This window comes from Pinus tabuliformis, chromosome 2_1 (genome assembly GCF_031772625.1).
Source record: "Pinus tabuliformis cultivar Carrire ecotype Pingquan chromosome 2_1, CPIR1, whole genome shotgun sequence".
NCBI classification, from domain to species: domain Eukaryota; kingdom Viridiplantae; phylum Streptophyta; class Pinopsida; order Pinales; family Pinaceae; genus Pinus; species Pinus tabuliformis.
Window position 1 is genome coordinate 489,204,459 of NC_142299.1, and position 72,089 is coordinate 489,276,547.

A 72,089-nucleotide genomic window follows, 5' to 3' on the forward strand; every position below is an offset into this window, starting at 1 on the left:
AAGGCCTTTAGGACTTCAACATCTAGGACTTTTTTGTCTTCTTTTTTCTTTGGAGGCAAGGTCATTTTCTCCATAAAACTCAACGCATGTTAAATTAGTATCCAAGGGACTAGAATTGGTGTATAATAAAAAGCACTGCGGTCTACACATGTTTTTATTACCAAACCAAGTGCACCAAACCTTTGTTAAAGCCCGAACCCTAGCAGTAAAATTGTAGCATTTCATAGTCCTTTGTAGCTAATATCAAAGGAAGAGATTGTTGCAATAGTAGGAGGAGAGATGACCATGGCAGGGAAGTAGAGTATTTCAAGAAACAAAGAACCAATAAGGGGAGTAGGTCATTTTTCCAGATTGAAAATGTATCACAGGAAGAGATTGCTACAACTGATATCAGAGGAAGAGATTGATGCAGCAACAGGAGAGATGACCATAACAAGGAAGTAGAGGGTTTCAAGAAACAAAGAATTGATAAGGGGACTAGGTCGTTTTTCCAGATCAAAAATGTATCACAAAAGAGGTATTTGGGCCCTCAAGGAAAAGAATGGGGGAAATTTTCCCCAGTATGCCAAACAACCGCGGGTGCCCAAATATGATGAAAAGGCTGCCAAATTCTATCCCGCAGAAGACATGCTTGATTAGACCCACTTCCTTTGCACACAACAAATCAATAGTTTGTTGAGGACCTAGATCCCCAAACACTGAGATTGCTAAGCCTATCAGTCACAATTTTGAAAAAGAGTAATGGGAAATTGGGAATCCAAGCTTATGATGAAAATAATCTAAACCTAACGTTCAGAGCTCTGGAATAGTGAAGATGGAGGTAATCGATGGGGAGAAGAGGAACTTAGGTCTTTCAATGTTGTGCAGTTCTTACACATCCTTGCTTCGTTAGGTAAAATCTGTAAACACGTTAGAGCTGGAAACTCTGACATGCATAAAATAGATTCACCGTACCAAAGTTATCAACCTTCCATGGAGCCATAAAATCCAAAGAAGGGCGGAACCCTGTTGCACAAATGACAGCTTCAACATTGCCTATTGCTTCACTCAATTTAGCAGCACCCTCTGTCACATTTTCCTTGACAAATTGAATTTTGTCGTCATTAGAGGGGAAATTGTTGTTGGCACAGTCCACATCACAGACACCGGCCTTGACATTGAATCCTTTGGATAAGAGTTGGGTTACAATCCCTTTTCCAGTGTTTCCTATCACACCTGTAACGAATACCCTATCCTTAGTGCAATTCAATGCTGGAGGTATGGTGAATGGGGCTCGATTGATCAACGGGAATAAGGGTAGTGTGCTAGAGAGGAGTAGAAGGAGAATGGTACAACCTGCCAGAGAGGAGTAGAAGGGTTGAAAACAGGGTGGAGGATTTCTGTTAGTAGAGCGCTGCAGAAACAGGTAGCTATGGGAAAACAAGCGGAAATCAATCTGGATAGATGGCAAATTTCCATTGGTTAGGGGGACAAACACATGGAAAAATTTTATTGGTTGGAAGGGTGAAATTCAACCTTTCCTATTGGTTGGGGTGAACAATGTTTGCCCACCCCAAGTCAACAAAGAAAATGCTTATCTGCCTAAATATATATATCAAAATATTTCCATTTACAAACGATTACAATACAAGTGTTACATAATAGCTAGTACCTGCGCTTACCTTAAATATAGCTAAATAAGAAAAATAAAGATAATAGTACTCTTTATTATTGTGCAAGATATAAAATAATCAAAATTACATATAAAATACTTATTACACATAATTTTTAAAATATATAATAAAGTTTATAACAAAATTAACCCTAAATTGATATTAAAAAAATAAAACATTTGTTGAAAATAAAATAAATGAAACAATTAATATTTAATACAATAATGTAAAAATAAATTTATATTCTTTTTTACAATTATAATGTTAACTATAATAATATTTAAAAAATATTATATATAATATAAATTCATATGATTATTACAAATATTATTGTTTTTTATATTAACTTTAAATACTATTATATATTTATATTAATTTTTAATATTTTTTTATATTTATATAACTATTTATATGGAGTATGGTAAAAGATATAATAAAATATATTTAATTAAAAATAGTAAAATATAAATAATAATATATATCATGATCTCATGGTGAAATGTTTGAGGCAATTCATGCGATTGCAGTGAAGGTATAAGTTACGCAATATCATTATATAAACTTTGAAAATTAGTGATGGAGTAGGGCAATCAATTTGATGGGTATGCCATTTTTTTTTTGCGAGCACTACATATTACTATATGTTTTTTTTTTTAAATTTAAATTAATTAATTAAAGTAAAATTTAATATCTGGTTCATAATCATTGTTTAATTTGTAAAAACAAAATGTTGTTAAATTTACCATAATTTTATTTAAAAGTCATATATCAAAGTCATAATATATATATAATATATTGTTTATGTAGAATAGGGATTGAATGATTCAAAAATAACTATCTTAACTCCAAGATTTGAAAGGATTAATTTTTTTGCATATTAATATATTTTCATCTCAAGAGATTTGTTCCCTCTCAACCTTCAGTAGATATAGAGTTAAGATAAATCTAGACTAATTTAATTTCTCTTTTTAAATAGGCTATATTCCACATGAATATGATAGATAATACCATGGATTCACATGAACATCTCTTACATACTAAACCAAAAACATCTCCATCAACCAAAATAATACCAACAAAATATAAAAATCAATAAATTACGAACATTGACTCTACCTACATTATAACAAAGTTCTGAAACACATATGTGAAAACAAATATAAAAATTTTGTGCAAACTAATACCTAAAATTTAAATTAACATATATTTAATCAATGCATGGACCACTCATTTAATCCATGTAGCATTCAATGAATACAAGCACGATAAAGTAAACCAACGATGAAGGCACTACTAAAATGGTCCAAAGAAAACATGGAAAAATTTATTCGTTATTAATGTGGTTGAAGATATCTCCATTTCATGAGAACAGAACTGAAAGGTTTATGGCTATGGTGTTAGCTGTGTTCAAGAAAATCAATAACAATTTATTAAGGAAACACTTATCGTGTTACCAAAGTACGTCATATACAAAGACGTAATTGCAGTATGATCACTGCAGTCGATGCGTCAGATCATATTTGACAGGATTCGGCGATCAGTGTGCAGTAATCATTAATATTCTAACCTTATACCATCGTACCATGAATTATACACGAATTATTATTAGGTTTGGGTATAGACGATGTTTAAAATTATAGCGAATATAAATAAATAAAATTTACAAATTTATTTTATTAAATAATGGAAAATTATTTAATAAGTGTGAACAAATTAAGTGTGGATTTAGTTTTATAAATAGTAAGGAATATTTATTTTAAAGTGAAATGATTTTATTAAAATAGAGTGTAGACACTTTTTGAAATAATTTAATTAATTTTATTCTTAATTTCCTTTCACACAAATTAATTTATGTACATTTTATTTGTGTTAAAAAAAATGAGTTGTTTTTAGTGCGATTTTTTGAAGATTTCGAAATCTGTGGAAAAATTTGAGGTGAAATCTTGTTTTGTGTTATTCAAACTGGTTTTTTAACTGCATATTTGGATTCAACACCCTCAAAAACCCCTAGGACACTTTGATTGTGAAGGGATTACCCATCAAGCTTGTGATTTCAATAAATTGTTGCCGGATTTTAGAGAAATTTCACTGGAAAAACCCACCAGAAAAGCCTCAAAAAAGTCATACTAAAATTGTGAAGGGATTACCCATCAAGCTTGTGATTTCAATAAATTGTTGCCGGATTTTAGAGAAATTTGACTGGAAAAACCCATCGAAAAAACCTCAAAAAAGTCATACTAAAAACAACTCCAAAAACTCTATAATACTAGCATTAGGTGCTTATGTTGTAAATAACAATGTAAATTTACCTATTAATAAAAAATTATTGATATAACTGCGAAAATCGTTGCTATTGGTAAAATTGTGAAAACAACTAAACTTATCTCAATTATGAATTCTACAAATACTCGAAACTATTATCATTGTTTTCTATTAACATTGTTGTTGTGATTTGAATTTCAAAGTATTCTAAAATCTATTCCAACTGAAAATAACTCATATTTAAATACCTAATAATAGCATCAAACATAATAATTTTTTCATAACATCCAACAAATAAACAAATCATTTTTTCATTAAAAGTAACGCCACACGAACTAAACCTAGCAGGGAAAAAACGACAATATGATTGACATATCTCTTTTATAGGGCTAATACTGTGGTTAGATCATTATAATAGGATCCACCCATATATACAACATCAAATGCTGCTCCACAGAATACTCAGACCTTGCTTAATTTATTATACCGTTGAAATTTAAATTCCACCAGCATTCATTTTCCGTCTCTTCCCTCACATGACTCCACTGGGAGAAGATGAAGATAATATCTTGTTTTCAAAGAGTTTGGTCATTAACCCCTTTGCAACGCTTTCCAAATTACTGTCAGAAGTTCCTCCTTTCCTTACTTCCATTTTGGAAGCATCTCTCAGTCTCTCGGCCGCCCTTCTCATCTCCTCCCCTTCCATCAATCTCCTCATATTTTCCGTTATTTCAGCCCTACCAATAACCTTCTCTGTATCATCCTCGGTCCTTAGTCTCAGCCCAATCTTCCATTCATCGGCTATGAACTTGCAGTTGGTAAATTGCTCCCCACCGAGAGGGAATCCCAGCATGGGGAGGCCTAAGGAGATGCTCTCTAAAGTGGAGTTCCACCCACAGTGACTGAAAAACCCACCGATGGATGGATGAGAGAGCACTTTCACCTATGAACACCAAGGAACAACCGGTCCTTGTCGCTTTGTTTTGTTCATAAAATCATCTGGCAGCATGGATGAGACTTCGGAGCACTCTTCGCCTGGACGTTGAAAAACCAAAATGAAATTGTAATCGATTTCCTTGAGACCCATTGTTATTTCCTCTATTTGGCTTTTTGACATAGGGAATAGGCTGTTGGACAATACATATATGACCAACTTGGGGGACTTGTCGTGCAACCATTGTGTGCAGTCCATCTCTACCCGATAACTAGTTCCCATAACGTACTCACGAGAATTTGAGAGGTCGAGGTACGTCGAAGGGAGCAATGGGCCAACTCAATACACTCGCATTTTCTCCCACAAAGCCTCTACCACATGACTTTCTAAAGCATGGAAGGAATTGGCTACAACCCAGTCTGCCTCTCTGACTGTTTGAAAACAACGAGCAACCACTCTAGATATTACATCAGCTGGGATTCATTTTAACTCCCAGGGAAGATCAGCGATCTATAAAGGGGTCGCGCTAGGAATGTGGATTGTCGATTCCTGCGGATGTTTCGCTGCAAAACAACTTGAAGAACAAATTACTAGAACATTGAGAAAAAGTGGGAAATATACATGAATATGAATGGTAAATATGAATGGCGGAAATCACCTAAATATGAATGGTAAGTTATGGAAAAGATCGACACATTCTGCGTTGAGAAGGAAACGGACAACAAGCGCAACTTCTTGGCGAGAGGCACTGCCCAACCAAGGTAAGTATTGACGAAAATGCAGGAGACGGGGGTTGCACTGGATTGATTGAGATTATTTATGAGCTCCTCCAAATGGCTTTCCATATTATCCAGAGACTGAGCAAACTCCTGGATCTTGTTCCATCTCTCGAACTCGCCAGGCAGGAAATCGGGTATTGCCACCAGCCGAATGTCGAGGCCAAGAATTCGAGGTTGGGCAAATGCATCCAGACCGTTGTCGATATGACCGTGAGTGATGATGTTGTGCCATGATTGTGTGAGGACAAATGTGATGGCAATGCCCTTAGAGGCGAGCTTCTTTGTGAGCTGCATCATGGGGTTGATGTGGCCTTGCCCAGGAATCGGAATGACTACGACATGAATACTAGTTTTGCCTTCACACTGATCCGAAAATTTTCCCTTTCATTTTGTTTAAATGTTCATCGTTTTATAATGTCTCATAGAGTTGTGCTAAGAAGGGTACAAGCCTCTTTAACACAGGTAAGGCCATGTGAGGGAGATGGCGGACAATGCAATCCAACGCGGGAGGTATGGCGAACAGGCTTGATTAACCAGCGAGCAGAGGCTTGATTGACCAGCTAGAAGGAGAAGGGTACAACGTGCCAGAGAGGAGGGCGTAGAAATTGAAGGTTGAAGGGAGAGCACAGGTATGGTGGATGTGGATCGACTGAACAACAAGGAGAAGGGTACATGCCTCTTTAACACAGGTAACTCCATGTTGACACAGGTAACGCCATGTAAGGGAGATGGCAGACAGTGCAATTCAATGCAGGAGGTATGGCAAACAGGCTCGATTGAACAATGGGAAGGAGAAGGGTGTCAAAACGAAAGGCGGAAGGGAGAGCACAGGTATGGAGCCATGGCGTGTCGTAGAGATATGCATCAGGTGGCCGAAACGTGGGCATAAAACTATTTGGACAAATGGAAAGATTTTATTGGTGGAGGGACAAACATACATCAATAAAGGAAGGGCGAAATCCAAGTTTTCGTTTTGTTAGGGTGAACAATGTTTACCCACTCAACCCACAAGATAAAATTACATACAGCAATATATTATTTATTATTCATGAATGAGAAAATTACACACATATTTATACAATTAATAGTTTCAAGATAAGAATTCTACATTGGACGTACACTAGTGTGATTGAGAGATTCTTTCAACCACACACTAAACTAGGAGAAACTAAATTCCTAATATGTAGGAACAAATTCCTCAAATGAAGAATTACAACCATACACAAGTAAGAATTAATTATTTCTAACTAGACATAATTATACAAAAACCATGTAGTAATGACATTTTCACCTTTTTTTTCTTTTATATTTAATATGTAGAAATAACATAAGTTTATATGTGAAAAGCAAACAAATAAATAAATAAAATATATGTATAGTCTATTTCTTTAATTAGGAACCATGTTTGAAACATAATAACCATTAAACCATATAAAATTTGTTATATTTTATAAACTAAATACATAATATATATAATTTTAATAATCTTGTGTAATAATTTATAAATTTAAATAAATACATTAGGCGTATTTTAAGGACCAAATGAATAATAAAATGGCGGAGATGAGGAGAAGATAGTAGTACTTACTAAAGAAACATTATGATTTGAATGTGAGAGAATTATATTAATTTTTCTTAAATTATATATATTAAAATGTAAAAAATAAATAAATAATTAAAGATTTTAATTTGAATTTTTTTTTGTATTTTAGAGAAACTGATATATAATTTTTAATATCTAGTTTGACATAAATTTTTGGGGTTTACAACTTGTTTTCTTAAGGTCCCAAACAAGAGATTAGAATTTTGGATCTTTCCGTTTTCACAAATTCATGATAACCAATTGAAGTACTCATAAACAAATTTTAATTAAATTTAAATATAATTAAAGTTTTAAATTTAATAAAAAAAATTAATTATTTACTCTTTTATATATATATATATATTTTATTCAATAATTTGAATAAATAAGATATAATTTTGAATTATAAAAATGATTTATATTTAGATATTTTAAAATACATAATTTATTAAGTAGTATTTTTTAATTATTTAAATTGCTTTTAGATATTTTATTGAAAATGGGGTACAATAATTTTTTATCTTTATTATTTAAAGAATATTTTCTTTCAAGTTAATTGTTTAATTGTCTTGTTAATCTCCATTAAATTGTTAATGTAGATTTAATTGCTTAATTTAAATATTTAATTTCAAATATAATTTTCAACATTATAAAATATGTCATTAACAACAAAATATTGATAAGATAAACATGGAGCATAATCACTTATACCTATCAATGTTCACTAATTGCTAATCAGATACTTATCTTAATAAAACATATATTTCATAATGTTTAATACGTCACATTATTTAATGTTCTTCACTCATTTAAAGTGCAAATGAATCATTTAAGTTCTGATTTTTTTTATTACTAAATTATTTTAAAATATGAATCTAATATTGTTTAACAAATTAACACTGTTTAGAAGTCTAATGCCCAGATTCTATTCATAATGAATATATCTTTACTTTAAACTTTTTTATTATATATAAAAATTACATTATTTATTTTTCTAAAACTAAAAAAATAAAATATCTAAAACTTATCACACATCTATAATTTTTATAATTGGTTTACAAAAAATATAAACATAAAATATATATATTTTTAAGCTAAATTTATTTTAATAATTTGATAATTGTAAATATAAAATTTAATAAAATATTATAAAAAATTTAATTATAAAAAAACATTTAATTGTAAGATAATATAATTTAATATGGTTATGTTCTTATGTTTTCCATGATGTAAAGTTTTATATTGCAAACAATTTGTACAAATCAATACAATACTATATCAATTTGTGTATAGATCAATTTATAATGGAAAAAGCATTAGAGAAAAGTAGAATCAATCTCATCATCATTATGCGTATAAAATTTCTAATATTTATAATGTTATTATTAGTGGATGATTTAGGATTTCAATTATATGGATTATTACCTATTATATTTTAGTTAGGAGATTGACACATTATCTTTATATTTGTATTTTAGAATATTGAATATTATGAATTCATAATGTTATAATGAGTATTGTGATTGTATATTTATTATGAGGTAAAGAAATTTGTTTGTTTGTTTTTATTTTTTATTTTTTATTTTTTTAATTTGACAAAACATATTTTGTTTTAATTACTAATGGTTAATAAAAACAATTTTTTATAAATTTAATAATTATATTTATTAAAAAAATTTATAAATAATAATTATTATATAATTAGTTAAAATTTTACTATAACTTTATTTATTTATTTTACATGATTCTTTTACACAAATTTTAATATCTCAAATATTTTTAAATGATATATTTTAATATATTGTTTGATGTTTCTAGATTCACTTTGTAATGTAGTTGATTTGTCCAACATTTCAGATGGTGACTCCATCCATCATCAGGGACCAAATAGAGCATTGTAAGTAATTGGGATATCGAAAAGATAATGAGGTGAAGAATTCTTAAGAAATTTTTATGGAAATGTGAATATTCAGAGATAAAAGTGCTATAAGAGCTTTAATCAAATTAAAAATTATTTTTATATAATCTAAGATGAATGATGAAAAAGAGTTTTAAACTATATTAATTTCATAAATTCACTATTCAATTAATAAAGTAACTATAAATGGACCATTCTCGAGGGTATCCATTATCAAACACAAGTATTATGTTATATTTGTGGATGACTATTCTTGTAAATGTTGGATATTTTTCATGCAGAGAAAGGATCAGATATTCACAAAGTTTTGTGAATTCAAAGCATTGGTCGAGAAAGAGTTAGGCAAGAAGGTTAAAGCTCTACTTAGTGATAATGGTGGAGAATATGATTCCAATGAGTTTAATAAATTATGTGCACCAGAAGGGATTAAATGAGTGTTGACGACACCTCCTGACCCTCAGTAGAATAGGGCTGCCGAGAGGAAGAACAAGAGCATAATAGGGGTAGCAAGGGCGATGTTGCATGATCAGGGCCTACCACTACACTTGTGGGCTGAGGCATGCAAAACAATTGTTGGCTTGTTGGGGCCTAACCCAGGTTCGGAGTTAATTAGCCAAACAAATCCCTGTACTACTGGCCCTTTCGGCAACAATCTGCAGAGCGCAGACTGAGGTCTCACCCAAAGTAGGGAAGTTTGAGAATTTGTCTGATCTCTTAGGTAGAGTCTGTCTATTGCCAGGTAGCCTCTGGTAATACTTGTTCCTTGCGAACGGTATAAAGTCCGGTAAAAGCATAGACAGTCTATCTCTGTAAGGAGATATCTCATATGTAAAATCTGCATCCATATAATAAAATTCCAGTTCAAAATTTCCGCGATCTTGTTGTGAGATGGTATCAGAGCCAAGTATTGTTTGAGTTGATATTTTGTCGTGAGATATTGTTTGAGTGAAAAAATTCGTTTGAGTCCTGAATAGCGTTCGAGCTCATTGTTGCTGGTGTTGGCGTTGAAGAGCGTTGAAGACGTTGGACGAGAATTTGCCGCAATTTCTCCCTCAGAAGAAGACCGCAATTCTTCTCATCATTTTCTGCAAGACTTTGAACGGGTATTTACCTACTTTAAAATGGATGCTTCTAGAAATTCTTCAGCTGAATCTTCTGAATCTATTTTTGGATCTAAGCACTTTAAAACTATGAAGGATGAAGAAAAATTAAAATCTGGATTGGAAGGCTTATGTAGATCTGAATCTACTTCTGGTAATTCAGCTATCTTAGAACAAGAAGAAACAGATCCCTCTGTTAATTGGAAACTTCCACCAGTTTCGCCACATGATGTGTATAGAAATTTATCCTCTTTTAATTTCCGTGCCCTTAGTCAAATCAAAATCAAAGAGAAATCCATCAAAGCAGACTTAACTTTGAATGCTATGCTGACTTTATCTCTCCTAGAAGACAAACATATAAAAGCAACAATTAAAGCAGGTTACCAGTATGTCCATCTGGGGATGGTGAGAATAGGACTGAATGCACTCCATAGAAAAGGACAAAAAGCCTATGTATTCTCAGCCCTATTTGATAATCGATGGACCACTTTTACACAAGCCATGATAGGTGGTATTGAAACAAGCCTTGCTGAAGGCCCTGTACAGTATGATGTTTTTCCAGATTTCTCTGTTGCACTTGATGACCCTAATGTCTTGCAATGCCTAACCTTAGGTATCCAGACCGCTGGGTATGAAAATTTCAAAAGAAAATCAAAAAATTTGGCCATTTTTTATATTACTTGTGTCCGATTTTATAATACTACAATCCCTGCTGTATTACATACTCCTGATAAAGATGAAGGCCGAGTCACTCTTATCCAGTATGATTCATCTTGCAATCCTGTAGCACCAGTCTATGTTTCCCGAAATGACCTATGTCCTCCTGATGACTGGGTAACCAATTGGGGAAAACCCACAAAGAAACCTGTTGCTGCTGCACAGTCAATAATAACAGAGATAGATGGAAAGGTTACCACCCGATTTCCAAGAGTCAACACAGTTCAGCATAATGGACCTTCTACTTCTGTCTCTGCAATCCCTACTACAATTAGTCAGTTACATCCTGGTCAGACTTCTACACCTCCTCAGTTTGTAATTGACCAAGCAGTGTATGATTCTATCAGAAGATTATTTTCACAGCCAGGCCCATCTCACCCTTTCAGTTCAGTCTGTGACCATCCACACTGCTCCAAAACCTTTTGTCAGTTTTCTTCAGAACCACCAACTCCACATGGGGAGTCATCAGACCGTCATAAAATAAACATGATCAGATTTACACCTCCGTCTGATTCATCTGAAGAAAGTTACAAAAAAGTTGTATTTTTTAATCCACAAGAAGAACTACTTGTACATACTGTATCCAGTTCTTCTACTTATGGTTTAGGTTATGTTGATTCTTCACCTATTCCTGAATACAGAAGGAATCCCATTGATAAAATTCCCAAGCTTGTAGAAATTCCTTCTGATTCAGAGATAATTGCATTCTTAAAGATTTTTAAAGGAATCAGTCCATATGATCCTGATGATCAGTGGAAAAAGAAAATGTTCAATTGGGATATGTTCACACATGAAAAGGAACATTTTTATTTTGAAGAAGTAATGCTTCTTCCAAGAGATGATCGTCCTGCCTTCAACAGAGAGAATGTTAAAAATTGGAAAGAATGGATGAAGGTAGAAAATCAATGGATATCATTCTATGAATGGTATTATCCTTCTGCAAATATAATAGAACAGTCCTTGATGAAACAATTCAGGAACCAGGCTAAACAGAAAAGAATCAAGGATCCAGAAAAATTTGTAGAAGAAAAGTTGAAGGAAAATCCAGTAGTTATTCCTCCGCCTTTGAAAGCACATGTCTTTCAGTAAAAAATTCAGAGCATGTTGAATAAGCCTAATATTCCCAGATCTCTGATTGCTGTTCAAATTGAAGGAGAAAAACTACTAAGAAAGATTTGTTCTCAGTTCCAAGTAAATATGATGTGGACTGGGATCCCAAATAAACACAAGTGGGAACTCCTTGATGGAAGCCTTTTAGAAACAGATACAGAGTTTCCCCCTTGGAAAAATTTTGTGATAAGAAGCCAAGATGGAAAGCTGTACAAACTACTTCCATCTCATGTTGATGATTCTAATCTAGGAGCAAGAGATGCTGTGGCTGCTACTAATTAGACAGATTTAGCTTTGTCTAGCCTTGAGAAATTTGTCAGCTCTAAGTTTGAAAACATTGAAACTGCTAACTCCGAGATGAAGACCATGCTGGAAAGTGTTCTTAGAAAACAAGATTACAATACAGTATGTTTGAATAGTAGTGTTACAACTTTGGCAGAAAATGATAAGGCTCTAGCTAAGAGTCTTGATAGATTATCTTTACAAACAGGACAGATAGATAAGAAAACCCATGATGCTACCTCAGCTCATGGAAAAGAAATTGTAAAGATCAGTAATTCTCTAGATATTGTAAAGAAACAAGTTTGGGAAGTAACTCAGGGGATAGAATCCTTGAAAAAGAAGCCTAGGGTCGAGGCCTATAAATCTGCAACCATATTCTCAGAACCCAAGACTTCTGTTCCATATTCTATTACTCCTTCTGTGGAAAGCCTTATCAGAACACCCAGCTCTATAACTTTTCCACCGCCTACTTCCTCTCATCCATATTCCCTGTTTGCAAATCCCAGTTTCTTTAGCCCACATCCTGCCATAAAGCAATTTAAAGAAACTGAAGAGTCAAGCAAACCAGAATCTTCTAATTTCAGATCTGAAGATTCATACACTAAAGATGAAGAAGAGAGTTATGATACAAGTTTTCATAAGATAGAAACATCACTATCTGACATGACTCTCCACAAAATAGAAGCAGATCCACAAATTGAAGATCTTGAGATCTGCATCAATAACTTCTCTATTACAGACCAAGACCAATCTGATAATGATCAAGATCAAGTCAATGCTACATCATCAAGGTCAAGATGGGAGACTACTTGGAACCCTGCTCCTGATAGAAGAGATCTTATGAAATCAGAATACCATAAGGATTGGTCTGCAAATTCTACTTATTCATGGAATATTGATAATTGTACAGAGGCTGAAATTATGTCTGTTTTGCATTCCATGCTTGTATGTTATAGGACTTATCTTGCAGATGATATAGGTCCTATTAATGCTACAAGAAGAATAATAGGAGGATTTGAAGGAACATTAGATTCTTGGCTAAAAGCTGAGACTTTAAAAGATCCAAGTCTCCTTGCAGGATGGGAACAAGCTGTTGTCTTAAATGAAGATGGATCTACTCACATAGATCCTGTTACCAATTTGCCTGTCAGTAATATGATAGGAAAACTTCTCTATGCTATTACTGTCAACTTTATTGGTTTTCCACAGATAACCAATGACATTACTACCATTACTTTGCTAGCCATGAAATTGCATAATATGCAACATTTTGATGAATACTTTAATGAATTCCTTCATAGATTGCATACATTGACTCCAGATCTTATTCTTGAGCCAAAATGGAAGGAAATTTTTGTTGCATCACTTCCTCAATGGGTTTCTTCAGCTATTGTCAACAAATTACCCGGGAAGGTTGGTGATTATAAATTTGGCATAATCAGACAAGCTGTGAAAGCAATTATTGTAGAATTATGTTCACAAATGAAGATTGCAAGAGCAGCTACTAATCCTAAAAAGCCACATGGATATCAACAGCTCTGCAAGCAATGGCATCTTGGTAAAGCTGGAAATTCTGAGGGGCATAAGAGGAGAAAAAGACATTTCAAAAAGAATTCCCAGATCTCCCAAGAAAAGCCAAAAAGAAAACATTACAAAGCAAAACCTTACAAGCATACAAAGATGTTTTCTAAGGATAAAGAAATAATTTGTTACAACTGTAACAAAAAAGGTCACACAGCTCCAAATTGTCCAAATAAAAAGAAAGACTCTTCTAAAAAGAAAGTCCAGTACAGAAATAAGAAAGGAAAGATAAATTCATTTGATCTTCCTAGCAGCTGTGATGAACTTGTATCTTCTGATTCTGAGAATGACTTTAATTTTGTTGAATCAGAAGAATCATCTGATGAAGAATTCTGTAATGATCCCCATTGTACAGAATGTAAATACTGTGATTGTGATGACCCTGATATTTGTACTTGTAATGCAGTCAGGATGATGAAGACTGATTATGATGAAATCAGTAAAAATATTTTTGCACAAATGATGGCTGCTACAGATCCGCAAATGAAAGAAATGTACAGATCTTTGCTGACAGAACATTTGAAGAAGTCACCTTCTAGTTCAAAGAATTCTCCAAATAAAGGGTATGTGCCTCCTGCTACTCTTTTCTCTGTTGAAGCTTTGACAAGACAATTCAGAAATGAAGATTTTGGAGAAGATCTACCACAGACTTTGCCCGCAGTACACCAAGCTATCAAGGAATTGCGAAAAACAATCAAGGAAAATAGAAGATTGTGTGTTGAAAGGCACAATGAGCTAAGTCTAAAGATATTAAATGCACAAGCACCTTCTGCCTCTTCATCACAAGGTCCTGTTTCAGGAAAAACAGAAAATTGGACTTACCATTCAGGACCAGTTCACCAGCAGTATAGCAAAGAAGAAGGAGAAGAAGAAGAGATAGCAAGAACAGATTTTGGATGCAATAGCATGAATAGAGATGTCATGTATTGTGTCAAAATGAAGGTAAAAATTGGAAACCAGTATGAATTCTGGAAAGTTCTTATGGATACTGGTTCCAGGTTAAACATTGTAAGTGATACAGTGGTTGGTATGCATCACCGAAGGCCAACAACATGTCCAAGGGTAATCACTGCAAGTGGTGATATCCCCACAAAGCATGAAGCAGAAATTGATGTTCTGCTTACAGAAAAAATTGGAGTTCATTTAGTTTGTCCTGTTGTTCCGGGACTGGATTGTGCAATGTACCTCGGGACGCCATTTTTTCAGAATTTTAACATGCATGGAGCAAAATTTGATATAAAAACCCAGAGGTATGGATACTTTGTCAATTTTGATAATAAAGAAGTCTTTTTTCCATTTATCAATTCTAATTCTCCAATTAGAATTAAGAGAATAGAAAGAATGGAAAATCTGCTGGCAAAAATGGAAATAAAGAGAGAAGTACTAAAAACAGAAGAACATTTGGATAATGGAAAATTTGCTTCAGAAATAGCAAATCTCACTGCTCAGTTTAAAGAATGTTGTTCAGATGATCCAAATGCTTTTTGGCATATTAAGAAACAGGAAGTAGAACTTCCTCTCAAAAAAGATTTCAGTGGAAAGTTAAGGAGATCCAAAGCAGTAGCAATGAATGAAGAACAGATGAAGCTTTGCAAAGAAGAAATAAAGGATCTCTTAAAGAAAGGGCTTATCAGGAAAAGTAAAAGTCCCATAGCATGTTTTGCATTCTATGTTAATAAGCATGCTGAAATTGCCAGAGGAAAACCAAGGTTAGTCGTGAATTATAAACCTCTGAATAATATTCTGGATTATGATGCATATCCTTTGCCAAAGCCATCTTCCATACTTGCTCAGATATCAAAGTCCAAGATATTTTCCAAGTTTGATCTCAAATCTGGTTTTTGGCAAGTAGGAATTAAAGAAGAAGATAAATGGAAGACAACATTCTCTGTACCGGAAGGACATTATGAGTGGAATATCATGCCATTCGGCCTGATCAATGCTCCTTCAGCTTTCCAGAGAATAATGGATGAAACATTTGAAGGAATGGAAGATTTCCTGAAAAAATATATTGATGATTTATTGATTCATTCTGATAATATTGCTGACCATATCAAACATTTGAAAATCTTTCTTCGCAGGGTCAAAGAGATGGGCATAGTATTATCAGAATCCAAGATGAAATTATTTCGGCCAATAATAGATTTCTTGGGTTACAATATACAGTATGGATCATATACTGTAATCCAAAGAAGTTTGAATTTCATTGATCACTTCCCTGATGAGATTAAAGATAAAACACAATTACAAAGGTTTTTGGGAAGTTTGAATTACATTTCTAAATTTCTGAAGCATTGCGCACAAGAAAGGAAATTGTTGAATAAAAGGCTTCAGAAGGATCCAATACCTTGGAATAATGACTGCACCCAGGCAGTCAGAACAATAAAAGAAAAAGTCAGAAAAATCCAACCTCTCTCTCCTATTAGAGAAGAATGGGAGAAAATAATCATGACAGATGCCAGTTATGAAGGATGGGGAGCAGTACTATGCCAGAAGAATCCTAGCAGCAAAAATGAGATTGAAATATGTCAGTATGCATCAGGTTTGTGGGCCAAGAATCAATTAAATTGGTCAAGCTTAAAGAAAGAACTTAGAGCAGTCTGTTTAGGGATAGAAAAATTCAGAGATTTTGTTATTTATACCAGATTCACCATTAAAACAGATTTCCAAGCATTAAAATATGATATTCATAAATGTGATTTTGAAGATGCTGCTATAGTAAGATGGATCATGCACCTCAGCCAGTATAATTTTGATATTGAATTTGTCAAAGGAAATAAGAACAACTTTGCAGATATGTTAAGCAGAGAATTTTTATCTGAACATTCAATAATGAGTCTGCAATGTAATTTCATCAGAAGACATGAAAATACTGTGGAAATTGAGACCTCTTCTGGATGGATTTCATATAATCTAGACACACTCCTTCTAGATCATGATGAAGATTGGCGACCAATAAAAGAAGTCAGGTACAGAACAGGGATTGATTTTCTTTGGACAGATCCTCATCAAGATGAAGCGAATGATGAAGCTCTTGAAGCTTTAGATTATTTAAGACAAATTGGGAGCATTGCTTATGTGATTGAAAGAGATCATGAAGATGATAACAGAATCACCAGTTGTCATATAACATTCAGAAGATTTGACAATCATCTTCACAGAGACAATTATGATTCAGACAGGCAGCAAGAAGCTTTTTACACAGCAATGAATATGCAGAATTATTCCACTAATATGTTTTATTCTTTGCAGTTTTCATTTTTGTTTGAAGACACTCCAGTAGAAGACATGGAAGAAGATGATCCTGTACCAGAATGGTTCATGGATTGGTGGGAGAAATATGGATTATCCCCATTACTCATGAAACCATACTCCATGGGCATGATGAAAATACCAAACTTCAGTCCTAATAGTACATTGATGGTTTTAGTGTTGGATAAATCAATAAGAGATTTGGTAAATATCAACAGTACAGATTTCCTGAATGGTGTCAGAAGATGTGGCCATGTGAGATGGTTTGTAATGAATCACTACAAGTGCAGAAGAATAAACCCAAGTACCGGTTACGAAGATTTTCATCGACAAGCTGATCCTGAACTAAATCATTTCCTGAATCTAAATGAATTAGATCTTCCAGATCCTCATGATAATTCAACTTGGGAAACTGAAAAAGAAGTATGGGTACAATATTATTCCAATTACTTGATTGAAAGATGGAATTATCAGTACTATACTTATCCACAGATTGATTACTATACCTTTGATTGATGTCTTTTCAGCCGACTATGGTGCTGAACGAGCTTTCGTGGATTCCCTCGCTCTGGAATCTCCACTTTGTACATTTTGAGATTTGCAAATCTCATCCCTTATGTCATTTCAGTATTTCGAGGGTTCACTTATGAATTTCCTCTGTGTAAATACAGTTTGTACTAAAGATTCGGTCCCCACATGCCTCAGGCTCTCTGATAAAGAGTAGGGACGAGATAACATAGGACGATATTGTCCTATGCCCGAATCTTTCTTTCAGCGATCCGCCCAGATCTGCCTGAGTACTTTTTCTTTTGAGTCATCAGTCTGTACAAAGCCCATTCATGAATGTTTATTCCCTTCGAGCTTATAAATAAGATTTCAGATTTAAGCCCATTTAGTGCGATTTTTTGAAGATTTCAGAATCCGCGGAAAAATTTGAGGTGAAATCTTGTTTTGTGTTATTCAAACTGGTTTTTTAACCGCATATTTGGATTCAACACCCTCAAAAACCCCTAAGACACTTTGATTGTGAAGGGATTACCCATCAAGCTTGTGATTTCAATAAATTGTTGCCGGATTTTAGAGAAATTTGACTAGAAAAACCCACCAGAAAAGCCTCAAAAAAGTCATACTAAAATTGTGAAGGGATTACCCATCAAACTTGTGATTTCAATAAATTGTTGCCGGATTTTAGAAAAATTTGACCGGAAAAACCCACCAGAAGAGCTTCAAAAAAGTCATACTAAAGACAACTCCAAAAACTCTATAATACTAGCATTAGGTGCTTATGTTGTAAATAACAATGTAAATTTACCTATTAATAAAAAAATATTGGTATAACTGTGAAAATTGTTGTTATTGGTAAAATTGTGAAAACAACTAAACTTATCTCAATTATGAATTCTACAAATACTCGAAACTATTAACATTGTTGTTGTGCTTTGAATTTCAAAGTATTCTAAAATCTATTCCAACGAAAATAACTCTCATATTTAAATACCTAATAATAGCATCAAACATAATAATTTTTTTCTCCAAACATAACGTCACCTAAACTCGACCTAGCGGAAAAAGATAGCCTTCCCTCATGACTACCTGATCATAACATCAAACAAATAAACAAATCATTTTTTCATTAAAAGTAACGCCACAAGAACTAAACCTAGCAGGGAAAAAACGACAATATGATTTCTTTCCATGCTTGACTTCGGCACATTCATTCGCATGGTAAGAAGTGTACCATGAATTTTGGTTTTGGATGAAGACTATATAGTTTTATGGAATCAACAACAACTTGCAGCGATATATTTTATTGGTTTCTTGTAGCAGAATGTTCATCTTTTTGTCATTCAACGACAGCATGATGACGCCCACGGGGTTTTGCATTGACGGTGAATGGGTGTTCTGTTAAGACACTCCTTGCGATAGGTCACCGGTTCAAATCCCCCGTGGGTACTTAGGTTAGTCTTAACTTAGAAAAAAAAAACGACAGCATGATGACACCATTAAATGCTTTTTCATTCATTTCATTTTCAAGAAAACAATAAAATTGGGTCTATTTCAGACAATATGCATTATGTTTCATGGTTTCTACTTTATCATGTCGTACAAATCCAAATTAGAAATTCAAACTCGGAGAAAACAACTTTCTGCAAAAATTGACATTTTCTACAACAACTATGGAAAGTTACAGTTTCTGCATCTATTTCTCTAACAACCCGTTTTCTTTGTTGTAGCAACTTGTTCCAGAGGTAGTTTTGGCACAAGTATTGCAAGAGATTGGAGCAGAAATATTAAAAAAAAAATTGAGATTTCAGGTTTTCTTAGAGTATGATAAATTGAGTAAGATGTGGGGAGAATTCCAAAAAATGCAATTTTCCAGGACTTTTCGGTTGATTTTTAAGGCAGATTTTTAATTTTTATCACTGTGCACAGATTAACACAGAATTTGGTATTTTTGCACAGCATCTCCTTTTCATCATCAAAAGTGGATTTTGAAGGCATGTAGCAATAAAAAAGGTAAAAAAAAATTGTTTTCCTTTTGAAACACTCAATTTGGCCTTAAAATTAGTTCGTGGCATATGTTTTTTTTGCAACATTGGGCAACGTGAAGGGTGAAACAGAGCAAAAATTGATTTGACCATATATTGCAAACCGTGCATCTGTTGGTCCTGAATTTTTTATGGTAAATGCACTGAGTTACGGTAAATAAATACACAAAATTTCAAGAAATTTCAGTTTGTATTTTTCAAGAAGTTGGTCACTTTCACCTACAACCATTTCTCAATTTTTTCAAGATCTGTGTACCCATTGGACGAGATATTTTGTGGGAAGATGCATAATAGTAATGGTAACAATATCAAAAAATTTCAGGAGAATCATATTTACCATTTGAGATAAATTGGAAAAACAAGTCTGCTACATGAAAAATATACATTTTGTGGAGCAAGGTCAAGGTGGTAGTCAATGCATCATGGAGTAGAGTACCTAAGCCAATTCAACACCAAATCGGAAATCAGATCGTGTTCTCTTCTCCAATTCCAAAAGGCAAATTCGAGGTAAAACTAGCCTTAAACTTTTTAATTTGTTAAAAATTCTAGAAATTTTAATGAAAAGCTATTGTAAACATGTAGTTCCAATTTATCTCTCATTATGTTTTGTCATACCCTTTAACAACCAATCCCACAAGCTATGATTGATTCTTTATCAAAAAAAAAAATCCACCCATGCAATCATCTCATTGTTTTCCATGGTCATAATGATGTTCTTCTATGATTTCACCACTCTCTTGTTTGAACTCTCTCTTCTTGTTAATCCATTTTTTCCTTAATGTTCCATCAACATGGTGTTCTTGAGAAAAAGGATTATTTTACAAATAGAAAAACTTGACTTCATGGCACATGATCAAAAGGTACATGGAACACTTAAATTATGTGTCATATTGTTCATCTTCAAATTTTTAATAGAAGCCAAGAAATGATGAGTACAAAGCCACAAGAAGAAGAAGGTTGCAACAAGACTTTGTTCACACACTCTTGATATCACTTGGAAGCATATTTTAGGCTTTGATAAGTTGTATAATCCTCACCAACAATTTTTATTTTGTGTTATGTGCAGCTCATCTTGTCAAAGCTTCACATTGGGAAGTCTTCTTCAGTCATTAGTTTGTGAGTTCTTGAAGAAACTATTTGATAACATTGTTGAAATAGGACTGGTTGTTATGCATGGATGATAAGAAGACAATCATTATGGGTTGCAATCTATGATCATTTCTAGCCATACTAATGGGATGAGATTCACAAGGATGGAAAGCACATTTTATAGATGGAGTAAAAATCTTGATGTGTTCTTCACAATACGGTATTGTACCAAGGCTTGAACAATTTGAGAACAATTAAGTAGTGACAAGAAACTTGTAAGTTGTTGCCAAATTATTGAAAGTGTTATATTTGCAAAGGCTTAAAATAGTGAAAAGTACTTGGATATGCTACTATGTGGGCATCTTTTCCTTTCACACAAGTTGCATATAATAATGAAGGGTTGCTTTTATTAAGAAAAGAGCAAATTAGTAGGTATCACTTCTACCTCTATAGCATCCATACTAACCTCGTATGTGAAGACTTCAAGTTGTTTGACTTTAATAGGAGGATGGATAACTCTTTTTTCTTACTACAATGACACAACAAGCAAGTGTAGAAACAAAGAGTTATGCTACTAGATTAGTAATCTTGAAAAACAAAGAGAGAAAAGTGCATCTTATTGAAATAGAGGGTTAATATTTCTCTCTTGGAGCTTTGGTCAAGGATTTAGTTGAAATGACACAATAAAGGAGCACAAAGAACCAGTTGGATTATGAAACTTTTCAATGGGTTTGTTTTAATGAGAACATGCAAAATATCTGGTGTGGGGAAATGTTGGGCCTCCAATTTTTCTTAATTTTGTTGATGAAACCATCCATTTTCACATCATTCCATTCACCCATTGTCATAAATTTGTAACCATATTTCTTCATAAACACACCAAATTCCTACATACATGTTTACATGGTTTATTATTATTATTTCCATTATTTGTAATGAATTAAGAAGAATTTTGCATGGTTTTACTAATTACAGTTTAGCAAGTTCAAGTTGTTGCAGTTTTAGCAAGTTTTTATAGCTATTTCCATGGTTGAGGTAGTAGCACCACTCTAGAAGAAAATCTGACACTTGTACTTGGTTTTTAGAATCTCTAATACGGATTTTTATTTGTCAAATTTCACCCAGCGCGCACATGTGGACCTCCAGCAAAAGATCAAGGGAAAAACGTAGCAGTTTTGACCAATCAACTTCAAATGCATTTTCAGAGAAAATGAAAGCGAATTTCGAAAACTGAAAACATGGGTTTTATTCAAAATGGGCCCAATTAAGTTGTTAGTGATAATTTTTCTCAAATTTTTTACCATTTGAGAGATTTTTGAAGTTCTTTGGAGCTTTATTTTGCAGATTACATGGATATACTACTTTTCAATTTTTGATTTAATGCACAGTCAACAAAAAGGCCTAAATGAGTTGTTCTTTAGAAAATTCATTGCATAGAGATAAGTTTGATCATATTTGGGCTGATCGTTGATCCAAAAATCCATGAAATTTTATTTTATTTGATATCATGACCGAAACTCAAGTAAGAAAATTGTGAGTTTGTTAATTGTCTCAAAATTCTATAAATTGCAATCTCTTTGATGAGAGGATGGATGATCAGAGATGTCAAGGATGATCTTAATTTGTAATTGTTGCTGCTTATTGAAGCAGAAGAACTCTATTTTTTCATTAAATGTAATTTTTTTTTAATATGGCGCAACTCTGAAGGAAATTGGTGATTGAAATATCTTCTCTTGATCTGAGTTTTCAACACATTTCAGTCCTTAGGAGAGCCCCCTGGAGATCTATGAGAATAATATAGATGCTTTCCATTTCTTTCATATTCTCACGAATGGTTTGTTTTACATTGATTAATTGTTTATGTTTATCATACATTAAAAACTCATGCTTTCCACAAATTAAATGTTTATTCTTTCTTAGATTAAAATGTTCATGATTCCATAGATTATAGTTTGTAAATATTAGAACAAAATCTCATGTTTTCTTAGATCAATAATATTTATGATTTATTTTAATTTAAGATTAATTTCCTTTATATTATAGTTTGTAAATATTAGAACAAAATCTCCATGCTTTCATAGGATAAAATCTCATGTTTTCTTACATCAATAATATTTATGATTTATTTTAATTTAAGATTAATTTCCATTTCAAAAACATTGTACTTTCATAGTTTATATTAAAGAATCTATTTTCCTTTTGAAGTTTCCAATTCATTTCAGTTATGCATAAATATTGAAAGTAAATCTCCTAGCACATATGGTGTAGTCTACTTTGCAAGCTCACGTACCCGGATTGACATATAAATGCAAGTAATATAACAATCAATTAAATTACCCAACACCTTGTCTGCCCACAAAGAAAATTTCATTTTTGAATCCCAACTTTTCTTATTCGGTGTAATAGTTTTCTTAAGTATCTTCACTAGAGCTTTAATTGAAAACTCTGCCAGCCCATTCCCTAAGGGGTGATAGGTATTAGAATGAGAGTATCACATTATATTTCTGACAAAAATCAATTAACTTTGCAGACCTAAACCCCTGTGCATTATCTGCTACTAATTTTTTCGGAGAGCCAACCCTGGTGAAAATATTTTTTTCCAGAAATTTAATTACCATTGAAACATTAGCTCTCCTGGTTGGAACAACTTCCACCCATTTAGTAAAATAATTTGTAACTGTCAAAATACATTTATGTTGTCTACTAGAAGGTGGATTTTTTTCCCCTATAAAATCTAGACCCCATTGTCTAAAAGGTTCTTCAACAAACACATGAATCGATGGTAATGGAACTAATGTCTTCTTTTCAGCAAACATTTGGCACTTTTCAAAACTTCTCACAAGTCTGTAAACATCAGAAAACAAAGAGGGCCAAAAGAAACCAGCCTCCAAGATCTTATGTGATGTGACCTTCCAACTGCAATAGCCACCACAAAGACATCCATGATATTCATTGACAATTTCTATAGTCTCTCCTTCTATCAAATAAAGCAGTAAAATACGAGTTGGATCTCTCCAATACAACTTTCTATCTACTATGACATACTTCTGAACTTTGACTCTGAGAGCTTTATATTTCGTTTGATCTAAAGAAGCAGGAAAACTAAGAAACACAGATAATAGACAATGTCTTTATACCATTGGGAACAAAGATACTTGTATTGAATTTTGTTATCAAGTTCTTTATTGTTACCTTGTTCTTCTTTAGTTTTGGATTCAGCAACTTCAGTGAGCAAATTGATTCCCATAGTTTGATAATTAACTTTTATTAAAAAATTTGCTAATCCTTATCCTTTTACCAGCTTAGTTGGTTTGATGTCCATATCATACTCTTGGATTTTCACTATCCACTTTTCTCTCTTTCCATCACTATCACTCAGAGCCAACACATCTTTGACATTAGCTTTAGGAACATAAGAAATGATTTGAGACTCAGGAACATAAACTCTAAAATCCTTTAGTGTGTTTACCAAAGCATAAGCTTGTTTTTCCAAAATATTATACTTCAGCTCTACATCCCTTAACACCCTGCTGAAGAATGCTACAGGTTGCTCCTTATTGTCTTGATTTCTTTGTAAAAGTATCGCTGCAAGAGTAAAAGGAGAAGAAATGGAAATATCTGAAAAGGTTTTTCATAATCAGGACTCACCAATATAGGGGCTTCTTGAAAATATTCTTTTATCCTCAAGAAAGATTCTCTGGAAACTGTAGTCTACTTGAATTCTGCATCCTTTTTCAACATGCGAGTGATTTCTTTTATAATTTCCGCATAATTTGGGACAAACCTTCTGAGAAAATTTATCTTTCCCAAAAAACTTTGGATCTCCTTTTTTCTCCTTGGAATAGGTATGTTTTTAATTGTTTCAACTCTTTTTGGATCAATCATAGCCCCTTCTTTAAATACAATATGACCAAGTATTTTTTCTTCTTTCAAAACAAAATGAGATTTCTTAGGGTTCAAGGATAAACCATACCTTCTGCATTTTTCAAAAGTTTGTTGTAAATGTTTCAAATGTTCTTTGTCTAAGTTGGATAAAATTTTAATATCATCCAAATAGACTACCATAAACTTCTATTTTCACCTACAAAGGTTATATCCAAAGCCCTCTCGAATGTAGCACCTACATTCATCAATCCAAAAGGCATATTTGCATACATGAAAGCGCCCCATGGGGTTGTAAATGTTGTCTTTTTATGATCTTCTGGTTGCATTGTAATTTGGTTATAACCTTAAAAGCCATCAATCATCGATAATCTAGAAGATCTTGTTAGCTTTTGCAAAATGTGATCCATTTTAGGGAGATGATAATTATCCTTCAATGATGCTCTATTCGAATTCTGAAATTCAATACATAACCGGATTTCCCCATTCTTCTTCCTCACGCATACTAAATTGGCCACCCAATCAGAATATCTAAGAGGAACAATTATTTTGGCTTGTAATAATTTATTAACTTATTTCTCGATTGATGGCAACAACAAAAGATTAATCGGCCTCAATTTCTGTTTATATGGCTTAACCCTTAGCTTTAAAGGAATTTTGTGTTGAATAATGTTGGTGTCATAAGTTTGTAGGTCTTCATAAGGCCATGCAAATATATCAACATATCTCTTGAAAAGATCTACATACCTCTGTTTGAATTCTTTTGGAATATCCTTTGCCAATCTCACCATCTTTGGTTGTTGCTCTGTTCCAAGGTTGCAGTATTCAAGATCATCTTCCAAGTTTGTTTACTTTGTATTGAGAACAACATCATTAGCATTAAACAGTATCTCCAAGGTCACCAAACCTTTAGGTATCACATTGTTCTTCAGCTGCATTATTTTTTGATCCCCTATAGAATCTTTTAAAAACAATTTTCTGCTTGGTTCATCTTCTTGAACTTCTTCAGTTTCATCCTCTTAGTCAATCTCCAAATTTGAAAATTCACCTACCATTTCCAGAAATCTTTTAATTTGTTTTTCATCTTCAAACACCTACCAATACTTTATGTTATCTAGAGGCTGGAATAGAAGGTATGTCCCTGATTTCCACTTTATACCTAAGCCTAGGATTTAATGGAGGCTTAAAAGTAGTTGCAACTGTGAATGAATTAGCTAGTATTTTTCCTTCCCTAGGTAGGAACTGTATATTAAAAACAGAAAAGAAATTATCCACTAAATCCCATACTTCATTCCTATATGCTTTAAGCCTCGGATGTTTGGTATGGAATTGATTCGTGATTTGTTTAACCACTAATTTTGAATCCCCAAAAATAGAAATACATTGTATTCCTAATTTTTTTGCAGCTTGTAAGCCAAAAACCAAGGCCTCATATTCAGTGATATTATTAGTAGAGTCAAATTCTAACTTATAAGAGGAGGGAATACTATGACCTCTTGGAGAAAGCAGAAGAACTCCAACTCCGTTCCCTTCTTTCGAATATGCACCATCAAAATACAACTTCCAGACTCCACTGGCTACTAGCTCCTTGCTTTTAATTGTTGAAGGGAGTTTCACTTCTATGTTTTCAACAATTTCAGGAGATTCTTATAACATAAAACAGGAAAAGTCATCATTTTCCTGACTGTAAACATGATAATTACTTGAAACCTCCTTTGTGATAGTCTTTACAAACCTCGTCTCTTGATATAACCTCCTTTCTTTTCCACCAAAAACTGGGATGATAGCATATGTGAAATCCAATATGAACACTCCTCCCAGCGTGGCTCCCCAAGATTTAGAAAGCAACATTCCAAAACGTGTTGGAATATCTACAACAACCACATCCATTACAATACTCATGGCTGAAATTTGAGCCAATAAAATAAGAGATTTGGTTTTTATAAGTAGGAGTTTTTACTAACTCAGTCAAATGAATTGGAACTTTATTTTTTTTTCTAATTCTTTTAATAAATTAAAAGAATTACCCTCTTTCACTGTTTTCAATTGTTCCTTTTCATGTAACTTTTGATTTGACACATTCTGAGAACTAACAAGAGGTTGTTGAACACATTTGCACAACACCCTTGAGTCATGTTTATTGTTGGAACTTTGCCCTTGTTGATCTATCACTGTTGGGACTGTGCTCATCTGTTGTTTTCCTTTATCAACCTGCTTTGGTGACTATTGTTGAACTATGTGATTGGTTTGCTCCTCTACACTATCTTGAACTCTTGATCTCTTTCTTGACCTAAGATCATATTTTTTATGTAATTTTTCTTACATAATATATGTAAACTTCTTACAGTTTTCTTCAATCTCTTCATCATCTAGAGAGAGTGGAAATTGCAAATTTGTATCTTCATTTATGATGGGATGATGATGATGCAGTGACAGAACGAATAGATAACAACCACACTCGCTTGCCGATGTATTACGTAGGCACACTCCTATACGAAGGAAATGTGATGGAGTCCCCTCGTAACGCATATGCACCATTGATCTGTGCCCAGCAAAGATCTACAAAAATTTTTACGGAGGCACTCGGTGGGCTAACCGTCGGGTATGTAATGTCATCGAGTTTACTCCACCCGTGGGCCCCACTTGTACTCTCCATCATGCCCAGTGAATCAAGCGACTTTTAAACCCTGTTGACTTTGGTGGATGGGGACAGACCGAAATTTGTTTTTTTAAGTCTACGTTAAAACTTGATCAGTGTCGCTTAATTCATGATTAAAAAAAATTAATATCCAAAATCAAAATCTTTGCAGTTGAATAATTTGGAATCAACATTTATTTTAAATAGTGGAATCACATTGCCACTTCAATGTTCTTTTACAAATGCATCAATTTTCGCAATGTCTACTTTTCTTGATAATATAGGAAAGGAAGTGTTTATCATCAAACAACTAAAGATGTCTTCACTCGAGAATGAAATCCAATTTTTTTGAAGCTAAACTCTAAAACACATCAAAAGTTAATTATCTCACATAAACCTACAACTCAATCTAGAAATTTTGTTAACAAAACTAACTCTTAAATTACCTCAACAAAAGAAATGGAAAACAACACATTTAGGTTTGGATTGTCTTGATCACATGTTTTTATCAATGGCCATTTGGAGTTCATTTCCAATCACACCATTCTTGTTGTTTTTACACGAATATTTCTCACTTTAGTTTCTCTAACTAATAAAAGGGTATTCCAATATGGGTGGTGCATTCACTATAGGTTGGGCATACTATAAGCACTTTGACAATTCAATGTATGTCATTAAAGACGGATTTTAAGAAAGGATTTGCAATATATCCAACAAGTATTTTGTAAGCATGTCTCTAACACCCTATTCCTTTTAATTGAAGATTTTGCAAAGAAATCTTTTCTTGCAACATAAAGATATCAATTTTGCTTACTACTGATAACATTTTTAACTTTGAGATGTTTATGAGTTGACGGAAAATAAATGTTGGATTAATGGGGGATGAAAGTGGGTAGTTAATATAGCATCCATTAAGTTTAAAGTCTTCCCAAATGATATGGTAATGCTTTTGCTTACACCTGTGATTTGTGTACCACCATACACAACCACAATTACACCCACATGGGATATTTGGAACCAAGTGCAAATTCTAGGTGACCTCATGAGAATGGAAATCTAACTTGTAGTTGCTTAGCCAAAGATAACTGCAACAAATAGTGCCAATGGCTTCCCCGTAATGCTAATAATGTTTAGGGATAAATATGAATCTTGAATAACTTTGGTGGAATATATACATCTGACCATTATTTAACAAAATGTAATAAAATTAAATAGTGCTAATAATTACTTATACTAATAACTCTCAATATGATAGTCTTTATTAAGATAAAAGAAACTCAATACAAGCATAACAAATCTAAATAGACATATCATTAATGTCAAAATTACCTAGACAAAAAGTATAATACTCCTTGAAAGATTTCCCTCCCTCATAGAAATGGAAATTAGATAAATGAGATAACACTCCATTATCCAACCACTTAATCTAAAACAAAAAAATAATTAATAATAACACAATAACATGTCTTAAAAGATGTTATTATTAATAAAAATACTAATATAATAGTAACAAATATAAATATATTAAATAATAATTAATCATAACTAACAAAAATTCTCCATACAAACCTCATTCATTTATAAGGACATTGTATTATTTCTATTTATACATTTATATATTATTTTTATTTGTATATATATATATATTATAGATTTGTTTTAAACAAATATTAAATAATTCCAATAGCGTAACAAAGATGAATATATTCATACTTTATGTATGCCGAGCCTTCCAAAGATTACCTATGCCAATATTGTTTATGTATAAGGAGGAGGTACAACTAAAAAAGAAAAGTGCACATTGCTGAGATATTGCTTTCGAATATCCATCTCACTGAGGTGTTGTCTAATGCATAGGCCAACTAAATACTTACGACCCATATCACTTCTGATGAGGTGTACCATTCCATTAATTTGGCCCACTTCCTCATTAATGCAATAATGAAATTCTTTACTTAGCCAGGCTGCCTATAATGCTTCCACCTTCATCTAATATTGAAATTTGGAAGCAAACATTGGAAAGATCTCCCGTATCAATAGGCTTATTTACCCCCCCCCAACCCAAAATAAATAATAATTAGTGCAGTATAAAAATTCCCATTAAAAATTCAACTAGGAGAGAGCATAGAATTCAAAAAGCAATGATACTGAGCACCTCATATATAAGGAATATAAGTTGAGAGCATAGAATTCAAAAAGCAATGATACTGAGCACCTCATATATAAGGAATATAAGTTAGGTAAAAATGGGAGGATTAAAATGAGAAATTTTACATAAATTATTAACAGTCCATATTAAATCATAAAGGGGTGTTGGAACTTGATACCTGTATAAATATGATTGCTGGTTCATTCCAAGTAAATCCAATATTAATGTAGTGGACGGTTTCAAATAAGTAGGATCGATGGTTGAGAATATATCAAATTTATTATAAATTGCTGTAAAAATCAGTAAAATTATATAAATCAAATAATTGGTATATGTAGAGTGATATTAAAATACTTATTTTATGATTTAAAAATGTTTTTTATAATTTATAATCCATTTTCATCTTCGACTTGTTATTTTAATACATGAATTTAATATTTGATAAAAACTAAATTATATAGTTTAATTAATTTAATTTGAAATAGTATAATTAAATTAAATTAAATTATACTAAAATAAAATTTATTGAAAAAATATATACTTCATAATTCATAAATAATTTTATATATAAACCTAAAAAATAACTAAATAATAATATACTACTATATAGTGAAGAAAAATAGTATTTAGAATTATATAAGTTTTACCAAATAATGAAAACATATATAAAATTTAAAATTTATATAAATGATGAATAAAAAACAATTTATGATTATAATAAAAATGAAAAATATATATATATAATTATATGTTTAAAAAATAATAATTATACAAATTATATAACATTTATCTAAATAAATTTAAAAAATTATATATATATATATATATATATAAAATGAAAAAGACAGATACTACACAGTATTAGTGTTGAAAGGCAGAAATATTATTTTACATTAAAGTCGATTTCAATGTGGTTTTCATAATAATTTTTTAAAAACAGTTCATATTTGCTTATATATTATAAGAAAAAAATTTAAATTAATTATAAAATTAATGATTAATAAATAATATTATCTCTTCAGCCATTTCACAATTCCTATGCAAGAAAAAGCAAGAACAACAACGATAATGATTCTGAAACAAGATACAGAAAATTGATAAAGTCAAAACATCCCCAAGAGATAGCAAAAATCAACAACGATACTAATTAAAAAACAAGATACAGAATATTGATAATAAGCCTATGAAAGAGTCTGCCAGTGCTGCTGTCTATCCATATAATAACACGCTTTCATAGCGGTTTCCAGTCAAAACTATTTTGGTTTTTTCATGCGTCTATAAAACAGCTTCTTCATTTCCACGGCAATGGAACAGGCCCACTGTTTTCAGTAGTTGGCAAAACATGAAAGCATTAACAATGTCTAACTCATCTGATTTCCAATGCATTGATTAGATGGTTGACCAGCACTTTTCACATTACAGGGGTTATCCTTTAACTTGAAGGGTCAAACGACCTTCTGCCGCTGAATGCTGAATACCTTGCCAGCTTCATAGTCATTGGAGATTGCCCTTCCTCGGCGCCCACCCTTCCTCTTGCGCGATGTAATCGCGTCACCAACCCACCATGCAGATGTAGATGATTCTGAGCCAGAAACCTCCTTTTTCAGGAATACAGAAGAAAGGAAGCGCTCGTCCTCCATAAACAACTGAAAATTCATACACTGAAGCATGACATCCACTGCTTCCAAGTCGAAATTTACAAAACAACCATCTTTAATTATCTCACATAGTCTTGCCACTAAATCAGGAAATTCTACTAACAGACCATCGGAGACCACCTCAGCAAAAGTAGTGGCAAACAACATCGTTTCCTTTTTATTGTGAGGATCAGGTGTTTGTACCAGTAACCGCTTCTTTTCCTTTTCCCATCGCACCATTCTCGTTGTGTTCACTTGAATATTCTCCGCTTCACCAGTTTCTCTCGCCAACAACAGAGAATATTGCATCACGAGTGGTTCATTCACTCCATAGACTGGACAATCCAGAAGCCCTTTCACAAGCTGATGTCTCTTATGAGCTGGAATTTTGAAGGCAGGCTTTGCAAGATATGCAATAAGTATTTTGTACAATCCCATCCCTAATATCCCCTCCCCTGGTGTCAGCTTTTCCCAAGGCATCATATTGTCTGGAGCAGAGATCTCTATTCTTCTCACCGATTGTGAGAGATTTTTAACTCCAAGATTATTATAAATTGAAAACAACACTTCCAAAGGTATTTCAGGATTACAGGGATTCGGCTGCCAAGTAAAATTTAATCTTCCTGAATATTCTTTGAACAATTCTTTCAGCTGCAAGTCATCAGGGACAAATGCTTTGTCTTTGATACAAACACGAATATCTCCATTATCTGTGCATACTGGCACTTTACAGACACCGTCAGTTTTAAGATATTGCTTTATACGAATGGGGGAACATGACCAGTTTTGTACAATATGCTTCCACACCAAACAACATTCTGATTCCAATATTATACGATGCCTGGAATTCGCTACCCATTCCCGCCACAGGGAGCAGTAGTCTTCCATTCGGGGATGTCTAGGTACACCCAGAGATTTCGAGAAGAAATCAAGTAGCGATGGCTCATCATACCAGCCTTCCAACACCTTTAGCCTTGATTTGAAAATGCCATCCACATCATGCACAACACATGAACTTGCTTCATGCCAACCATCATTTGGAATCCAAATGATTAACAGTTTGCTCTCGTGAGGCTTCCATTTTGAAGCCTGTAAATACTTATACAACCTTTTTATAGCGTTAAAATCTTTATGCTTTCGAATATGATGACCCACAATTATGTCACATCCTTTTCCAAATTCAGTGACCACTCCCACCTTTTTAAGAGTGTCCTTGAATTCATGAATAGTTTCTCCATAGTAGTCCTCATCAATAAAGGGAATATCATCATATTGAAGGGGAGATTTCCCCTTGGAATCAAAGACGAAAGACCTGGCTGGAGATTCGAAGCCTCTGGATGTTGCTAGCCATCTGCCTTCCGAAATACTACGTAGAAAAGCATCAGGCAACTTGCGTTTTTTTTTCAAATATTGGATCCACTCTAACAGAAGAAATGCATTCTCCTTTGTCAAAGCATGGGAAACAGCAGGAAGCTTGGCATTCGGAGGAAATAGCTCCGGAATATCTACAACATCGAGGTCTCTTCTAAAAAATGTAACCAAATCAATATATGAATACATCGAACCTCTTCCACAAGGTGGGAGCATAATGGAATCTTCAGAAACCAAATCATTGCCCGAATACATCAAATCTTCTGCACAAGGTGGTAGTTTAAGGTAATCTTCAGAAAGTGTTTCAAAATCCAGAGTCCAGGGATTATTCCCCATTAACTTGGCCCAGTTACCCGTTGATGCAGGCACGAGAAACTTTCGCGACCGTCGTTCCCTGATTAGATACCCATCTTCAACAACCAGGGGAATATTCTTGCAAAGGCTGACAAGCTGTTTGTACGAGATTTTGTTATTTGTATAGGAATAGTGCAAAAAATGTGCAGTGGTGATGGCATGCTGACTGTCTTTCGATTTTGATACAGCATCCAGTAGCTGCTCAGCAAACTTTAACGTAGAAAGTTCTGTAATTTCAGGATGCTGTTTCAACCACTCACACAGTTTCTTACTTTCCTTGGGATCCAGATTTGTAATTGCTTTCTGAGTAGATTCGGGCATTAAGTAATATTCGACGGCACTTGCAAGTTCTCCAGACCATTTTGTAAGCCATGATATATGCGATTCCTTCGACGAGAGATAAATTCTGGTTTGGCCTGTAGCATCTAATACACTAGCCAAATCTGTGGTTTTGGAGGAACTTATATACTTCAACAAAGGAGCGTCTTGCAGGTGACTTGAAAGTCCCTCCCAATTTTCAGCAATAAAACAAAGAAGTTCAACATACAAATCTTCGGGAAGGCCTTGCAACCAACCAGACGACCGAATACAGGGAGCATACCAATTATAAGAGACGTGAACTACGCCCAAGAAGTTTAAACTATTGTGAAACTCTTCTTTATCAAGGGAAGGATGGACTATGTGTACATTACGACAAAACAGATGGGCTTGTTCGCTTTGCTGACCTTGTTTACTTGCTCTCTCAAGAATGTGTTTAAACGCTGGGAGTATGGTCCGAGCTTCTGTTGGCTTACATAAAATTTTACCCCCAAAGCTGATGTCGCATAAAATCACATCTTCTGCTTTTAATTGTGCCTGAATGGCATCTCTGACTTGTGTTAGCTGTGGATAGCAAGGAATATCACGTGGAAGGTACCCAAAAACCCCGACTTTTGAAGATAAGGGTGACTTAGCACTTATCAGAGCACGGAATGCTGAACAAAATGCTAACGGGATACAGTGAAGGATTCCCTGGTTCCAATTGTTGTTGAAAATGATGCTTTCTCTCGAAGAAACCAGTAGAAAGTCTGCTTGTATAATAAATGGAAATCCAGTGACCATTTCGGTGGGATGCAAGGCATAGATACCCGCAGCTATCATATTTTCTCCTATAAAGCGTTTGCCCAATGGAAAAGCTAATGTAATGGCCCATTCTGCAACATCTTTCCTCTGCTCAACCCAATACTCATTTTCCACGGGAAACCATTGCCTCCACATGTAATAACTGCATTGTCTCGTCAAAAAGTGATCTTCTTCTGCGACCAAATGCAGAACGAAGGATTCCGTGTCATTGGTCCCAGACCTTCGAATGTAATTTTCTCGAAAAACAGAGATTTTATTAGTTCTGTTAAGATCACCGTGTTTCAGCTCACGAACTGAGAGCTTCTTTATCTTAGATAAAAACAAGAGAACTTCAGGATGAATACTCAAGAGCTGTTGCTTTACAGCTTCAACCTTCTCAGGACGCAGGGGTAGAACTATAACAGTATTGGGAAGTTGGCAACCATAAATTTCTTTGAGTTGTGCAATGCACGGCTTATCTTCTATCCATTCGGGGATAATATATCCAATATTAACATCGGATGGAGGGATTTCATTGAATCTGATCTTATATCCATTACTGAAAATGCAAGGCTGACTTGTGACCAAGAAAACGCTCTTAAATCCAATACCTGAAATACAAAATAATAATTTTCCTTTCAAAAACGAAAAAATAAAAAATAAAAATCACACAATCATCTAATTGCACTGATGTCTAATTTAGAAACAAGGCAGGTGTCTATTTCATTGCAGGAACAGAGTGACTGAAACATATGTGTAATACCTTTTTCTCCAATATAACCATCTCCCCTGTCATTCGTTTTGGTAGATCGTCCCACGCTGCATATGGAATCAATATTCTGTTTCTGGAATCCCTTTTCATTGTTAAAAACCAGCAATGTCGCAGGAGCGCCTACGCCAGCGACATCTTCAGTTGTAAAGACTAACTCCAACGAAGGTTGCACATCTGGTGCATAGTCATTATCCTCCGCATTCTGCACCCAAATCAAAACACTAATCTTACCGTGAAAACAGAGAAAACATATAAAATTAAGAACGACTAGAACTTTGAAACTCATTAATTACCTGGATGAGATCCATAAGAAAACGCACATCCTTGCTGTATAATTCATCAGATAATTGTTTCCTGATCTTTTCAATGTGTTCCTTGGGGGTCGCCATAAATATCTCCAAACACAGACAACTTTAATTCCAACTCCTGTAAAAATCCCCAAACATACTAAACGGCCACTCCACTGTAAAAATCCCCAAACATACTAAACGACCACTCCACTGTAAAATTCCCCAAACATACTAAACGTCCACTCCACTGTAAAAGTCCCAAAACATAGTAAAACCCCCAGAGACACTTAACTTCAATTACAACACAGTAAATCACGATTCCCTCTGTAGAACGGAGTTGTCTATAATGCGACTTTTTGAGATTCCGGTGACGGAATCCGGCGGAAGAAATTGAGATGAAATCATGATTTGTTGCAGTTAAAATGGTTTTTTAACTGCATATTCGGATTCAGCATCCTGAAAAACCCCTGGGACGGTTTCATTGTGCAGAAATTAGCTATCAAACTTGGATTCCAATAAATTACTGCCGGATTTTCACCGGAAAAAATCGCCGGAAAGGCTTTCAAAAAGTCGCGTTAAAGACTACTCCCTGTAGAACGGCCAAACTAACCCTTGATCACAGGAGGGAATTTCACGTGAAGCTTTAAATTGTCAGGAATAGAATAAACTCAAAGCCGAACGAAACGATTTGTCGGGTCAGATCAGGACAAGCCAGTAATCTAACAATGGGCTCGGCATTTTCTGTGAATTGGCATGCCAGTTATTCGTTTTATTGCGGAGCCACCATTAATGTTCGTATTCGTTTTCTTGCGCAGCCAATGGAGATCTTAGTGTTTTAATGGCTTCTTCGTACTTGCTGCGCCTCCCAAGATATCACAGTAATGGATTTTCATTAATTGCTGCGGCTCCCAAGATATCAAAGTAATGGCCTCTCCATAATTGCTGCGCCTCCAAACTCCATACTTCAAAATAAAACCTTAGTATTAACTGTTGACGAGAAATGTTCGTGTGGGCTGAAATCACATTAATTAATTAATGGCTTCCTCATATCTCTGAAATTTAAGCTATTTTTTAATTTTTTTTTAATTTTGTGAAAACACATATAATTAGCAATTGCACAATAGTATCGTACCTCACTACAAGGAGTGGGGAAATATGGAAGGAAATTTTGGCGCCATATATTAAGTTACAACATCTTAAGATTGATTATGGATAAATTTGATGATGATTATGTTCAGTAACTATGTTTGAATATGGTTAATTATGGTCATATTATGGTTGATCATGAATATAGTAGTCTATTTTTCTTCATTGAAACATAATACAATGATCAAGTACACTTAGGTAATTTAAGCACTTTGATCGCCATTAGTTTAGATGAATACTGATTAGATGGATGTATACCTAAGGAATTAGGTTTTTGTGGAAATATCATTCACTGAATGCTTTCTCAAGACCAGCGCTCTAGCTTTTGTTAAGGCTCTTGCAACAACTTAATTTGATATAAATATACGACAATAGGCTTACAGAAATATAAATGAAAAGCTTACCATTTAAAAGGGAGGACCTTCATTAAGTATGACATTCTTACAGGGATATAAATGAAAAGTTTACCATTTAAATGGGAGGACCTTCATTAAGTATGGCATTTCGCTCAATGGCAAAACCTGAAACAAGTTGATGACCAAGATAAACGAGACTTAACTTACGCCCAAGTTCTTGAAATCTAGATGTAAATACACAGTAAATCAATTGTAAATACTACTAAAAACAATAAAAAGCAATTGCAGTTGCATAAATCAACTCCTAACTCATGTTCATTTATAAGAATTATTGCTTTTGTGCTTTTTTCTTTCAACTTTTGTATTAAATTGTAACTTGAATTTAACTAAAAAAGTAGTTTGGTATGACGTATTCATCAGTTTTACCGTGAAAGAACAATTAATTAAAAAAAAAGGTATACCTTTACAAGAAAGTGAACATTATAGGCCATGGATCAATAACCCTTGATCTTATTCCTCATATGTATCACATATCTGTCATGATATTTATACTTCAGATACATCCAATATCGGCCTCTCCTCTGGAATCTGAATGGCCATAGGCCCAATTATGAACATGAATATCTTTATGAATAATAAGATCCTACCCTATTAGCCTTATTATCATCATATGGAGTTAAAGCCAGTCTTCTTCCTGACATAATGCACCTAAGCCTAGGCCCATCATCCTGGCTTGTAGTGAAGTCCTTTTTACTCACCACCTTGTAGACCTCACGAAGAACAGTGAGAAATGCATTCTCAACATTGGTGGCATCAAGAGCGGAAGTCTCAAGAAAAAACATGCCCTCCTTCTCTGCATATTGTTTAACATCGTATGTTGGGACTTCCCTCAAGTTCCCTAAATCAGATTTATTGCCAACAAGCATGATCACAATGTTGTTGTTTGCATGCATTCTCAGCTCTTTAAGCCACCAAGGTACGCGCTCAAACGAGTACCATGTGGAGATATCGTACACTATTAGTGACCCTAGAGCTTCTCTATAATAAGTTCTTATGATTGTCGGGTACCTGCTTTTGTTTAATTCCTAACAAAACCAGTCAATATGTAAATATCAAACTTAATAGATAACTATATCTTAGTAAATTTTAGATTTCTGTTGATTTCAATTCTAGGAATTCTATCTTGAAATTTTTAAAAAATTATAAACCCTTAACCTTATTATAAAGAAAACATCTCTGCAGTTTTCAATGTTCAGTGTTTCATATTTAAAAAGAAGAAATAGTGGACAATGTCTTGTTTTGTGGCCATGCTTATTTGCAAATCTTGTTGGGTATGACTCATCCAAAATACAATTATGTGTATACAACTTTTAAACATAAATGATCAAGGTTTGTTGCAAAGAGATTTGAAAATGAGAAATAGTGAAGCATGCCCTGCTTTGTGTCCATGTTTATCTGCAAAGATAACTTTTTTGGTGGGAAAGTTTCAACCATAATACAATTACTTATATATTATTATCAAACTTAACTGATCAAAGGTTTGCTGCAAAGAGATATGATAAACCACATAACTTTTTGTTATTGCATTTCCTTAATAAAAGATATGCACAACTGTCGCTCGAGGAATGCACTTTCAATTCACACTTCTAATAAGGAGAATTCAAAGTGTTCAAAGATCAACAAACACTCCATGTCAAAATTCAGATTAATATGCTTCAAAGCATGAAAACTCCTTATTGCTTGGGGTATTGTTCAAGACCATATATATTCATGTCTAGAACTTGAATACAAAGAAGATCTTCATGCAACTCTTATGTCTATTGATATAGGTTGTAACTAATATCAGTTGTAACTAGTAATATATGAAATTAACAGTTTTTTAGGGGTTATTTTTAAGGTGGTTCCCATAACATTGACAATCATTTTTATTTGAATTCAATCAATTTCCCTACCCAATCTACATCTTAACTTTTCCAAAGTAGTAGACAAAATTCAATGGATACACACAATTGTTCAAGAAACTTGAATAAGCAACCAAAAAGCATTTACAATTGTTTAAAGTAACAGATGAAATAAGAGAACAATTTCAGGTTCCATTCATAATTTACAAATTACGATAAACTAAATATATTCAACAAAAGGGTTTTTCAACAGATTAAACCAACAACTCCAATTCTTGTATCATCAAATAGAGTTAAATCAGTTTTGCTTTGCCATAAATTTGTATAATTGTCCCCAAAATGAGGAAAATCTATATATCAACCAAATAAATGTATACATAAGAAACAACTTTGAGCAAACTAGAAGATTTAAAATTTAGTAGTTTACAATTTAATATGTATAAAACATATCTTCACAACACAAATTGGAATCAAATTGATGCCTTTTATAGTTTTATTAACCCATCTAGAAAACAAATTTATTTTCTTTGTTTATGCCGCTTTTGAAAAGGCGTTAGTTGCTCTCTCACATCAACTAACGACATCAGGTAATATAAACCATATATTTTACCAGGCCTCCAGTTCAATCAAATAGATCACTAAACAGTTTCTTAGAATAATGATTGTGTATGGTAGGGCTAAATAGAGAATTGACTACTACACATCCTCCAAGCCACACTATATATGGGAATCATGTGCTGGGAATGAGCTTAGTCACATCATTACCAGTGATCCAGGTGGATGTTGGTGGCCACCCACCTATCCCATTTGGACCCCCACAACTGTCTCTTTCAGTTTTTCAGTTTCCTTAATTATACCACAGTTTACTATTTTTAGCAGTTTTTCCGGTCCTAAACTTCCGGAGCTATTTTGAGGCCCTAAACGACTTTTTTTTGGGAAATCCACCGCCAGCGATTTTTCTAATAAAAATCGTATTTTCCGTCGTAGTCCTCGGAGAGATCTTTCCAACGGGCTATCATGCGCGTCAAACGGAGATAATACGACCAATTCGTGACCCCGGGAAGTTGGCTGTCCAACTCACCCCAAAACGGGGCCCACAATTTGGCGTTTCATCTTCTAGGGTTAGGTTTTGGAATGTGAAGGGTTTTCCATTGTTTCTCAATAATAAATATGCCTTCGAGCCTCATCGTAAACACAGTTCGAAACAGTTCAGAGGCATGTAGCCGACACATCTCTTCTCAGAGATAAGCTACCATCGCCCTAGCTGGGTTATTTCTATTTGTAAGCATATTTTAGTATTCTCCATTAATGAAATGAAGTATTATTTCCGCTGCATCTCTGTTTTTATGGTTATCGCATCTCTGTATTTATGGTTATCTCTGTAATCTATTGCGTTCCTGCTTAAATCCGGATCAACCAGATAGGTTTCAGCTTGATGTACGCATTCTTTGGGTTGGCTGCTCAACAAGCCATACCGAATCGTTCAGCAGCAAACAACATGGATTTGTAAGTAAACCAAGTAGATAAAATTTAGTGGGTGAAACGAATTGAAGAACCAAAAATTATTTGTGAATTTTCATTATATAGGCAGGGCACACATGGTGCAGGGCCTACAACATGAAAGTTCACTTCTATGGTTCATGAAATAGATCAATGCATGACAACCCAAGCCAGCTTGCCAGTGTTTTCTGAGGGAAATTCCAGATATTATAATTTGGGATTACAAAGAAGATTCACTAACTAGTGACCACATGAAGGACTATCTTTTATTGTTCTAAGAGTGCTTTAGGAAGAACTTGTTAAAATAAGGAATTTATTGTGCCTTTCTTGGCAATTATAAAATTTATGGTGGGTGCCTTTACTAAGAATCCAAGAGAATTTGTTATTTAAATAGATATGCAATGCAACACAACAAATTTCAATTCTTTTAGAGCATAAGTAATCACTAAATACCTGCAGCTTCTTACTACTTCACTTTGGTGATATTATGTCAATCTATTACTGTTTAGAAACTTGGAAGATGAACTCATAGATTCAAACATCAAAGAAAAAATAATAGATAGACTGACCAACTTAAATGCATATTATTAAGCTCCTCAGTAGTTGAAAACTAGAAGAAAAAAATGCATAACATCGGGATGATACCGTTTGGCTAAACATTTATGAGCAGATTTAATTTCCTCTTTGCCGACATCTCTATCCAATTCTGCCAATGCCACAAAGATATCATAATTTTAGATTAAATACCTCTCTCTCTCCCTCTTCCTCTACCTTCCCTCTCTCTGTCTTTCCTACACACACAACACAAACACATACATTGCTCAGCACATTGGCACAATTAAAATAGAAAGAATAAATTGCTTAGCACATTGGCACATACATCTCTCTGTCAGTTCCTGCATGGCATGAGAATCAATCAGGATTAAAAAAAATATATAGAATAAACAAAGGAGATATTCAAAGGGTTCTCTTTTGTCCCCAACTTCACGAAGTCTATGAATTCCTAAATCTTATTGAAGAAGGTACAAAATTACAAACCCTACACTCTACTTATGAATCATATGTAAAGATGAGCATTTAGAGAAACAAAATTTCAAAACACTTGCAAGTGACCAAAATGAAATCACTGTGGCATTGTGTCAAGGCCAGTCGAAAGCCATAACACTCATCTACCTAGCCAAAAGAAAGTAATTTTTCCATTCCCAAGCATAGATGTGGAATGTGGGAGCTGTGTGGGCATGAATTCTTGAACCCTACTCTTTCCATTTTACTGCCTTCCCACTTGTTTATACACATCAATTAATGTGCCCCACTTTCTCCTCTACAAAAACTAGGCACGAGTCCTCACTATTTCAAAACTGAGGAGACATTTGGTGCACATATGAGTTGTAGCCCAATGCCACAAACCACATATCCTTTGTGGTTTTTATTTCCTTTTCCTTTATTGGATGTTTGTGAGGGTTAAAAGTTGGATTTCCTCTTGTCAACCAATGAGAAAGCACTCCCTTCAAAGCACACAGAGACAAGCTAATGGGGTTTACATTCAACGCTCATCTCCCCTCATGCAGTTTTGTTGGATACTTTTGGGGAGAATGATTTAGAGAGTGTTTGGGGTCACCAAAACCACTATAAGAGAAATCATCATAAATGGAGAAAACCAAAATAATTGAAAATATGTGAGTGATAGGTGTGGTCTTCCTAAACCATAGTCTGAACATGGATGCCTAATGAGCATGAAATTACTTAACCAAACACCTCCACTACGTATTTGTTTGTTTTTTTTTCATTTTCCTTTTTCAAATGTCTGTGAGAGTTTACAACTAGACTGACTTATCAAGTTAGGTTAACCAAACACCTCCATCACATATTTGCTTTTTTTTTTCAAATGTTTGTGACAGTTTACAATTGGAATGACTTTTGCCAACCAAGGACTCATGAGTTAACGCACATATGAGGAGGCCCTGCTCTCTCTTCAAAGCCCACAGAGGCAAACCAACTGGGTTTTATGTTTAACCCTCCCTCTCCCCTCAGGCAGTTTTGTTTGATCCTTTTGGATAACATAATTTGGATAGTGACGCAGAGGCAGACCAATGGATTTTAACTTTTTATGTTCAACAATCCCTCTCCCATCATGCAGTTTTGTTTGATTTTTTTGGAGAGCATGATTCTGAGAGAGCTTGGAGTCACCAGAACCACTATAGGCAATTATTTAGTAGTCATAATATCTACAATATATTTATCTTTATGCATCACATGTGAAAGAATGCATATTACGAATTTTGTGAGCATTATTGATACCCAAAAAAACTTGTTCGCATTGTCATTGAGTCCTTGGGAGAGAAGTCAGGATCCATAGAATTCTCTCATTTCTCAATTGAAATTAACAGTGACATCAATGATTCTACTGGTTCATTTCCCTTTGCCTTTTTGACTTGCAAGTTCAATATTACCAATGGGCTTTTGCATCTCACAACCAAATACGGCTTCATCTCAGGAACAGATTCTAAGGCCTCTAGGACTTCAACATCGAGGACTTTTATCTTCTTTTTTCTCTAGAGGCAAGGTCATTTTCTCCAGAAAACTCAAGGCATTTTATATTAGTATCCAAGGGAATAAACGTGGCGTATAAAAAAAACACTACGTTATATACATGTTTTTATTACCAAACCAAGTGCACCAAACATTTGTTAAACCTCAAACCCTAGCAGTAAAACTGTAGCATTTCATAGTAAGCCTCTAAGTCCTTTGTAGCTGATATCAGAGGAAGAGATTGTTGCAACAGCAGAAATAGAGATGACAATGGCAGGGAAGCAGAGGGTTTCAAAAAATAAAGAACTGATAAGGGGAGTCGGTCATTTTTCCAGATCGAAAATGTATCACAAGAATAGATTGTTGCAGCTGATATCAGAGGAAGAGATTGTTGCAGCTGCAGGAGAAGAGATGACCATGGCAGGGAGGTAGAGGGTTTCAAGAAACAAAGAACTGATAAGGGGTGTAGCCTTCGTTTTTCCATATCGAAATATATCACAAAAGAGGTATTTGGGCCCTCAAGGAAAATAACGGGGACAATATTCCCCAGCATGCCCTCTCTCATATCAACTAACAACATCAAGTAATATAAACCATATATTTTACCAAGCCTACCCACAGGGTTCAAGTGAAACATTGTTTCCTAAAATTTAATAATTTCTAAATATGGATACCAAAAACAATTGCATAAAATTGACGCAAAACATTTCAAGCCTTAATTGGAGAAAGGCTTATATTAAAAATTCTAAACTCATTAACAATAGTTTCAATCATGAAAAAGGAATATCTGGAGTTGCTCATCTTTCAGGAAGCAAGCTCATGTGTCTTCACTCCTGATCTCAAACTAAACCTCGCAGTCAAATACTGCTTCATCTCAGGAACAAATTATAAGGCCTTTAGGACTTCAACATCTAGGACTTTTTTGTCTTCTTTTTTCTTTGGAGGCAAGGTCATTTTCTCCATAAAACTCAACGCATGTTAAATTAGTATCCAAGGGACTAGAATTGGTGTATAATAAAAAGCACTGCGGTCTACACATGTTTTTATTACCAAACCAAGTGCACCAAACCTTTGTTAAAGCTCGAACCCTAGCAGTAAAATTGTAGCATTTCATAGTCCTCTGTAGCTAACATCAAAGGAAGAGATTGTTGCAATAGTAGGAGGAGAGATGACCATGGCAGGGAAGTAGAGGATTTCAAGAAACAAAGAACTAATAAGGGGAGTAGGTCGTTTTTCCAGATTGAAAATGTATCACAGGAAGAGATTGCTATAACTGATATCAGAGGAAGAGATTGATGCAGCAACAGGAGAGATGACCATAACAAGGAAGTAGAGGGTTTCAAGAAACAAAGAATTGATAAGGGGACTAGGTCGTTTTTCCAGATCAAAAATGTATCACAAAAGAGGTATTTGGGCCCTCAAGGAAAAGAATGAGGGCAATTTTCCCCAGCATGCCAAACAACCGCAGGTGCCCAAATATGATGAAAAGGCTGCCAAATTCTATCCCGCAGAAGACATGCTTGATTAGACCCACTTCCTTTGCACACAACAAATCAATAGTTTGTTGAGGACCTAGATCCCAAAACACTGAGATTGCTAAGCCTATCAGTCACAATTTTGAAAAAGAGTAATGGGAAATTGGGAATCCAAGCTTATGATGAAAATAATCTAAACCTAACGTTCAGAGCTCTGGAAAAGTGAAGATGGAGGTAATCAATGGGGAGAAGAGGAACTTAGGTCTTTCAATGTTGTGCAGTGCTTACACATCCTTGCTTCGTTAGGTAAAATCTGTAAACACGTTAGAGTTGTAAACTCTGACATGCATAAAATAGATTCACCGTACCAAAGTTATCAACCTTCCATGGAGCCGTAAATCCAAAGAAGGGCGGAACCCTGTTGCACAGATGACAGCTTCAACATTGCCTATTGCTTCACTCAATTTAGCAGCACCCTCTGTCACATTTTCCTTGACAAATTGAATTTTGTCGTCATTAGAGGGGAAATTGTTGTTGGCACAGTCCACATCACAGACACCGGCCTTGACATTGAATCCTTTGGATAAGAGTTGGGTTACAATCCCTTTTCCAGTGTTTCCTATCACACCTGCAACGAATACCCTATCCTTAGTGCAATTCAATGCTGGAGGTATGGTGAATGGGGCTCGATTGATCAACGGGAATAAGGGTAGTGTGCTAGAGAGGAGTAGAAGGAGAATGGTACAACCTGCCAGAGAGGAGTAGAAGGGTTGAAAACAGGGTGGAGGATTTCTGTTAGTAGAGCGCTGCAGAAACAGGTAGCTATGGGAAAACAAGCGGAAATCAATCTGGATAGATGGCAAATTTCCATTGGTTAGGGGGACAAACACATGGAAAAATTTTATTGGTTGGAAGGGTGAAATTCAACCTTTCCTATTGGTTGGGGTGAACAATGTTTGCCCACCCCAAGCCAGCAAAGAAAATGCTTATCTGCGTAAATATATATATCAAAATATTTCCATTTAAAAACAATTACAATACAAGTGTTACATAATAGCTAGTACGTGCGCTTACCTTAAATATAGCTAAATAAAAAAAATAAAGATGATAGTACTCTTTATTATTGTGCAAGATATAAAATAATCAAAATTACATGTAAAATACTTATTACACATAATTTTTAAAATATATAATAAAGTTTGTAACAAAATTAACCCTAAATTGATATTAAAAAAATAAAACATTTGTTGAAAATAAAATAAATGAAACAATTTATATTTAATACAATAATGTAAAAATAAATTTATATTTTTTTTACAATTATAATGTTAACTATAATAATATTTAAAAAATATTATATATAATATAAATTCATATGATTATTACAAATATTATTGTTTTTTATATTAACTTTAAATACTATTATATATTTATATTAATTTTTAATATTTTTTTTATATTTATATAACCATTTATATTGAGTATGGTAGAAGATATAATAAAATATATTTAATTAAAAATAGTAAAATATAAATAATAATATATATCATGATCTCATGGTGAAATGTTTGAGGCAATTCATGCGATTGCAGTGAAGGTATAAGTTACGCAATATCATTATATAAACTTTGAAAATTAGTGATGGAATAGGGCAATCAATTTGATGGGTATGCCATTTTTTTTTGCGAGCACTACATATTACTATATGTTTTTTTTTAAATTTAAATTAATTAATTAAAGTAAAATTTAATATCTGGTTCATAATCATTGTCTAATTTGTAAAAACAAAATGTTGTTAAATTTACCATAATTTTATTTAAAAGCCATATATCAAAGTCATAATATATATAATATATATTGTTTATGTAGAATAGGGACTAAACGATTCAAAAATAACTATTTTAACTCCAAGATTTTTTACATATTAATATATTTTCATCTCAAGAGATTTGGTCCCTCTCAACCCTTGGTAGATATGGAGTTAAGATAAATCTAGGCTAGTTTAATTACTCTATTTAAATAGGATATATTCCACATGAATACGATGGATAATACCATGGATTCACATGAACAACTCTTACATACTAAACCAAAAACATCTCCATCAACCAAAATAATACCAACAAAATATAAAAATCAATAAATTACGAACATTGACTCTACCTGAAACAGATATGTGAAAACAAATATAAAAATTTTGTGCAAACTAATACCTAAAATTTAAATTAACATATATTTAATCAATGCATGGACCAGTCATTAAATCCATGTAGCATTCAATCAATACAAGCACGATAAAGTAAACCAACGATGAAGGCACTACTAAAATGGTCCAAAGAAAACATGGAAAAATTTATTCGTTATTAATGTGGTTGAAGATATCTCCATTTCATGAGAACAAAACTGAAAGGTTTATGGCTATGGTGTTAGCTGTGTTCAAGAAAATCAATAACAATTTATTAAGGAAACACTTATTGTGTTACCAAAGTACGTCATATACAAAGACGTAATTGCAGTATGATCACTGCAGTCGATGCGTCAGATCATATTTGACAGGATTCGGCGATCAGTGTGCAGTAATCATTAATATTCTAGCCTTATACCATCGTACCATGAATTATACCACGAATTATTATTAGGTTTGGGTATAGAAGATGTTTAAAATTATAGCGAATATAAATAAATAAAATTTACAAATTTATTTTATTAAATATTGGAAAATTATTTAATAAGTTTGAACAAATTAAGTGTGGATTTAGTTTTCTCCGAAGGTGGTAAAACCTATCAACTCAGGTGTCAAACCAACAGTGAGGACAGCCATCTCTGGATTTAGTTTTATAAATAGTAAGGAATATTTATTTTAAAGTGAAATGATTTTATTAAAATACGGTTTAATAGAGTGTAGATACTTTTTGAAATAATTTAATTAATTTTATTCTCAATCTTTTTTACACAAACTAATTTATGTACACTTTATTGGTGCTAAAAAAAATGGAGTTGTTTTTAGTGCGATTTTTTGAAGATTTCAGAATCCGCGGAAAAATTTGAGGTGAAATCTTGTTTTGTGTTATTCAAACTGGTTTTTTAACTGCATATTTGGATTCAACACCCTCCTAAGACACTTTGATTGTGAAGGGATTACCTATCAAGCTTGTGATTTCAATAAATTGTTGCCATATTTTAGAGAAATTTGACCGGAAAAGCCTCAAAAAAGTCATACTAAAATTGTGAAGGGATTACCCATCAAACTTGTGATTTCAATAAATTGTTGCCGGATTTTAGAGAAATTTGACCGGAAAAACCCACCAGAAAAGCTTCAAAAAAATCATACTAAAGACAACTCCAAAAACTCTATAATACTAGCATTAGGTGCTTATGTTGTAAATAACAATGTAAATTTACCTATTAATAAAAAATTATTGGTATAACTTGGTAAAATTGTGAAAACAACTAAACTTATCTCAATTATGAATTCTACAAATACTCGAAACTATTAACATTGTTGTTGTGCTTTGAATTTCAAAGTATTCTAAAATCTATTCCAACGAAAATAACTCTCATATTTAAATACCTAATAATAGCATCAAACATAATAATTTTTTTCTCCAAACATAATGTCACGTAAACTCGACCTAGCGGAAAAAGATAGCCTTCCCTCATGACTACCTGATCATAACATCCAACAAATAAACAAATCATTTTTTCATTAAAAGTAACGCCACAAGAACTAAACCTAGTAGGGAAAAAACGACAATATGATTGACATATCTCTTTTATAGGGCTAATACTGTGGTTAGATCATTATAATAGGATCCACCAATATATATACAACATCAAATGCTGCTCCACAGAATACTCAGACCTTGCTTAATTTATTATACCGTTGAATTTTACATTCACCAGCATTCATTTTCCGATTTTCCGAGTCTTCCCTCACATGAATCCACTGGGAGAACATGAAGATTATATCTTGTTTTCAAAGAGTTTGGTTATTAACCCCTTTGCAACGCTTTCCAAATTACTCTCAGGAGTTCCTCCTTTCCTTCCTTCCATTTTGAAAGCATCTCTTAGTCTCTCGGCCGCCCTTCTCATCTCCTCCCCTTGGATCAATCTCCTCATATTTTCCGTTATTTCAGCCCTACCAATAACCTTCTCTGTATCATCCTCGGTCCTTAGTGTCAGCCCAATCTTCCATTCATCGGCTATGAACTTGCAGTTAAAAATTTCTCCCCACCCAAAGGGAATCCCAGCATGGGGAGGCCTAAGGAGATGCTCTCTAAAGTGGAGTTCCACACAAAGTGACTGAAAAACCCACTAATGGATGGATGAGAGAGCACTTTCACCTATGAACACCAAGGAACAACCGGTCCTCGTTGCTTTGTTTTTTTCATAAAATCATCTGGCAGCATGGATGAGACTTCGGAGCACTCTTCGCCTGGACGTTGAAAAACGAAAATGAAATTGTCATCGATTTCCTTGAGACCCATTGTTATTTCCTCTATTTGGATTTTTGACATTGGGAATAGGCTGTTGAACAATACGTATATGACCAACTTGTGGGACTTGTCGTGCAACCATTGTGTGCAGTCCATCTCTACCCGATAACTAGTCCCCATAACGAAGTTACAATAATTTGAGAGGTCGAGGTACGCCGAAGGGAGCAATGGGCCAACTCAATACACTCGCATTTTCTCCCACAAAGCCTCCAGCACATGACTTTCTAAAGGATGGAAGGAATTGGCTACAACCCAGTTTGCCTCTCTGACTGTTTGAAAATGAGCAACCACTCTAGATATTACATCAGTTGGGATTCATTTTAACTCCAAGGGAAGATCTGTGATCTATAAAGGGGTCGCGCAAGGAATGTGGATTGTCGATTCCTGCGGATGTTTCGCTACAAAACAACTTGAACAACAAATTACTAGAACATGGAGAAAAAAGGTGGAAATATACATGAATATGAATGGCGGAAATCACCTAAATATGAATGGTAAGTTATGGAAAAGATCAACACATTCTGCGTTGGGAAGGAAACGGACAACAAGCGCAACTTCTTGGCGAGAGGCACTGCCCAACCAAGGTAAGTATTGACGAAAATACAGGAGATGGGGGTTGCACTGGATTGATTGAGATTATTTGACCTCCTCTAAATGGCTTTCCATATTTTCCAAAGACTGGGCAAACTCCTGGATCTTGTTCCATCTCTCGAACTCCCCAGGCAGGAAATCAGGTATTGCCACCAGCCGAATGTTGAGGCCAAGAATTCGAGGTTGGGAAAATGCATCCAGACCATTGTTAATATGACCGTGAGTGATGACGTTGTTGCATGATTGTGTGAGGACAAATGTGATGGCAATGCCCTTAGAGGCGAGCTTCTTTGTGAGTTGCATCATGGGGTTGATGCGGCCTTGCCCAGGAATCAGAATGACTACGACATGAATACTAGTTTTGCCTTCACACTGATCCGAAAATTTTCCCTTTCATTTTGTTTAAATGTTCATCGTTTTATAATGTCTCATAGAGTTGTGCTAAGAAGGGTACAAGCCTCTTTAACACAGGTAAGGCCATGTGAAGGAGATGGCGGACAATGCAATCCAACGCGGGAGGTATGGTGAACAGGCTTGATTAACCAGTGAGCAGAGGCTTGATTGACCAGCTAGAAGGAGAAGGGTACAATGTGCCAGAGAGGAGGGTGTAGAAATTGAAGGTTGAAGGGAGAGCACAGGTATGGTGGATGTGGATCGACTGAACAACAAGGAGAAGGGTACATGCCTCTTTAACACAGGTAACTCCATGTTGACACAGGTAATGCCATGTAAGGGAGATGGCAGACAGTGCAATTCAATGCAGGAGGTATGGCAAACGGGCTCGATTGACCAATGGGAAGGAGGAGGGTGTCAAAACGAAAGGTGGAAGGGAGAGCACAGGTATGGAGGCATGGCGTGTCGTAGAGATATGCATCAGGTGGCCAAAATGTGGGCATAAAACTATTTGGACAAATGGAAAGATTTTATTGGTGGAGGGACAAACATACATCAATAAAGGAAGGGCGAAATCCAAGTTTTCGTTTTGCTAGGGTGAACAATGTTTACCCACTCAAGCCATAAAAGAAATTTCCTATAGACTGTTGGAGATCAGATGCTCAGGTAAATTAGACAAAATACACAGCAGATCAATCATGCACATAAAGACACAAGAATTTAACGTGGTTCACCCAACCAATCTGGGCTACGTCCACACAACATAGGCATCAGAAATTTATTAATCAGAACAGGAGATTACATCAAGAAATCCTCACAAAACTCTCACCATCACAGCAAACATCCGAATGGTTGCCTGTTATATAGCATAGAGAATCTAACAACCTCATTAACTCACTCACATCAAATATAGGAGGCATTAATCATCTCCCAACAACCTGGAGCTAATCTAGGAACTGAATTTCTATTGTTGTCATCAACTGAGATTTTTCCTATCTTATTCCAAACAGAAAATCTCAACAATCTCCACCTTGACAACAATTCGCTTGATGCCCTGTTATTATTATTTTATCTTTTCTGCAAGCCAAGAGAAGCCAAACACCAGCGTAGCTTCTCCAACAAAACTGGTTTCATGAACATGTCTGCACAATTCTCCTTTGTATGCACCTTTTCAAGAGAGACTCCCCTTTCAGTGATAACCTGTCTTACAAAATGGTACTTGATCGGTATATGCTTTGATTTACTATGATAGGCCGGATTCTTAGCCAAATGTATTGCACTTTGACTGTCACAAAATAACTTGATGCTGTCCTGCAACCTACCAAATTCACCAAACAAACCTTTCAACCAAATCGCTTCTTTGCAAGCATGAGAAGCAGCAATGTATTCTGCTTCAGTAGTGGACAAAGCAACAATGTTCTATAGCTTTGACATCCAGCTGATAGCTCCACCTGCAAGAGTAAAGACGTACCCTGAAGTTGACCTTCTCTTATCCAAATCACCTGCAAAATCGGAATCAACATATCCGCAAACAAATTCACTACTCTTATTGTAAGAAATACAATAACTACTTGTGCCTCTCAAGTACCGAAGCACCCATTTCACTGCCGACCAGTGTTATTTACCCGGATTTGCCATGTACCTGCTGACAACCCCAACTGCATGTGAAATATCTGGTCGAGTACAAACCATAGCATACATTAAACACCCTACTACATTGGCATATGGAATTCGAGACATATAATCCTTTTCTTCATCTGTATTAGGACATAAACTCGAAGAAAGCTAAAATGGGAAGCTAAAGGGACTGACACAGGCTTCACATTATTCATACCAAACCTCAAAAGTATTTTCTCAATATACTTTTGTTGTGATAGCCATAGCTTACCATTGCTCCTGTCTCTGAAAATCTCCATGCCCAAAATCTGTCTTGCAGCTCCTAGATCTTTCATATCAAATGTCCTTGCCATCTGAGCCTTCAACCTGTTGATTTCTTCTATGCTTTTGCTTGCTAAAAGCATATCGTCAACATACAATACCAAGATAATGAATATGCCATTATTCAACTGTTTAAAATAAACACAATGATCATATTCACTTCTAACATATTTCTGACTCAACATGAAAGAATCAAACTTCTTATACCACTGCCGAGGCGACTGCTTCAGGCCATATAATGACTTCTTGAGCCTGCAGACAAATTTCTCATTGCGATGGTGAACAAACCCTTCCGGTTGTTCCATATATATTTCCTCATCTAAGTCACCATGTAGAAATGCAGTCTTAACATCTAACTGCTGCAACTCTAAATCAAGCAAAGCCACTAATGCTAACACAATTCTAATTGAAACAATTTTAACCACTGGTGAAAAAATCTCATGAAAGTCAATACCGGCTTTCTGAGAAAACCCTTTTGCAACCAGCCGTGCTTTGTACCTGTCTTCCATATCATTCATACCCCATTTCACCTTGAACACCCACTTACATCCAACAGTTTTCCTGCCTTTGGGAAGTTCAACCAGATCCCACGTGCCATTCTTACCTAAGGCCATCATTTCGTCCTTCATGGCTGCTTTCCACTTGTCACTATTTGAACCTTCTACAACTTCCTGATAACACAAAGGTTCATCATCATTAGCGGTCAAAACAACTGAAGTAACATGATCATCATACCTTCTCGGAGGGCGTTTGATCCTTGTAGACCTCCTTAAGAATGTTTCTGGTGCTTCCACAATTGGTTGTCTATCATCTGTAGGAACTTCTTCATGATCGCCATCTGAGACCTGTTCATGACCTCCATCTGAACCCTGTTCATAATCTGATTCTGAAACCTGTTCATGACTAGAATCTGAACTATGGTCGTTATGACTATCATTAGAAATGCTGTCAAACTGAATGTGCTGGAAATCAAATACATCATCCTGTTTCAATCTTCTATCTACATCTAACTGTACAAGAGAGGATTCATTAAACTTTACATCTCTGTTGATGATGATTTTGCGGGTAGTAGGATCCCACAATCTATATCCCTTTGTTCCATCACCATACCCAACAAAGATATACCTTTTAGACTTTGGATCTAATTTAGTTCGCTGATGTTTAGGCACTAGAGCATATGCTTCACAACCAAACACTTTGAGTTTAGAATAATCACAAGGGTGTCCTTTCCATACCTCTTGCGGAACCTTGCAGCCTATCGCCGTTGATGGAGATTGGTTTATCACATAACAAGCTGTTGCCACTGCTTCCGTCCACAACTCCTTTTGCAACCCGGTGTTACTCAGCATACACCTTGCTCTCTCTAGAAGAGTCCTGTTCATGCGTTCAGCAACTCCATTCTGCTGAGGAGTATAAACCGTGGTCTTATGTCTCACGATCCCTGCATCCTTGCAATAGCTGTCAAACTCCTTGGAGGAAAACTCAACACCATTGTCAGTTCTTAAAAATTTTATAGTTCTACCAATGTTGTTTTCTACCAATGCTCTAAACTGCTTGAAAACTGTAAAAACATCAGACTTCCTTTTCAACATGTAGACCCACACTTTTCTATAAAAGTCATCAATAAACGATACAAAATATGACGAGCCACCATATGATGATGTAGGGGCTGGACCCCAAACATCTGAATGGATATAATCAAGTATGCCTTTACTAGTATGTTTGCCTGTTTTAAATTTTTGTTTACTTTGTTTACCAAACAGACAATGTTTACAGAAATCTAACTTTCCAGATCTTAGATTAGGAAGTAACTTGCGGTCAGCCAAAATTTTCAACCCTCGTTCACTCATATGGCCCAACCTTTGATGCCATAGGCGAATGGAACTACTGTCCTATTCAGACACCGACACATGATCTGACCCAGTTCTACCTTCTAATTGAAAAAGATTTCCTACCTTCTTAGCCTTCATCACTAGTAAAATACCTTTATAGATTTTCATAACTCCACCTTGAATTACATTTTTACATCCATTCGTATCCAGTGCTCCTAATGAATTTAGATTTTTTCTTAGATCTGGTACATGTCTCACATCAGTTAAAAATTTGGTTGTGCCATCTAACATTTGCAGTTGTATACTTCCTATTCCAACAATACTGCAAGTGACATCATTACCCATGTACATGACTCCATCATCAACTGATCTATATGTCTTAAACCAATCTTTATGAATACACATGTGGTTAGATGCCCCGGAATCTAACAACCAATGTTGATCATGTTTTGAAACATTAACAGACAATACCTCATCACTCATACCTGAACCAGATACTGAACCTGTATCTGTGGTGTTGGCTTCCTTCTTTTCTGTCGAAGAGCCTTCTTTAGCAGCCTGCTTTCACTTCCAGCAATCCTTTTTCAGATGTCCAGCCTTGCCACAATGCCAGCACTTCACCTTTGTATTCTTTCCTTTGGACTTTGAACGAGAGTCGCTATGCTTTCCCCCGGAGTGTCTCTCTCTTGAGCGACCTCTGGCCATCATTACCTCTGACGTAGAGGTGTCTGCATTCGACCTCTTCCTCGTCTCCTCAGACAACAAGGCTCCAACAACATCGTCAAACTCAAGAATGTTTGCTGTACTAAAGCTTATGGAAGTAACAAAGTGATCCCAGGATTCGGGCAATGAACACAATAGAGTTATTGCCTTATCCTCTGAATCAAATTTCACATCTAGACTGTCTAATTGCACCAGTAAGGTATTAAAAACATTCAGGTGATCAGTAATCGAGGTACCTTCTTTCATCCGCAAACCGTAAAGCTGTCGTTTCAGGAGAATCCGATTTGTCAAGGATTTCGTCATATACAGCTTCTCCAACTTCGTCCACAAACCAGCTGCAGTCTTCTCTGACACGATGTTAAATAAAACATCATCAGCCAAACACAACCGAATTCCGCTCAAGGCTTTGCCATCCAATTCATTCCACTTATCATCTGTCACGGGGGAAGGCAGTTTGGACCTGCCCAACAATGCCTTTGCCACGCCCTGCTGTACCAGCAGATCATGCATCTTTACCTTCCAGATCTCGAAATTATTTTTGCCATTAAATTTCTCGATTTCGAACCGGGCACTTTGAGTTTTCGCCATTTGTATCAACAAAAAACACAATAATCTCCAAAAAATAACAACTTTCAATAAATGAAGTTTGTGTTTAAATACCAGCAATGAACAAAACTGCCTATGCCTATCTTCCCTTTGTACTTCACATACATATATCTGCCTATGCTTTAAATAAAAAACAAAATTTTTCTTTTACTGCCACTGTGCAGCATAAATCCAGATTGCATGATTATAAAATATGCATCACACTGCTCTCCTCTGCGCGCATTCTTTTATTAAACGCAGGCAACACAAATTTCGCTATACCAAGAAGCCACCCGCACAGAGTACGCCCTCTCATGCCAACTCCTTACCTACCACGCCAAGCCACTTCCCGCATATATATATATGGCAAACGCAAATTCCGGCGAATTACTTTACATGATATCATAATAATAAATGAATCTTGACATTCCAGAATATTGAGACAAAGACTAAACCTTGTGGTTCAATATTTTTATGAAAATTGTGAACACCGGATTTTATGCGGTTCACAACAACCTTAGGTAGCTTGCTGTTTGGGGAATTTTTAGAATAATCGGAGCAGGCCAAAAGTGAAAAACAGTTACGGAAAATGCAAACACGCATTCAGCATGTAAACAGTTACGGAAAATGCAAACACGCATTCAGTACCTCGATCAGCATGTAATACACCGCATAAATTTAAGGCTTTAGGTATACTTTAAAATCGTAGAGCAGTACCTCGATCAGCATGTAATACACCGCATATATTGAAGGCTTCAGGTATACTTTAAAACCGTTGCACAGCCACAGCTCAAACACTGCGTACTCCGCAGGAAACAGGCTTCTGGCAATCGATTGAAAACTACCACGTACGCAGCGCCTCCAGGCAGCAAAGAAAAGACCTTTACGCACAGCAGCAGAGAAATGACCTTTACGCAGCGCCTCCAGGCAGCACCTCCTCCAGCACGTCATACACAGCTCCCTCAGCGCTCCAGCACAGCCAGCGCTCCACCTTGAGCACGTGCTCCACCTCCAACTGCTCTGATACCACTTGTTGGAGATCAGATGCTCAGGTAAATTAGACAAAATACACAGCAGATCAATCATGCACATAAAGACACAAGAATTTAACGTGGTTCACCCAACCAATCTGGGCTACATCCACACAACATAGGCATCGGCAATTTATTAATCAGAACAGGAGATTACATCAAGAAATCCTCACAAAACTATCACCATCACAACAAACATCCGAATGGTTGTCTGTTATATAGCATAGAGAATCTAACAACCTCATTAACTCACTCACATCAAATATAGTAGGCATTAATCATCTCCCAACAACCTGGAGCTAATCTAGGAACTGAATTTCTATTGTTGTCATCAGCTGAGATTTTTCATATCTTATTCCAAACAGAAAATCTCAACATAGACAAGATAAAATTACATACAGCAATATATTCTCTATTATTCATGAATGAGAAAATTACACACATATTTATACAATCAATAGTCTCAAGATAAGAATTCTATATTGGACATACACTAGTGTGGTTGAGAGATTCTTTCAACCACACACTAAACTAGGAGAAACTAAATTCCTATTATGTAGGAACAAACTCCTCAAATGGAGAATTACAACCATAGACAAGTAAGAATTAATTATTTCTAACTAGACATAATTATACAAGAACCATGTAGTAGTGACATTTTCACTTTTTTTTCTTTTATATTTAATGTGTAGAAATAACATAAGTTTATATGTGAATAAAATATGTAAAAAGCAAACAAATAAATAAATAATATATGTATGGTCTATTTCTTTAATTAGGAACCATGTTTGAAACATAATAACCATTAAACCATATAAAATTTGTTATATTTTATAAACTAAATACATAATATCTATAATTTTAATAATCTTGTGTAATAATTTATAAATTTAAATAAATACATTAGGCTCCTTAAAATATTAAGGACCAAATGAATCATAAAATGGCGGAGATGAGGAGAAGATAGTAGTAATTACTAAAGAAACATTATGATTTGAATGTGAGAGAATTATATTAATTTTTCTAATTATATATATTAAAATGTAAAAAATAAATAAATAATTAAAGATTTTAATTTGGTTTTTTTTTTTTTTAATTAGAGAAACTTAATATCTAGTTTGATATATAATTTTCAATATCTAGTTTGACATATAATTTTTAGTAAATTTTTGGGTTTACAACTTGTTTTCTTCTCTGTAAATAAGGTCCCAAACAATAGATTAGAATTATGGATCTCTCAGTTTTCACAAATTCATGATAACCAATTGAAGTACCCATAAACAAATTTTAATTAAATTTAAATATAATTAAAGTTTTAAATTTAATAAAAAAAATTAATTATTTACTTATATATATTTAAATAATAATTTGAATAAATAAGGTGTAATTTTGAATTATAAAAATGATTTATATTTGGATATTTTAAAATACATAATTTATTAAGTAGTATTTTTTTAATTATTTAAATTGCTTTTAGATATTTTATTGAAAATGGGGTACAATAATTTTTTATCAATAAATATTATTTATTATTTAAAGAATATTTTCTTTCAAGTTAATTGTTTAATTGTCTTGTTAATCTCCATTAAATTGTTGATGTAGATTTAATTGCTTAATTTAGATACTTAATTTCAAATATAATTTTCAACATTATAAAATATGTCATTAATAACAGAATATTTATCAAGATAAACATAGAGCATAATCACTTAGATACTTATCTTAATAAAACATATATTTCATAATGTTTAATACGTCACATTATTTAATGTTCTTCACTCATTTAAAGTGCAAATGAATCATTTAAGTTCTGATTTTTTTTATTACTAAATTATTTTAAAATATGAATCTAATATTGTTTAACAAATTAACACTATTTAGAAGTCTAATGCCCAGATTCTATTCATAATGAATATATCTTTACTTTAAACTTTTTTATTATATATATAAAAATCACATTATTTAATTTTTTAAAACTAAAAAAATAAAATATCTAAAACTTATCACACATCTATATATAAAAAAAAAAATATCTAAAACTTATCACACATCTATAATTTTTATAATTGGTTTAAAAAAAATATAAACATAATATATATATATTTTTAAGCTAAATTTATTTTAATAATTTGATAATTGTAAATATAAAATAATATAAAAATTTTAATTATAAAAAAACATTTAATTGTAAGATAATATAATTTAATATGGTTATGTTCTTATGTTTTCCATGACGTAAAGTTTTATATTGCAAACAATTTGTACAAATCAATACAATACTATATCAATTTGTGTATAGATCAATTTATAACCACTACATGGTAAATTGACTACTATATTAATTGGAAAAAGCATTAGAGAAAAGTAGAATCATTCTCATCATCATTATGCGTATAAAATTTCTAATATTTATAATGTTATTATTAGTGGATGATTTAGGATTTCAATTATATGGATTATTACCTATTATATTTTAGTTAGGAGATTGACACATTATCTTTATATTTGTATTTTAGAATATGGAATATTATGAATTGATAATGTTATAATGAGTATTGTGATTGTATATTTATTATAAGGTAAAGAAATTTGTTTGTTTGTTTTTATTTTTTATTTTTTTAATGTGACAAAACATATTTTGTTTTAATTACTAATGGTTAATAAAAACAATTTTTTATAAACTTAATAATTATATTTATTAAAAAAAATTATAAATAATAATTATTATATAACTAGTTAAAATTTTACTATAACTTTATTTATTTATTTTACATGATTCTTTTACACAAATTTTAATATCTCAAATATTTTTAAATGATATATTTTAATATATTGTTTGATGTTTCTAGATTCACTTTGTAATGTGGTTGATCTGTCCAACATTTCAGATGGTGACTCCATCCATCATCAGGGACCAAATAGAGTATTGTAAGTAATTGGGATATCGAAAAGATAATGAGGTGAAGAATTCTTAAGAAATTTTTATGGAAATGTGAATATTCAGAGATAAAAGTGCTATAAGAGCTTTAATCAAATTAAAAATTATTTTTATATAATCTAAGATGAATGATGAAAAAGAGTTTTAAACTATATTAATTTCATAAATTCACCATTCAATTAATAAAGTAACTATAAATGGACCATTCTCGAGAGTATCCACTGTCAAACACAAGTATTATGTTATATTTGTGGATGACTATTCTCGTAAATGTTGGATATTTTTCATGCAGAGAAAGGATCAGACATTCAAAAAGTTTTGTGAATTCAAAGCATTGGTCGAGAAAGAGTTAGGCAAGAAGGTTAAAGCTCTACTTAGTGATAATGGTGGAGAATATGATTCCAATGAGTTTAATAAATTATGTGCAGCAGAAGGGATTAAATGAGTGTTGACGACACCTCCTGACCCTCAGTAGAATAGGGTTGCCGAGAGGAAGAACAAGAGCATAATAGGGGTAGCAAGGGCGATGTTGCATGATCAGGGCCTACCACTACACTTGTGGGCTGAGGCATGCAACACAATTGTTGGCTTGTTGGGGCCTAACCCAGGTTCGGAGTTAATTAGCCAAACAAATCCCTGTACTACTGGCCCTTTCGGCAACAGTCTGCAGAGCGCGGACTGAGGTCTCACCCAAAGTAGTATGGGAGGGTGCTAGAACTAGGTTTCTACACCCTTGAGATGTCTAAGAGGTTCGACTGGTCCTTTGTTTGTTCTTGCGTGCAGGTGGCTTCACGCACCTTTTGTTCTTGGTGGCCTGATAGCCTTCGCGCAGCCCTAACCAGGGGCTATGTCACGCTCTACGCTATTACCCGAGATCTTATTTATCTTCCAGTATTAATTAAGCACCTTCACCTACTTAAATGTCTTAAGTTATACTTAACAATACAAAAAATTCATACAGGTTCGCGCAGTAAATAAACAATATACTTGCAAATTATATCCAATCATGCATTAAACCAGGAAAAGATACACAAAATTATAGCAAAACTTCTCTTTATTGATTTTCCAACGGTTATAGACTCGACCTGCCCTACGCACTCAGCTACAGGGGTCTGCGCACTAAGTTGCGGACTACTAGGCGTCTACGCACTCAGTTGCAGAGCCTTCTCCTACTCTACGACCCACAGACACACTTTACACTTCGACTCAAACACTTAGACTTCTCATGCTTCTATTCTCTTCCTCTTGTTCTTTTTCATTCTCTTATACATTTAGAGCCTCGCTCTATTAATCCCATGGTACTCGTTCTCTTATACATTTAGAGCCTTGCTCTATTTAATCCCATGGTCCGCATACCATGGGTAGTGCTATCCAGTCGACATTACATTACTAAAACTAGGGTGGACAACTTTGTGACTCTATTATACTTTTGCGCCCCACGCCCACAATTCGTGGAGCTTTTACAAAAAGATTTGGTCAAAACTTGGGCTTTAAGCCCAAAAATGTGCCTTGGGGGGGATTCCATGCCCAACAGGACCCCAACACAAACATCATAACTTTCCCTCGAGTCACTCAGTCAATGCGGAGATCTTTACGCAGAGTCCCTCCAACTGTTCTTGAACTTCGGCAAGATCAGCAACGCACTGGGCTGCTGCTTGCTGGATATGTTGCATACGTTATTCCGAGACCTCTGTGTCAGAAGTGCTTCTTTGCATTAATGCGTGCATCCCTTTCCATCATATCCGTCCAGAAATATAGCACTCACGAACTCAGGGGCTCAATCAATGCTCGACACACAACAATCAAGGCTCTGCTCAATAGCTCAATTCGCAAATGACCAAGTGTTGTTTGTTGGGCAGTCCTTTGTAATTTATAGTGCTTTTTGAATTTGAATTTGACCGTTCCCCCTAAATTTGGTTCATTAATGCTCCCTTGGTGGCATATTTTCCCAAATCTTGCCCATAAATCGCGTCTTAAATGCCTGCCACCCGCTCCATTTGGTCTCAAGTCGAGCATCCCATCATGAATAGTGACTTCAACGGTCACTTTTTGGCCAACCCACACGGCAGCGCAACCGCCCATGCGCGGTCACGAACCTTGTGACTCTTTGCTTCTGTGCGCAGCTCCAACATCACACAACTCCTGGGCAGAATAGTTTATAGTCCCACGCTCCCTTTCAACTGCTTGGAGCACTAAGACTGTCCTTCCTTCAGCTAGTCAGGTGGTCGCACCACCTGTGAAAAGTTTCATCCTGTCATCCATCATGTTTCTTGGAGAATACCCACCTTTTATTGTTACGGTCGGCATCGCGCACTTTACCATCTCCAACGCACTACCCTGGTTAATACGATTAGTAATGTGTGGTCCAAGCCAAGTCATCAGACTAATCAATTCGTGGCGATAGGTCTTAAACTTGTCATCGCGATTATATGCATCCTGCCTTTCCACCCTGGTCTTTTTGCCGAGAAAATCTTCCTTTATTTTGTCCTCCAGTCCACCAGAGCGCTTTTCTTCCTTAATCGTACCCTTTCTTCTTCAAGTTCTTGGAGTCTAAGATTTCCCTGTTGGATTTCTGCTTCCAAGGTTCTGCGAACCGTCATACCTATTGGTGCTATCATGCATGGTCTAAGTTCTCCAAGTACTATAGGGCTTATTGTAGTTGCTTCATACCCCAGCCTTGGCGGTGCCTGCGCAGTCAGGCTTTTGCATGTGGTCCTATAAGCCCAGAGAACCACTGGTATGTGTAGGTCCTAGTCAGTCTGCTTCACATTGTGGACCTTTTTCAGCGCTTCGTGTACTTTGTTAAAGATTATGCGTGGATATTCTTCTGCGCACTTGGTCTTTCCACACTTTGTTGTCCCAACTGGAGGGGTCATTCATGCCATTGACTTACCCGCACATGCTTACCGATCGTGTCTCCTATGAGGATGGTACGCATTCGTGCAGGTTTCGTACCATATGCCTGTATCCGCCTGGATAGGTGGGTGTGCGGGCTAGTTCGTCTGTCATACTTGTCTTTCAATTGCATCTGAGGCTTCCCAAATCGTATGAGCATCATTCTTCTGCATTCGTGCTAGTCCTGAAAACTTATTTGGTGCGTACCCCACCATCTTTCGGGCGTAGCGCACAGTACCCATTTCAGAGCGTCAAAATGTTGTTGTTCCGGTACTTCTCTTTAAAATTTGTTCAGGAAGTCACCCACCTCGCTTAAACCGTCATACGTAGGTAGATCTCTTACCTCTGTTGCTACGCAGTGCAACGACCTTGTCATCATGTTACAATTGAGCATGGTTACCTCTGTAATTGGTTTTGCCATCGTTCTATCTCCTCATCAGAATCTTATGTGTAGAAAGATTTCACGCTCCTAAGAGATTCGACCATTTGCAGTTGGATTTACCTAATATTTCTCCCGTGCGGTTATCTTGTAGATGCAGTCCAGATCATTGTCAATGTCGTAGTCGTGCACTGGCTCTATGTAGTGCGATCCTTCTGCAAGGTCTAAAGGTACCACTACGCGCAGTGACTTTTTCTCAAAGATCATCTTGTGCTTCTTTAGATTTATTACCCCATTCATGTCAGTGGCCCAATCTATTCCCAATAGTGCGGGGTACGGATTGTTGTCATCAACAATCTCTATCACTTCAAAATTTTCTAGCGCACTCGCTCCTTTGATATCTACTGTGATTCCCTGCAACTCCCCATAGGTAGGAATTTTTGCTAGTTCACCATCCGCAGTTGGATAGGAGACCATTACAGCACAGGCCTGCCCATGCGCTCCCATGTCTGCTTTGGTAGGACATTCGTGTTCGATCCTAGATCCAGAATCACTTGGTCCATCTCATATTACCCGATCTGTGCGATCAATCTCATCTCCCTTCCTATTCGCGTCGTGTGCTTCCTGAGCTTCCAGACTACATGCGGTTCTCTTGGCACGGTCCCAGTGCCTCTAGTTATGAGTTCTTGTAGCCCCTTTACAGCGTTGATGTCACGCAACAGCCTCATGCATGTCTCCAAGAATGTAGTGAGCATCGATGTGTCCATTTCCGGCTCTAGTCTGTCTTTACTTCCTGAAGTGGAGGCATCAACGAAGCTCCTCTTAGCTTCCATGAAGGTCTCCTTAGTGTGCTCCAAATCAAATGTTGGTTCCTTTGTTGGGGCCTTGCGAACCTGAGTACTTTCTTTAGGCTGCTTGCCTTTGTCATCACCTGTCGTAATACCACTCCGGAGCATGATATTTACATTAGGGTCTTCCTTGCCTAGCTCAGACCTCATCATTTGCAGGTTCTGAGTCGGGGGAGGTTAGAGTGCCCATTTATCGCACAACCTCGCTATCAGTGTTGGACAGTCCTCTGTCTCATGATCAAACAACGTACAATACAAGAATGATGGTCGTGTTGGATTTGTACAATTACAGGCATAGTTCCCTAGCCCTCCGCAATTGTAACATATCAGTTGTCCGCGACCTCTTCCTGGTCCCCCTCCACCTCGACCTCGTCTGTGCCCTTGAAATCCAATGCCTGCCATTCTTGTGTTTTGATCGAGGGCCCGTGTTTCGGCCTGAACTCTGTAGGTAGGAGTTCTATCCATCATAAATTTATAACTTCTACAAGTGCACTCATCATGTCCTACTGACCTGCAGAAATTACATAACAACTACTGGGAATTCTGCGTATTCTTTTGTAATAGATGGCAATTATCTGTAGCATGCTTTCCTCCTATCTGAAAAATCGCACACCACAATGCAAGCATCGTGCTTGGTCCTGCTTGTTCCTTCGGTCTTAATGGCATTGGCCCTCCTCTCGCAAGGTAATTCGCGAACACCGGGCAGTGATCCTTGTCGTGCCCTTGGCCCTTGCATTTTATGCACCATACCTCATTGCAAATCTCTGGGCGGGTTGTCCTGTTTTGTTTCAAACTCTGCATCTCCAGGCACAAGTTTTTGAGTTGCGCATGAATTCGTTGAACTCCCAGGTTAGGATCTTGTATCCAAGTCTCGTGCAGTCTCATCGCGACCTCTAAAGCCTCAGCTTGAGTGGTTAGCCTTTGTTGCGATAGCGCGCTTCGTAGATGCAGCATTAACGATGCTACAAACTATTCGTGGTGTTTCCCATCTATTAATGTCATGTTCGCTTTGCGAATTGTGCACTTCAGTCTTTTATCCAACTCCCACGGGGTTTTTCCTGGTAGCATTATGATTTCCTTAAATCCAGTGATCGACTGTGCCTCCGATTTTGGCCTGCTAGAGTCTTTGTTTAGTGCAACTTGGATATCCGCTATCCCTACATTCGGATTGTCATTAGAATTCTTAATGTACCAGGTCAGCACGCGATCCTACAAAGTGCTGACCAACGTTGCCTTCTTTATAGTGTCGTCCGTGACACCCTGTGCTCCCAGTTGTAACATGTATTTTTTATTGCCTTTAACATTCATGTTTCATTCAAAAATAACTTGAAAATATCTTTAAAAAGAGATAAAAGTAAGATGAAGAAGTGACATAGCGGAATTTCTAAAAGAATTGTAAAAGAATCGGCCCCGGAGTAGCTAAATTTGCTATACAAACAAAACAAGTCATTATATAAATGATTATATGGAGCTAGACTCGACATATATATATATATATATATATATATATATAGATATATATATAAGTGCATATCGAAACGAGAAAGAAATGAAGAAATATATCGGATTTATAAAGGAAACAAGTGTTAAAGTGTTAACACCGAACACGAAATATATATGTTGCGTTTAAGAGTTCGGCGGGTCCGAAATAACACAGAGCGCTTATTATATATGTATGTGATCCCGCCGATCGCGATCTGTGATAAGGGCCAAACCCGAATATATATATAATGTGTTTAATAACTCCGGTGGGTCCGCAAAGCCTTTTATGCATGTATGTTGGTTCCTTTTCCGATTGCGATGAGCGATGGGGATTTCGAACCCGATAGTTTATATGCTATATTTTATAACTCAGTGCATTCGTCTTATCGCGGTTTTGTTAAGGATTGGGTCAATATAACGTTTGATAGCGCCGATTGCGATTTATAATGGGAAGTCAACGGAGCGCTGAATAGGCGGATCCGATAGATTTATTAAATTGGGTTAATTCCTTTCAGTTATGCTTTGTGTGTTTTGCGTCGATTTTGCTGTGTAAATGAAGAAATTAGTGTTAAATCCAAATTTGAAGAAAAAGGTAGTTGGTCGAATTTCTTAGTGTTTTGGCGAATCAAAACGCCTAATACATACATAAGTCCATATTTAAGCACGGCTAACATAGTTTATCACAACTAAAATGGATTAATCATTATTTAAGCATATACAGAAGAACCCAACGGCCGATTAACAGAGCAAGCCAACAGTTAATGTCATCTTCGAAGTTCAGTTATTTTCCTGTTATTTCATGTTCTTTGAGGTGTCTTTTAACCTCTGTAAATTCTATAATAGTTTTTAATTCAGATAGTTAGGGAAACAGTTTAGTAGTTTGACAGTTTCAGAGATCAACAACTATTTCACAAATGTATAAAAGGAGGAAAATTTACAGAGAAAGGGTTGTTGGAATTTTGGAGAACCCGGAGACTAGGCCACTGTATTCCTGATATCATCGTTGATTAATGAAAGAATCAGAAGTTTCCATGAGTTGTTGGGTATAATTTTGTAACCTTCTCTGTCATGTGTCATGTTATGTTTTCTTCTTTCAAGTATAGTAATGAAGTTGCAGTTCTTTATTTGCTTATGTAGATAAGGTTAAAATCCTTAAAAGGGCACTCCTATGCTTGAAGTTTCCACCTTCTTTTCTAAGTTATAGATAATAGTTTATGTGAAAGACCAACATATTATCTTTAACTTCTCCCAGAGTCATAGATAATAGTTTCTGTGTTAAGCAACATATTGTCTATAATTCAGTTCTCACATTCATAATTCTTCTAAGTGACGAATAATAGTTTCGGTGAAAGATCAACATATTATCTTTAACTTTTCCTTCAAGCTTTCTTCACTCATCATTTATATCTAGCAACAAATGGCATTCTAAGATGTTTCGGTCATACATTTGTTAAGGGTTAAAGACCAAGTTTTCTAGGTCCTTCATTTGAGAACACAACAAACAATAAGTGACAGTAAATAATATTTATTAATGTCTTAAGCACAATTTCTCTATAGCTAGGAAATTGGTTTCTTAAGGTACAACATTAATTGGCGCCGTTGCCGAGGAGAGAAGACAATAACATTTTTCCCTGGGTTTTCAATATTTTCCTCTAGTTGTTAAGTGAGGAGGAAATATTTGGCTGTTTTGAATAAAATCAATTGAATAAGAGCACTTTTCCTTCAGTTTATTAAGTTTGAAGTTGATTCTTGAGAATGAAAAGTTTCATCAGTTGGTTGTACATTCGCACCTGTCATTTTCGCTTACAACATTGATTGGTGACTCCACTGTACTTTGAAGTTTTCTTTTCTGGGTTTTAATGGCTCTTCATGCATTCTTAGTCCATAAATTTGATCCTTTTGATTTTAACGGGATCACTGGCTATCCTCATGATATGCTTGCATTTTCTGCATGGAATGAGTATCTTCCAAAATTCAGTAGAATGGAATATGAAGATCCAGCTCAGCATCTCCAAGAGTTTCATGAATGCATGGAGCAGTAGGGCATCATTCATGAAGATGTGAAGATGAAGTTGTTTTTGTTTTCATTGGACCAAGAAGTTAGGGTTTGGTTTAGGTCTCTGCCTTTTGCAAGCATTTCATCTTTGAAATATTTCCGTTCAGTATTCAATTCTTCTTGTAGAATTTATTATCCACACAAGTTTCTTTTTGAAGGTTGTTGTGAATATTATGATGCTAAAGAAACTTTAAAGGCTCAAGATAATCTTGTTGATGAAACTAATGATCTTGTTGATAATATATCAAGCATCCAAAGAAGTTATAGCCAGATTAACTATGAGCAAGTCTTTGAAAGCGAGGAACTATCATTTTCTCAAAATGGCGTGAAGAAGTTTATAAAACATTTCTCTCCAATAATATCCCAAGCAGAGAATTGGTTGACTTTGTTCCAAGCAAATATGGTGGTTGCAGGAAAAGCACCAGAGACACAACCTATCCAAGACAAGGGAAAGGCAAAGATGGAATCCTCTCAAAGTCAAACATTGGAGGATATGTGTAATATAATTAAAACTTTGTCAGATAGGTTGAATAAGTTAGAGTTAGAAAACAAGAATTCTCAGAGATCTACATTACATGAAGTAGATGAAGATGAACTTGGTATCGAAGGAGAAGAGTATGAATATGATGAAATAGATGCCATTCATGATGAAAATAAAATTGATGAATATTGGAAACAATTCTCTGATTTCATGCAGGCTGAACTACATAAGAAATGTGACTTGAGATTGAGGAAAAGATCAATAAGTCAAGAAAATAAAAATGAGCAGCAAGTTTCAACTTCCTCACCAAAGGCAACTTCACAAGAATATCAGCCTGCAAAACAAGTGAATAAATCAGATCAAGTGAGTATTCAGATAGAGGAAAGTTCAAGCATGCATCAAGAATTTCTGCTCAACAGTCGAGAAGAGGATGAAATAATTGAGTTGCAAATAAATCCCCAGAGTTCTTATTTTGTTAAATTTGATGATCCTCCTATCTATAATGAAAATGGTTTAAATTGGGAACATGATGAAGCTCTTCAAGTTCATCAGTTGGGTGTTGAACATACAAGAAGAAATCAGCAAGTGGAATATGTTGGACAACAATATATTGAGCCATATATCATAGCAAAAGAGGCTATCTTATGTAAGGAGAAAGATGATAAAGAGATGGTATATAGTGCATTGAAGAACATAAGGATGCCCATGGATCAGAGGTAAATAATCTATTTGATGTTGATCACATGTTGTATAGTAATGATAAATTTTTTTTCTTTCTCCTTGAAGTTAGAATTACAAATTATTGTCAATCAAAGCTTAGAGATGAAAAGTGGAGACATGAAAGTGACATAGATCATTTTCTTAAAGATGTTGCTGATTGTTCTGTTGAGCATATTATCTCAACAGAAGGTTTAATCGAGCAGGAACATTCATACATAGAGAATTTCTTTTTTGGAGATGATCAAGAACATATTTTTTCTTATACTTTTGAAGATCTTGTGGCAAATTACATGGAAGAATTTATCAGCGGTCTACACATATCATTTTGTGGATATACTTCTAATTTTTGTTGTGAGCTGCCTTTATGCATAGTCTATTTTTCATTCAAGATGAATTGTATTTTAAAAATTCACTAGAAGAACGGTTCAAGATTGTGCACTCAAATGCTAATCTGGTATCATTGGAAGATTGACTTCACCTGATTGAGGTTAGTTATGTACATATGTACGGACTTGTACATAAATAAGCTCAGGTGTTGAGAATTTGGTTTCCAGTTGCAGTTCTTCAGTTTAATCATTAGTTGATGAATAAAGGTGACTTTCCTAGTTGGAAACTGGTTTGCAGAGGTTTCAGACTTCAAGATTGTCAGGTTCCAGTTTGTCAAATTTAAGGGTTTTCACAGTTTTGGACTCCATGCCCAACTAAGGCTACTGATCTACGATTCTCAATATTTTGCTATCAAAGCGCATGCATCCTATCATTGAAGATATCGGAATGGGATCACTGTACAAAATTTTCACACAGTTAAGTTTGGCGAAGCAATATATGACTCCATGCCCAATGGATAAGGCACTAATCTACGGTTCTTAGTGCTTCTGTGGCAAAAGCACTATCCCCAGGTGGAGCCAGATGTTGTAACATGTATTTTTTGTTGCCTTTAATATTCATGTTTCATTCAAAAATCACTTGAAAATATCTTTAAAAAGAGATAAAAGTAAGATGAAGAAGTGACATAGTGGAATCGCTAAAAGAATTGTAAAAGAATCAGCCCCGAAGTAGCCAAAGTTGCTATACAAACAAAACAAGTCATTATATAAATGATTATATGGAGCTAGACCTGATATATATATCTGTGTGTGTGTGTGTGTGCATATCGAAACGAGAAAGAAATAAAGAAATATATCAGATTTACAAAGGAAACAAGTGTTAAAGTGTTAACACTGGACCCGAAATATATATGTTGCGTTTAAAAGTTCGGCGGGTCCACAACGACTATGGATGATTGGTTCTGCTGACAAGCATCGATTGCGATTTTTGATTGGGTTCCGGACCCGATATTATATATGCCATGTTTTATAATGTCGACGGGTCTGAAATAACACAGAGCGCTTATTATATATGTATATGATCTCGCCGATCGCGATCTGCGATAAGGGTCGGACCCTAATATCTATCTATATATATCTATATATATATATATATATATATAATGTGTTTAATAACTCCAGCGGGTCCGCAAAGCCTTTTATGCATGTATGTTGGTTCCTTTGTCGATTGCGATGAGCGATGGGGATTTTGGACCCGATAGTTTATATGCTATATTTTATAACTAAGCATGTCTATCTTATCGCGGTTTTGTTAAGGATTGGGTCAATATAACGTTTGATAGTGCCGATTGTGATTTATAATGGGAAGTCAACGGAGCACTGAACAGGCGGATCCGATAGATTTATTGAATTGGGTTAATTCCTTTCAGTTCCGCTTTGCGTTTTTTGCGTCGATTTTGCTGTCTAAACGAAAAAATCAGTGTTAAAGCCAAATTTGAAGAAAAAGGTAGTTGGTCGAATTTCTTGGTGTTTTGGCCAATCAAAACGCCTAATACATACATAAGTCCAGATTTAAGCACTGTTAACATAGTTTATCATGACTAAAATGGATAAATCAGTATTTAAGCAAATACAGAAGAACGCAACGACCGATTAACAAAGCAAGCCAGCAGTTAATGCCATCTTCGAAGTTAAGTTATTTTCCTGTTATTTCATGTTCTTTGAGGTGTCTTTTAACCTTTGTAAATTCTGTAATATTTTTTAATTCAGATAGTTAGGGAAACAGTTTAGTAGTTTGACAGTTTCAGAGATCAACAACTGTTTCACAAATGTATAAAAGGAGGAAAATTTACAGAGAAAGGGTTGTTGGAATTTTGGAGAACCCAGAGACTAGGCCACCGTATTCCTGATATCATCATTGATTAATGAAAGAATCAAAAGTTTCCATGAGTTGTTGGGTATAATTTTGTAACCTTCTCTATCATGTGTCATGTTATGTTTTCTTCTTTCAAGTATACTAATGAAGCTGCAGGTCTTTATTTGCTTATGTAGATAAAGTTAAAATTCCTTAAAGAGTGCTCCTATGCTTGAAGTTTACATCTTCTTTTCTAAGTTATAGATAATAGTTTCTGTGAAAGACCAGCATATTATCTTTAACTTCTCCCAGAGTCACAGATAGTAGTTTCTGTGTTAAGCAGCATATTGTCTATGATTCAGTTCTCACTTTCATAATTCTTCTAAGTGATGGATAATAGTTTCTGTGAAAGATCAACATATTATCTTTAACTTTTCCTTCAAGCTTTCTTCACTCATCATTTATATCTAGCAACAAATGGAATTCTGAGATGTTCCAGTCATACATGTGTTAAGGGTTAAAGACCAAGTTTTCCAGGTCCTTCATTTGAGAACACAACAAAAAATAAGTGACTGTAAATAATATTTATTAATGTCTTAAGCACAATTTCTCTAGAGCTAGGAAATTGGTTTCTTAAGGTACAACACTTCTCATACAGCTTTTATCACGAACCAAAACTGGTTTGGATCTTCATTCCCTACTCCCTTGAACACTGGTAGCTTTATCGCGTTGGCCATACTGCTTCGCAGTGGTGACGGAGGTGGTATGGGCGAAGTCAGGGGTGAAGACAGTGAAACCTGTGGTGGTGTGGGCGGGGGTGGTATGTGGGGAATTCTCTGCCTTATCAGATTGATCGCACTTCTTGGTGAGACCTTCACGATCTCTTATTCACCCCCTTGTGGAGGTGAATTCAAGGCACTGGTTTCTAATTCTATGCTACCTTCATTTCTATAGATTCTCCCACTCCGCGTAGCCCCAAATATCAATTTATTCTCATAACTCTTTTTTCACACAGTAGCAATTTAATCCAAGTGTTCAAAGATTTAACATACTTACCTTGTGGTCCCTTGAGGAAGCGTCGTTCTGCCTCGCTATAGCTGACTAAAGTATCTACCATGAATTCGGTGATGAATCCTCCATAGATTCAATCGAGCCAGTGATGGACAGTCCGTGTGATCTTATCTTCCTATGCTTCCAGCTTGTGCACCAATTCTGGAGTCCACGCAATAGGTTTTTCGAGTTTACACCTTCCTTGGCTATCTGCTAGCTTTGCAATCCACTCGTACAACTCAGTGAGGAAGGATGCAAAGAAAATTTCGTGGATCTCCTTATACAAGTAGCAATCTAACCACTCTTCCTTGATAGTTGCAGATTCCTGTTTTCCTAGGCCACGAACTCGTGAATCTTTCTGTCCAACCACTCTTCAATTCCTTTCTTTGTCGGATTCGAGTGATACGACATCAAACATATCTTATGCAAATCTTGGTCCCGGCAACGGAACCATTTGTTGGCTTGTTGGGGCCTGACCCAGGTTCAGAGTTAATTAGCCAAACAAATCCTTGTACTACTAGCCCTTTCGGCAACAATCCGTGGAGCACGGACTGAGGTCTCACCCGAAGTAGTATGGTAGGGTGCTAGAACCGGTTTCCGCACCCTTGAGATGTCTGAGAGGTTCGACTAGTCCTTTATTTGTTCCTGCGTGTAGGTGGCTTCACGGACCTTCCATTCCTCACGGCCTGATACCCTTTGCGTAGCCCTAACCAAGGGTTGTGCCATATTCTGCGACTCGAGATCTTATTTATCTTCCAATATTAATTAAGCACCTTTGCCTATTTAAATGTCTTAAGTTATACTTAACAATACAAAACATTCATACATGTTCGCACAGTAAATAAGCAGTATACTTGCAAATTATATCCAATCATGCATTAAACTAGGAAAAGATACATAGAATTATAGCAAAACTTCTCTTTATTGATTCTCCAACGGTTACAGACTCGACTTGCCCTACGCACTCAGTTGCAGGAGTCTGCACACTCAGTTACGGAATACTAGGACTCTGCGCACTCAGCTGCAGAGCCTTCTCCTACTCTACGACCCACCGACACACTTTACACTTCAACTCAATCACTTAGACTTCTCATGCTTCTATTCTCTTCCTCTTGTTATTTTTTGTTCTCTTATACGTTTAGAGCCTCACTCTATTTATACAATCCCATGGTCCACAGACCATGGGTAGGGCTATCCAGCGGACATTACATTACAAAAACTAGGGTGAACAACCCCGTGACTCTATTATACTTTCGTGCCCCACGCCCGCAATTCGCGGAGCTTTTACAAAAATATTCGGTCAAAACTTGGGCTTTAAGCCCCAAAACATGTCTTGGGGGGGATTCCATGCCCAACAACAATGGTTTATGTTTAGAACCATAGCCCACATTGGATACTTGAGAGTAAAACAAAAGAGGAAGCTTATTCCAATAAAAGGTCAGATGTTGGTCACTTTAGGATTTTTGGGTCATCAGTGTATTGCCTTCTGACCAAATATGCATGGAAGAAGCCTGAGCCAACAACAGAGTTGGGGATATTTGTGGGGTACACTGATACTCCCC

General features: G+C 35.1%; 1 protein-coding gene and 2 pseudogenes across 1 annotated transcript; all 3 read right to left on the reverse strand.

Annotated features, from left to right (window-relative positions):
• Positions 1 to 4,446: 4,446 nt before the first annotated feature.
• Positions 4,447 to 6,326, reverse strand: LOC149201046 (UDP-glycosyltransferase 86A1-like; annotated as a pseudogene).
• A 24,595-nt stretch (positions 6,327 to 30,921) lies between these two features.
• LOC149201047 (uncharacterized) lies at positions 30,922 to 35,100 on the reverse strand. Its single transcript, XM_089401178.1, has 3 exons — positions 35,005 to 35,100; positions 34,703 to 34,913; positions 30,922 to 34,550 (listed from the first exon to the last, which is right to left on the reverse strand). The coding sequence occupies exons 1-3, from the start codon at positions 35,098 to 35,100 to the stop codon at positions 30,922 to 30,924; spliced, it is 3,936 nt and encodes a 1,311-aa protein (XP_089257304.1).
• A 12,771-nt stretch (positions 35,101 to 47,871) lies between these two features.
• LOC149201048 (UDP-glycosyltransferase 86A1-like) lies at positions 47,872 to 55,417 on the reverse strand (annotated as a pseudogene).
• Between the last annotated feature and the right edge of the window lie 16,672 nt (positions 55,418 to 72,089).

Bases quoted from the DNA above. Each gene is read 5' to 3' on its own strand.
- LOC149201047 (XM_089401178.1), bottom strand. From the start codon at position 35,100: ATGGCGACCCCCAAGGAACACATTGAAAAGATCAGGAAACAATTATCT. The intron at 34,914-35,004 runs GTAATTAATGAG...ATTTGGGTGCAG, and splicing joins TTCTTATGGATCTCATCCAG to AATGCGGAGGATAATGACTA. The intron at 34,551-34,702 runs GTATTACACATA...TTTGTATTTCAG, and splicing joins TGGTTATATTGGAGAAAAAG to GTATTGGATTTAAGAGCGTT.